The sequence below is a fragment of the Haemaphysalis longicornis genome, unplaced genomic scaffold, assembly GCF_048455015.1.
Source record: "Haemaphysalis longicornis isolate Haplotype H1 unplaced genomic scaffold, Haemaphysalis longicornis Haplotype H1 scaffold_7, whole genome shotgun sequence".
NCBI classification, from domain to species: Eukaryota; Metazoa; Arthropoda; class Arachnida; order Ixodida; family Ixodidae; genus Haemaphysalis; species Haemaphysalis longicornis.
This window is the reverse complement of record NW_027526422.1, coordinates 78,875,225-78,947,313: the sequence shown is the minus strand read 5'-3', so window position 1 is coordinate 78,947,313 and position 72,089 is coordinate 78,875,225. Positions and strand designations below refer to the sequence as shown.

The following is a 72,089-nucleotide window of genomic DNA, read 5'->3' as shown; positions in this document are numbered from 1 at the left end:
ATGCAGAAAGCAGAACCATTTTGCGGCCGTATGCAAAAGTCGCAAAGTAGTTGCTGGGTTAGAGATAGAAAGTGGCGAAGAAGATGATATTCTTGTCGTCGACAGCAAGAAAACGAGCGCAGTTTACACGTCACTGGAAGTTAACGGAAAACAAGTGACCTTCTAAGTAGACAGCGGAGCAGCTGTCGATGTCATCACGAGCAGGCATGTCACACGAGGGCAACTGGAACCATGCGCAACAACTCTGCGTACATGGAATGGCGGCACGGTTAAGGCAATAGAAAAAGCGGAACTCGAAACGACAGCAAAGAATGGGACCAAGCACAAGTTGAAATTTGTAGTTGTTAAGGAAGACCTCACACCGCTGATTGGCAGAAAGACAGCAGAGAAGATGGGCCTCATAACAATAGACTACAACCTTGTGGCCGGGATCGATGAGGTTTCAGAAAAAAATTTCACACGTCACATTGTGGAGAAATACCCAGATGTTTTTGGAGACTCTCTAGGAACACTTCCGGGAAAAGTTCACTTGGTGACCAAGGCCGGAGCATGTCCCAAAGCGATAACAAGCTGCAGAGTTCCTGTGAGCATTCAACCGCAACTGAACACAGCCTTGACGAATCTGGAGCAGAGGGAAGTAATCAAAAAAGTTTCGGAACCAACACAATGGGTGAGCAGAATGGTCATAGCAACAAAGAAGAACGGTGACATGAGGATTTGCATCGACCCACAGGCATTGAATGAGGCTCTGGAAAGGGAACGTCACACACTGCCAATTCTTGACGATGTGCTACCTGAACTGGCAAGGGCAAAGGTTTTCTCGAGACTTGACTTGCGAGAGGGCTTCTGGCAATGTTCACTCGATGAAGAATCAAGCTTCATGACAACCTTTCAAACACCTCAAGAACGTTATCGATGGCTTCGCCTACCCTTTGGACTTGCTGTGAGCAGTGAAATTTTCCAGAAGAGACTTCAACTGGCACTTGAAGGGCTCAGTGGAGTTATCTGCGTCGCAGACGACATCCTGGTGTTCGGAATCGGCGAAACAGACAGAGAGGCTGCGAAAGACCATGACCGAAAATTGGAAAGACTACTCCAAAGATGCCGGCAAATGGGAATACGCCTCAACAAAGAAAAGACGCAGCTGAAGACGTCGACAACAGTGTTCCTGGGACACCTGTTAACGAAAGAAGGACTGAAAGTCGACCCAGAGAAAGTCAGAGCAATTCAAGAAATGCCCAGACCAACAGATGTACAAGCAGTACAGCGCTTCTGCGGAATGGTCAACTACCTCGCCAGATTTCTACCGAGAATCTCGCGTGTGATGGAACGACTGCGAAAGCTTACGATCAAAGAAGAACCATGGTACTGGGGAAAACCACAAGAACAGGCATTTCGAAGTGCCAAGGAAGCAGTGACCAAAGCACCAGTATTTGCGTACTACGACGTGCTCAAACCACTGGAAATTCAGTGTGATGCAAGTGAGACGGGACTAGGAGCAGCTCTTCTCCAGAACGGACAGCCAGTGTCATTTGCAAGCCGTGCGCTGACACCAACAGAAATCCGTTATGCGCAGATTGAGAAGAAAATGCTGGCAATCGTCTTTGCACTGAAGAAATTTCATCAGTACTCTTTGGGAAGAGCCACTAAGATCATCACTGATCACAAGCCACTTCAGTCGATTCTCAAGAAACAACTCGATCAAGTACCACGGCGACTGCAGGGAATGATTCTTCAAACCCAATGGTACGACATAAGCATCGAGTACCGACCAGGCAAAGAAATTCAGTTGGCCGACACGATGTCTCGTGCATTTCTGCCGAACGATAGCAGTGAGGAAGAACTTGAGAACATCAACGTCGTGAGTCACCTGCCTGTGCGTAAAGAAACGCAGGAGAAAATCCAAAATGCAACAAGAGATGACGACTCAATGCGAAGACTGAAAGCGACAATCCAGTCAGGATGGCCGGAGGAAAAAGATCAAGTACCTCAAGACATACGGATGTACTTCACCTTCAGAGATGAACTCACCGTCGAAGATGACATGATCTTCAAGGGAATGCGATTAGTCATCCCGACGTCGCTGCGAGCCGAAATCAAACAAAAGCTCTATGCGTCACACATGGGAATAGAAAGCTGCTTGCGACGTGCTCGAGAATGCGTCTTCTGGCCAGGTCTCAATGCAGAACTGAAAGACTTCATCTCAAGATGTGAGATATGCCAAAAGCATGCTATCTCTCAACAGCGAGAAACTCTGATTATGCACCCGCAACCAAGCTACCCACGGGAACGAGTGGGATGCGACATCTTTGAGTACAAGGACAAGAACTTTTTAGTCACAGTGGACTATTACAGCAACTTCTGGGAAGTAGATCAACAGAAATCTCTGAGTTCAAGCCAAGTGATTCTGAAATTGAAAGCTCACTTTGCCAGACACGGAATCCCGCAAATACTCATCACGGATAATGGACCACAGTATTCATGTGAAGAATTCCAGAACTTTGCCAACAGCTGGAGCTTTGAACACAAAACGTCGAGTCAAGCCTATCCACGTTCCAACGGCAAGGCAGAATCAGCAGTGAAAACGGCAAAAATGCTGCTAAAGAAGGCTGAAGAAAGCAAATCAGAAGTGCAGATGGCAATTTTGGACTTCAGAAACACCCCTTTGCAAGGCCTGAATGCACGCCCAGCGCAACTGCTGATGGGCCGCCGTACAAGAACAGCCCTACCGACAAAAGCACAACTGCTGCAACCAAGGACAGTAGATGTAAAGGACCGGATGAAGGAGAGAAGAAGAAAGATAATTTCCCATCATGACAAACAAGCTAAGGATCTGCTAATCCTGAAGGAGGGAGAAAGCGTGACAGTTCGACCACAGAAAGGCAAAACGTGGGAGAAAGCAACTGTGACTGAACGGGTGGACGACAGGTCATACAAGGTGAAAACTGGTGACAGCATCCTGCGGAGAAATCGCTCGCGTCTTCATTAGAAGTACACCCAAGCTTTCTGTTGAGAGCCAGCCCGGATACACCACACCTGACCTGCCTGCGAGTATGTCGAACAACGAAGCTTCGACAAGCCGAGCATCACCCAACTCCTTGCCTACAGCGGTCAACGAATCCATCAGCTCAAACGGAAGAACATCTGACCAGGGAGGCACTCCGGTCCAACCACGAAGAACCAGGATGCTCCCAAAGAGGTTGCAAGACTTCGTCGTCGGATAAAGTGGACAGCTCTTTCAAAGAAGGAAAGATGTTACGTGAGGAACTAACAGATGGCGCCACGGGACCCAGCCCACGGTGTATGAAAGCCGCCGGCGGGAACAGCCCCCAACACGAGGCCCCACGAGTTTGACTCCTCTCTACCTCCCAGCGGCGGGGCGCAGTGAACCTTGAGCAGACGACGGCATCGAGTTACGCCCGCGCCCTGTCCGCCACTTCCACTTTTTCTCTTCTGCGCTGCAGCCATTTAGTCACTTGTAAAAGCTTTCTCTTCCTGCTTTATAATAAACCCAGTTAACCCCATATAACCGAAGTCCAGTGTTCTATATAAGAACCCACAACGAAACGAATGTGGGCGTGGGTTGGGTCCCGTGGCGCCATCTGTTAGTTCCTCACGTAACACACAGAGTAGGAACCAAGGGTGTTACGACTACGCTATCAGTGTACAATTTCAGCAGTGGAACAGTAACTATAGAAGAACCTATGCCAGTGGATGCGCGGATGTGACGGCGCATGAGTAGTACAGGTCCGGAAAAGCTGCGCTTTCCACGTGTTTGTTTTTCATTACAACACGGGAAACAACAAAATGTGAAAGATAACAATGATAGGGGGCTGTACGTTTCGATGCAGCGACAGCAGGGAGTCTGGAAAAGCACTTTTAAATGCAGAGCATTTCTTAGCCTCGCCTGTTCCTGCGTCGGACGGTGTCAACAGTTTCGCGTCCGCAGCAGGTGCGCCTCTCCTTCCCTCCTCTCTCTCAACAGCAGCTGGCGCGTGCATGCGTCGTAGTCAGCCCGTTCGCTCCGTCGCGGTCTCGGTCTAACAGGTGCGTGATAGCTGCGCGGTGGGTCGTGGAAGGGTGCGCGCTGCTTGCGCATGCGCGCTCTCCCCCCGTACTGCTCTCCCTCTACTGCGCGCGCTGCAAATATAGCGGCTAGCGGTCGCTCGTGTTTCAGTCACTGCGTTGCTCCTTCCTTCCTTGGTTGACGCTCGTGCCCACGTTTACTCGTGTCTGCTACTCCAGCATCACACAAGAAGCGATGGAAGCAACACTGCCTTCAATCAGTACTGAGGCCCCAATGCTCTGCATTTACTCGTGTTCCCCTCGCGGGAAGGCGCGGGAATTTTTTTTTATTCAAAGCAGCAGGGCAAATGCGAAGCGACGATCGATATGAATGATTCGACGGAACACATTTGTCACCATAAAAGATACCAGCCTGTGCGAGGGCTTTACAGAGGGCTTTACACTTGTTTCTTTCTGAACTCACATCGCGTTCGACCGAGATGGGCGTTGTCAACAAAACGGGACGGTGGCAGTGTTCAAAGGCGCAGACGTTACAGGCTGTTGTACGTAGTAGATTACTCTGCGTAGGCCAGACTTGTTCGAGGCCCAGTAGAGAAGTTCGCACCGACTTTGCTTGTTTTTATATGCTTCGTTTCACCCCTGTCCTTTTTTCGTATTCTGGACCTCCCAGTACTTGCCAAAATTAACGCAAAGCCACGATGTCGTGGTGAGTATACTTCTTCAATGGAAACTTTTAAATATCACTTCGCTAAACTTCAGGGGAGACATGATGAAACGGGTGATGCATTTGATGGTCGACCAAGCATATGCCCCTTAATAATGCCCATGGCTACAGGCAATCTCTTCTCGAAACCATTTTGCAAAACGCGCGCAGGGAAAATCAGCAGACAGGATGCATGTCGCTGATAGGGTCGACAGAAGTTTTGTTTACTACAATATGAATAGGCTGGGACAAACTGCGATGTTTGTCCGTACGCGGACGGAATAGGCAGGCGCAATCCCTTTCTCTCCCCCTTATCCCCACCCGCAATTATCCGGTTGCAGGGTATTGAAGCTTGCATCCAGGCCAACTGAGGCGGCTTATGATGGCTATAGGTTCTTTTTTTAACAATAATAATGTTTATTTAAAGTTTTAAACCTTTAAATTGATTCTTTAATAAATTGCTACATTTGCTCTACTTGTTTTCTACTTTTTGTGTGGAATCAGGGAAAGAAATTCAGTGTACGCAACTGGCGCATACTAGCTGACATAGGCCCAGAAAGACATCCCGTGTACGTCACGGTAGCATACTCAAAAGGCAGCCGTTCGTTGACGGGTGCCGTACGCACCATTAAATGTTTTAAAACAGTCCCGATAAATGTGGGAATTCGCACCATTGAGGAAGAACAACAAGCCTGTCTTAAAAATGTTGTTCATGCGAACTGAGCGCCCAATTTTAAACCCTCGAAAAACTAATAGCCTGCAATATACGGCGCACGAAGTCGCGGTGACTTCGCGGTGCACGGGAAAAGATGTTACTTGCCACTGGCGTTAATATCGTTACCGTTCACACGCACACAAAAATACTGTTGAAAAGCCACTTTCTTGTTTGGTTCGTAAATACACGGAATTCCCAAATAAGATCCCAAAAATGGCTAATCCGCCAGCTGTAGCAAAGTTCTAACACGCGCGAGAGGCGATTTGTATGCGGAGACCATGCGCCCGCAACACAGGACCTAATCTGGCGACAACACCCCAATGTTGCCTGCGTACCGCCCGCTAATGGCTGTACTTTCGTAGCTACAATGACATTAGAGGGTCATGTTGCCTATGCTTGTTGGTGAACTATAGAGGTTACTTGATTGACGATGTGTTCGACCATGGCCTCACTACCGGCCCGCACACATAGAGTGATGTCATCAGCATAGAAGGCAGATTAGAGGTTCAAGGTGTGTCAAGTGCGGGAGGGACATGAGCCATCTCGAGATGAAAGAGAAGCAGAGAGAGGACGGTGCCCTGGGGCGTGCCGCCGGAGGGCATAGCGACTGGGAGGAGGGAAGCGAGACGAGGTGCTTGGTAGCGGCGCAGTTAGAGAGATAGTGTGTTGTGTAGGCGTGTGCGCGACTACCAACATGGTCGGGGCTCGGGGAGTCAGGAAATGTTTCTTAAGAGGCGTAGCCTCATGTAGATCGAGTCTGAAAATGGCGGCTTTGTGGCATTGAGGCCCCTCGATGAAAATGTCAGCGTGAATCTGGAGGATAGAATGCTGAGTTGGGAGGTCAGCACATAAACTACCTAACAATTTCGTAGTAATTCGTCTCCCTCACTAATCATTAGAAATAAGCATCATTTTTACGTAATTAATATTGTAGAGTGGTTCACTACGCGTATGCAATTAGTTTAGTACCAGAATGGGTCCTATATCCCAGAACTAATGGCGATGCGGGTGCCGAGCGACATGCACACGAGGTTCCTCTTCTTTCACTTCCATGCGCCGGACATGCGCATCTGGTTTCGTACAGTCATCACTGTAGAGCTCCTTTCTTAGCGGTCACTGAATCTATTGGCCGTTGCAATATTATTGCCTCCACGCATCTCTGCAGAACACGCCTGGAATAACGTCCTCGCGGAGTGTTTAGCACACGTAGCTGGTTGCTGGAAAGGCAGCGAAGAAGATAAAGTGAGCTGCTTCGACAGGAGCAAAGGGTAAGGGGAGGTTGTTCGGACGCCGAGACCACTGCTGGCCAGCTCAGTAGCGTCGCGTTCCCGTACGCGTTCTCCTGTAAGTAAATAGCGCCTGCTTCAGAGCAGCCTCACTTAAAGGGGGCCTGAGATGGATTTTAAAGTGTTTTTGTTTGTGTCAGAAATCTACTCTGTAGTTCTTGTAGAAACAAGTCCAAAAATAGTAAGCATATTCGCTCACGCTAACCTAAGTTATTACCCCGACGAGACAGAACTATTTGTTGGCTCGGCGGCTTGCGATGACGACATAGTCCGACCTCGTCCGAGGCGAAGCACTCATTTCATGGTTGGCCGCCGGAATGTCCGCGATTTTTGACGGCGGCGGTTTGGTTTAGAGCGTCGTCGTTACCATGGTTACTTCAGCGAGTGGGTCGCGCATGAGACGACGACGTCCTTTTTTTTTTTTTGCTACGTTTTCAGTCTTTACGGACTTTGAGCAGGAGATACTGGTGGTCGCGGAAGTCGACCTTGCATGCGCGAGAGTGTCCGTGAACGGTAACTTATTTTTACCGTCGCTACATTGCGATACAGAGGCTAGAATTTCTACCGACTGTAGTAGCGAGCCCCCTGCGGCGGCAAAATGTACGCTCGCGTTTTGATTAGATTACCGGAAAGTTCCGAGTGAGCGCCCTCCCCCGAAACATCGCCCACCCCCTTTTATGGGTGAAATATTCAATTTACTGAAAGACGCGCGCCCACCCCGTAAAATCCATGGCTTTAGCGCCGATGAGTGAACATAACAAACCCGAATCATCTCTTCATGTGTAGATGCGGTCACTTATTCGTCCTTTCCGCGCTTGGCCCGAAATTTCGCCCATCTCGTATTTTTCACTTGATATCACTGTACTTAAATTTGGGTGGGCGTTCTTCCGGAACTTTACGGCCCAGCAAATGCGCTGTGCTCTGCGCTTCATGCAAGCAATCCTAGTTGATGTTGTTTACTACATTCTTGCTAAATGATGATCAGGAGCACGATAAATGACATTTTTTTTTAGAATGAGCGAGCAAAATTTCCGCCCCTACTCCAGCTTCCCACGCTTCCAATGGTTCAGACAGTTCAGATGCCTTTATGAACTAGCATAGCTCTTTTATGCTTTCAAAATCGTCTTGGGCAAGGTAATATAGGTAACTGCGGAATCATTACAATATATCTTACTCATTTTATATCGAAATGTTTAGCGGTGGCGTGAATTCTGGTTAATGCCATGTTAATGCAATACTTGGTCCTAATTGTTCCCACTAGATGGCGGCGTCAACGTCATGTTTTCGATTTTTTAAGCTCTACAGTAGAAGTATACGGCTCTTTTAAAAAAAAAAATTATTGTATTGTGAGAGTTCAATCAAAGACGTCTAAGATTCAAGCCATTTCAAGCGTAAGCGAACAGTTCTGGGCAACAAAAGTTTGTCATTTGCTTTGCGACAAATTCGCCAGATGTCGCTACTCGGCAGAGCCGGTAAGCCGGAATGCAGAAACCGCAGAGTGCAATCCTTTCGTTTTCAGCGGCAAACGGCTACTCTTGCTTCATTTAACACGGTAAACGGTAAATCGCGCTAAGGACACTAGGCAACAGGTTCATTCAGAAGGCCGGTGCAGCAAACCACACTTTCCTGCGATCATGACTTGATGGGAAGCAATGAAATGAAACTCTTTGGCAGTTGTCGTTACGGGATGAGCATGCTCTTGCCCTTCTCGCGACCGCCGCAGAGAATCAGCTGCGACAGCGTTTGGGCTTGAACTGATTTATTCAGTCCGCGTGAGCGCACTTGAGCGTGCGCCTCGTGATCACGAGCAGTGCCCGGCGTCGTCCAAGCGCTGCGTGCGGAGCTCCTCCTTCGTCGTCGGCGCGGCGCTCCCTTGGCGCGCCGTTCGTTACCACCTCTGAAAGAACGTCGAGGCTACGCTCGAAACACAGATGGTGCAAAGAATCCTTTCGGGTACAGCGTCCAAGAAAGCAAATGCAAAGAAAACTGATGATACTCTAACACCCATGGAGGAAAGAAAAGTATTCTTTCCTCCATGCTAACACCAGACACGGAGCGCTGAGCGATCACGCTGGCTGCAAGCGTCGTTGCTCCTGCGCTCACTGTATCCTTCCGCCGAGAACGGAGGAGCGTCAAGCCCGGTTTGGCCCGGTGTGTAAGTGCTTTACACTCCGGTATAAAACAAATATGTGTGACTGTGTAAAAGCACCCACACACAAAAGATGTTTTTTGTAGCTTTCTGATGTTTTTACGCTCGTAAAAAATTGATTAAATCAAGAGCGCACAAACACGTCACGATTAGTTCAAGAAATAGCCGTTGCGCTCCGATACCATCGACCCCCCAAAAACCCCCATCTCAGGGGCCCTTTAACGCTGGTTTGCCGTCGCTTTGACCCGATTCCAGGCGTGGTGCAAAAACCATAAAACCATAAGTACAAACACCATAGGTTCGCAAACACCATAATTTAGTTCTTTACTGACCTGACAAGCGGACGAGGCAATGTAGCTGTGAACGGAACGGGAATTCATGACTCCACTTCCCTTTTTTCATTGCTACGCATCATCTTTGGTTACGCCGCCATATATTCTTCATTTTTTTAGCCCGAACAATTACACATCATTGTACGTTATTTCTCGATCCCCAAAACCGCCTCCAGTAGGTAGAATATGTTTGCATTTCCAGAAACAAAAATCAAGGGCGTTCTGAAACAATGTGAAACACTTGCAGCTTGGTAATTGACGGCGTCTAATGTCCAACAACAACTGACGGGTGCTAAACCAAGTGATCGTGGAGAATAAATGCAGAAACGTTTCACATGCTACAAAGCTTCGATGATTATGAGTTGTCCTAGAAAACAAAAGACCGCGCACATGAGACCCAAACTCAGCAAACGGCGCATTAGACATTGATCGTGTACGCCTTGTCTGAATAGCAATACTTACAGGTGGCTTTCAAACGACGCCAATGAAATTTGATTGACTTAAAGACGTGAGATTTCCACGAAGAGATAAGGAAACCATCTAGGAAATGAAGTTATACAAGCCATACGTTAAGGCGAAACCCTTAAGGGCCGCAATCAGTGACAGAGCACCATTGATGTTGCTGTTGTTGTTTCAGTTGGTCGGTTAAGAACATGGCCGTCGAAGTGGAGTAAATAAATTAAACAAATTGTCCGACCCCCTTTTATATGAACCCGGGCCTGCACAGTATTAGCCCAGTGCTCTACCAATTGAGTTATCTCTTACATTTTATTGTCCTCATGGTATTTCTTGCACTATGAGTAAATATAGGGAATGCTAAGTACAACACATATTTACAGCCATATACACATACAGATGAGCTGAAAACGCGTTAAAAAACAAAACGATACACAGTGAACAGTTATGTGCACTTGGTTTAAAAGGCGAGAAACAGAGAACTATTTTGCAGAGGATACCAGACCGGTCAAGAATCATTTTTATCCTGAACGTCTTTAGGATTATTATTATTTGGCAATAGTGTGATCTTGAATTATCTTGAATAAATTATCTTTTTATAACCATGCAGAGTGAGTAAAAAAGCAATCATATCGCACATAACCGTCTGCGAACGAATCAAGATACCTTACACTATGTGGTGTCAATTTAACAGTTCTTTGGAGGACATCCCTGACAAGTATGGCATCATTACAATCTACGTAGCAGTGTTCAATTGTTTTCGGTACCACGCAGAGATAACAGTTTACAGAGGACACAAAAATATTCCGTTTACGGAGCCATGTCTTGATTGATTTGATTGATTGTGGGGTTTACGCGCCGACGCAACGCAGGCGATGAGGCGCGCCGTAGTGGAGGGCTCTGGATTAATTTTGACCACCTGGGGATCTTTATCGTGCGACGAAATCTCGTACACACGGGCGTTTTTGCTTTTCGCCTCCACCAGAAAAGCGGCCGCCGCGGCCGGGAATCGAACCCGCGACCTCGTGCTCAGCAGCGCAACGCCTTAGCCACTGAGCCACCGCGGCGGGTGAGCCATGTCTTAACAGGCAAAGTTTCAGCGTGCAGTTTGAGGGTGAGCGTTTTTTTTAAGAGTGAAAGACGCCTTTTGTGGACAAGTAAAAGCGCATCTTGTCCAGGCCAGTTGGAATAAAGACTTTTACACAGTGTTGCTGGCAAAAACCGGTAAATAAGGTCCTTATAGACTTTAACACGAGACCCAGTGAACCTGTAATCTTGAGAAAAAGGTACCAACCCTCGCCCCCCCCCCCCCCCCCCCAAGCAACCCACTACTCCCCCTCCCGAACCCCTCAAACAACGTTTGGGCGAAAATGATGACGACACAACATGATTATGCCGCACATTGTAAGCGCAGAACGTGAGTGGTTGTTCGTTCTTTCCTTTAGGCACAAAAACACTTGGGGGATTGGTCAGGATTCGGGGGGCAATTAGGGGCAACATGCCCGCTTCGCAAAACCAGTAAATTTAAACGTAAAGCCATGAGGGAAAGAAAAGGTTCGGAGAGGCACTGAAGTCCCGTTTGTGAAGCCGCACCGGACACGTCGATGAGCACACTAAGCCCAGCTCTCTTTCCCAGTCTCCTGTGCTTTTTCCGGTTTGATAACAGCTTCGCGGTACGGGCTGCGCGCGAAAGCGAAAGCCGACGACGGGAGCAGAGTTTGGGTCCGTACAGCACGCCCGCCTTTGTGCGCTACGTCTGCGCCGCGATGAATTTAACTTCACGCGGATAAGTGGCTGCCGTGGTTTGCAAGATGACTCGCTGTTGCGTACCGGATTGCCAGTCGCACCCGGAAAATCTTGCCGAAGCTGCCAACGCACACCTTCCCACCGGTAGAGCGATAAAGATGGAAAGGAATCGACGACATATCGCCGCAAGCGAACGGCAACTATGCTCACCGACGGCGCCAATTATTAACCACCAGATTTTGCGTTCGAAAGAACATTATACCAAAAAAAAAGGGCCCATCTCCCCGCGAGGGGGACTCGAGTAAATGCGTCGCATAGGGGGTGGGTGTATTGCGTTAACGTTTAGTGTTTGGGGAGTTGGTGGTAGTGAATGCGTTGTATCAGCAGCTTCTTGACGTAGTTTGAATGAGTCAAGGATATAAGGCGCGTTCGTAGCCTTTCATTCTGTGTCGGTTTTGTGGCGCAGTGGGAAGAGCACTATGCACCTCGCGTTCCGCCCACAGGTAATGAATGCGTTGTATCAGCAGCTTCTTGACGTAGTTTGAATGAGTCAAGGATATAAGGCGCGTTCGTAGCCTTTCATTCTGTGTCGGCTTTGTGGCGCAGTGGGTAGAGCACCATGTACCTTGCGTTCCGCCCGCAGGGTCGTGGAATCAGAACCAGGCGCCGGTAAGTATTATTTTTTTATATAATGTAGGGGGAGGGGTGCGAAACTGTTGTTGAGAGCGAGGAGGGTAGCGTGATGCGGGAGAGGAGGAGTGGGGGAGAGTGCGCACCTGGAACGGCTGTTGCGGACGCCGAGGCACGCCAACGCCGACAACGCCGGGTGACATCGTGAGTTAAAGAAATGCTCTGCATTTAAAAAGAGACGGCCGTAGATGAAACGCTGCAGAATAAGCTCTAGTGCGCAGATTGCAGACGACGGTGACGCCGTAGCGACTGCGCTGTGATGCCAGCGTAGCGATGCAGCCACAGTCAATGCGCCGTAAAAAACTGTCCGTGGCATTTAGCTAGATTTAGCCTCTGCAGCCGTAAAAAAATACGCAACACTACGACCTCATAAAAAATGAGTTCCCTTTCTCCACTCTTTTTGCAATGCGTCGGAATGCTGAGGGCCTCCCCTGCTGTAAAGCTTTTCAAAAATTTGTGCCGCGTGACACATGAAAGCCATGGCGCGTTAGTAGACCACGGGCACACCAGCCGCGCCGACTCCTTGATCCTAGGGACTCTGTGGCACGGGCCAGTGTGTTTGATGGCATGATTCGCGAAGTAAGACAAAAACAAAAGCAATAAAGAGATGCCACGCGGTTTAGCGTAACTTAAGGCTGATGAAGTATTTCGATTATCAAGAGAAAGAAATAGAATTTAAGAAATTAATGCAATTGCCATGTGGCAGTAAAATTGACGTTATTAATAACTGTTGCAAAAATTTCGCCTTCAAAGCACTTAGGCAGACTTAAGTGCGCTTATGTATTTCTGATACCAAATGCAATACTGTCGTCGCTCTCTACCAGTGGTAGTGTTAAGAGCACAGGGTACCCTAATTTCTTGTATATACAAGTCTATAAAATAATGAGTGATTCTTTTTGTTAAAACCGACAGGTTTGGCCATCTACGGCTGGTTGAGATATATACGGAAAGGAAAAAAACCGAGTTGGCATTTTCCACTTCTGCAGTTCAGTAAGCGCAAAACAATCAAACTACTTCCCCAGGAACCTTTAATTTAGCAGTAAAGGCCTCCCACTTACAATCATTCGGGGAAAAAACGGTAAAGACCAGAGTGCAACGTAAGATTTGGTGCTCTAGTGTGACAAAATTCCAAAGCCGAGACGCCCGAAAGCTAGTACTTTGGCTACCGAATCACTTGTCATTTCGCTACGAAAAACCTTTCTTTTGTATATTTCGCCACAAAAATGCTCCAAGGGCAAATAGGCACTTACATGTTGTGAATTCGAAAGCGATAATGCCTCGATTAAATTCCGTTCAGTGCCTGTGGGATTCAGGCGCTGTGAGCAATATTTTATAGTTTTGCCTTAGGGTAGTCTATGTAATTTTGCGAGTGAATTCTTGCAAAGCCCGTGCTGTTAATTGTATTGCAGCCGGTAAGCATGCGCAGACGTTGCATAGCAGCACGCGCTAATTCATGTTTTTGTATCGCTAAGCATGCGCTATGAAATCAGACGCAGCAAATAGCGCTACCAGGCATCACCGTATTTTTGTAACATCACACCTGCATTTTTAACAACGCTAAATAAATATTTATCCCTCCTTCCTCCTTGTCACCTGTTATTGCGACTCAAGCGTGATGGAACCCCTCAAAGCCTCCTGGGATTAGAAGCCACTATGGACGTAATGATGAGGGGCGCCAGAGGTTTTGTTAGAAACGCAATTTATTTGTATCGGATCAGTGATATCTCCATACCCCAGACGCCACACTTCAACCCTACTATCCTGCCGGCGTGAAAGGCGTGCGGTCCAGCAGCTAAAACGGAATTGTTGATTGTAGTGCAATAAAACACAGCGGCCTGTTAATTTCTCTGTGTGCTGATGGCAAGAAGACATTAGGACACTAAAATAATCTACTAACGGCTGGAGCAAAGACAGCAGATGTGTCAACAGCTTGACCATATCAAAATAATATGGTAAAAAAGGTAATACTAAATCAATACAATGCTAACGCATTTAGAAGCAGTGTAACGATTATAAGCCAGGCCATATCCGTAGATTTCATTTTACTTCTTTAAGGAAATAAAACGAAGTAAAATGAAATGAAATTAAGTTGATATAGAGCACTTGTCACTCGCGTCAAAGGTTTGCTGAGTTCACGCTTTGCTATCTGAGAATTGCCCGCACTCTTGCAGCACCACTATTTAAGGTATGGAGAAAGTTGTGAAATGTGTGAGGACTGTGGAAAGTTCCTATCTCTCAGGGATGTTGTCACTTAGTGTAACAAATTAAAAATGTGTCCCGCCCGTTTTCTATGCTGTGTACAAAAGTAACAAATTCTGTCATTCATTACCCACTTTAGTTGTGAACACTTTCACGCCTACAAAGATGGTTTGCTAGCTTCTAAGCAGTAGAAAAACTCTCCAATACGTTTACAATACAATATTGCCGTGATTGCGCAGGTTTGTTAACACTGTGGTGTAAAGACGAAAACCTTCATACATGATGATTTCACCTCAAGTCATCCGCATGCCGTTTAAGGGCTGCTAATCTTTAAATGGATAAGCAGTCTCAGTTGGAGGTGCTCCTGTATTTTCACTGACATCAAACGTAGTACTACCGAACTTTCCTATTGGCTCATCTTCAACGGCAATCTAAGCAGAAGAGACACCCTAATTATTAGTCGGTATTTTTTATCAAACACTGATGAGTGGGTGCCGGCGCCCAAAATTCCCCTTTATGCACTGACGTGCCTCACAATACGCCATCACCGTCTTATTGGGCCATACGGAATCATGTTCGTTAAACGCAAGGAGTCGAACAATATTCGCTTCAACAATCAGACTGTTCATACAAGACGTTTCTAGGTCATCATTATCCCCAAGTGATGAGAGACGGAAGGAGTAGGGGGAGCACGTGGATCTCATGAGCAGTGATGGCGGAAAGTCGAGCACAGAGCACAATCGCATATCACTGTCTATATTGAGCAGCACTCTTTTGACTCACGTGCTTATGCAGGGCCGTGACGAGCCATCCAGAGGAATGAGTATCGCAATCGACGTCCCTCCACTTGAGAGGAACAATGGCGGGGTGCCTGCTGCTCCAGTGTGTAATAAAGGGCTCAAACGCGAGTAGGTTCCTTTATGAGTCGGCATGAATGCGGGCGCTTCCTGCAATTATGACATACCCCTGCGATTCGTTCGCAACTAATTAGGTCAGTTCCTTGGAATGTTGGGACACTTCAAACAATAGCTACTTCCTTGAGTGTTTTGTTTTGTTTAACCCTGTTTGGGTTTGGGCGTGTGGAGTCAAGCACATTGATGTAGCTGGAGTAGTCAATAAAGCGCGTACGGATTTTGATCCTGGTTCCGAAATGCCTAGTTTGCTGAAAGAATATCGCGGAAAGCTTCCTCGTATACACGAGAACGATAATCAACCACACTAATAGACCAATGCGTAACGCGCCAGGCCACACAGTGAAAACCGTTCCTAATATGTGAAGATAGATTGTGTGGGTCATAAATGTAAAAAGAATTTGCATAAAATCACGGCTGAAGGTTGGTTGATTGTAAAATAATTTTAAAACTTCATACCCAGCTTTCTCGCTCAGAATTACAACCTCTCGGGAACCTAGAAAAACCACTTTAAGAAAATGATATTTGGCATAAAGCTAGAAGTCAACGTGAAGCTTAAAACGCTAAAACAACATTTCAGGTTTTTGAATATTTGTTTGTGTAATTCGCTGTCAAATCTAACTCCCCATGCATTTCTATGAGATAGTTCCCATGGCTTAGGAACCCAGTCGCGCAACGGTCGCGACTTCAAACTGTGCACAAAGCAATTATTCACCCCAAATATTAGCTGTTCAAAAGAACTTTTCATTTCGCTAAAAAATTGCAGAGTGATCACTGTTGAACGGACTGCCATGAGCGGGAAAGCTGCACATGTCTTTAAAACTAACCTCTTAAACGTCTTCGTAAAGGCTTTGCGTTATAGGTGTATTTGAAAACTATTCGTTATACACCCTTTTTGTAAAATGGTAGTATTCAGCAGTATGGTAGAAGATAAATTCATATAATTCTACAGATATCGCGCTTATGTAAACGGTTATTGACATCAAAGCATTTCGGTCGCTACCGAAATCTAAATTCTCCTTTTTTGCGGTGATCTGGCATCGATGTGAGCTTACAGTAAATGTGGTTGGGTTTCCATCATCGCGTTTGCGATGCTGTCACAGGAATGAACTCCTAAAGGGGTAGAAGTGTGGTTTCGCAGAAATTTTTATTCGGTGTTTGTTTCTCGGGTTTATTTATCTACCGATTTAACACGCTACCAAAACTATCTACAAAAAATGTATGACCCGCATAGCTTCTTCCTATACTTAAAATGTAAAATGTTTACTGCATTACACACACATAAATATTAGTCTTCCTACGTGGGTTAGTTCTTGCGCACAATGTAATGATTTTCAGTATATTGATGAATAAGCCTGAGTCGCTCCCAGTGTTTTCCTGGAGCAAGTGTTTCGGGTGAAGTGTCAGTTGGGTAAGTTTGTATTTGTTATATCGTTCAAACAGCGCCAGAACTACGGGCGAAGCAAACGGCGCCAGGACCATAACTGCCATACGTGGCTCAAAAACACATTTATGTGCCGGTCTGCGGAGCAGGTACTTCGGAGTATTATTGAGCCCGCCCAACAAAAGTTTGAGTTCGGGCATCCTCAGCGTGTGAAAGGCCGTTCGACATCTTCCTTGGCAGTGCATTGGCTTGACCATGTTCTGTAACATTAAAGGCCTCGTACTGGGTTGACCGAGCCCTGTTTTGGTGTCTCCGACGACCGAAAAGCCGAGTAATGAGTTGCCGTTTGATGCCGCAATTATGTCGAGAAGGTTCATTTCACCAAGTGAACCGATTTCGGGAACATCGTCCATGTGTTTTCTTACGGCTGGACCAGCATGAGTGAATTTATACGGCGAACAGGAATTAATTGATGTAATGCTTGTTCAGTGTGATAACTATACTGACATCTCAGATCAGGAAGCACCATGATCATCACACCTGCCGCACTTTCTGTCAATACCGTTATGAATTCATTCGCTCCAAAATGGGGAAATGCTTTATGGCTGGCTTAAATAAGTACCAAAGGAACTATAACATCAATGCCATGAACATTGTCTGTGAGTACGTTGACAAAGTTTTATTACCTCTTTTCCCGATGTTGCAACAGTGAATCCGCTGTTATATCTAGTTATTGCAGTGGTCATGCCGTCACTTCATAAGAAATGTGGTTAGACGGCATCCAGTTTAAAAGCAAAATTAAACCGGACGGGCAAACAAAGGCTTTGCTGCTGTAGGATTTCAGAACCGCTATGAAATGTATTTTAACACCGTTGGAAATAATAAAACTAAAACGGAAGACTGGGCGAGTTGGTACTGGTTCATATTAACATAATAATAAATAATGAAGAATAATAATGAAATAATAAAGAATGAGAAAAAATTCCCGCGCCTTCCCGCGAGGGGAACACGAGTAAATGCAGAGCATTGGGGCCTCAGTACTGGTTGAAGGCAGTGTTGCTTCCATCGCTGCTTCCGTGATGCTGGAGTAGCAGACACGAGTAAACGTGGGAGCGAGCGTCAACCAAGGAATCAAGGAGCAACGCAGTGGCTGAAGCACGAGCGACCGCTAGCCGCTTTACATTTGCAGCGCGCGCAGTAGAGCGAGAGCGGTACGGGGGGGGGGGGGGGGGGGAAGGAGGCGCGCATGCGCAAGCAGCGCGCGCCCTTCCACGCCCCACCGCGCTGCTATCACGCACCTGTTACGCCGAGACCGCGACGGAGCGAACGGGCTGACTACGACGCATGCGCGCGCCAGCTGCTGTTGAGAGAGAGGAGGGAAGGAGGAGAGGCGCACCTGCTGCGGACGCGGAGCTGTGGACGCCGTCCGACGCAGGAAGAGGCGAAGCTAAGAAATGCTCTGCATTTAAAAAACAAGGGTGACGTTCATACATTCCGTGCACGACTTAATGTTCATTAATAGATTGCTACAACAAAAACGTCGGCGTAATATCGCAGCAGTACTGAGACGGAGGTTTTAAGATGAAAACGAATTGTAAGCCTCTTTTGCCTCTAGGAGATTGTAGTGCACGGTTTGTTAAGCACATAATGCGGGCTCTTTTAGCTAACCCACGCTGTGAACTTTCAGATGTACCTGGAAGCCTGTGATTAAGAATGAAGCAGTATTTCTGTCATGAAGTGCGTGGTTTGAGCGCTTGATATGGGAAGTTCTGCGGTCTTCACTTTACTAATATTTGGATGTAAAAGAGTTTATTCCCGGCGCGGCATAGCACTACTCATGTTCAGACTCCAACCGTTTTCAGAGCTGTTATGTTCAGCGAAACCTCCAAAAATAACGTTCCCGCTCTGTGTTTAACTATCTGTGTCAATCATTATTGCGTGAGTTCAAATAGGTATTGAAATTTTTTTGTCATCAAAATGCCTGCAATGACACGCGAAAACCCAGCCGGAGAAAATAGTGGAAAACAAGTGGTTTATTTCGTCTTCAGAACTTCAAAAACACATGTGGCACGTATATAAATTGTAAATATGTGACTGGCACCATCTCTTGGTCTTATCGTTCATTCAAAAGTCCACTAGAGCACACAGCGTAAACCGTTCGTGTCTTCCAATGAAGGCCTACGTGACCATCATTTCAAATATTCACAATCTGTAAAGTACGCAGTGGGCAAAACCCACACAAATCCACAGACATGCGCGTAAACTTTCACAAGCAATTGCAATTGTTAACATTTATCGGTTAACAAGTATAACGGCGAACATTTACACCGGTCTGAAATAAACACACTCATGATAACAAATAGAGTACGACACGGCAAACATCAATTATTCCGCACCGTAAATGTCACTCATGAGAATGGGACCTCATCTGCTCTTTAATGCATAGCACATTCTAATTAGTGTATTGAAAGTAACTTTTTAGAGCGGGCATGAAATATTTTTGATAATTTTAATGAGCATTATTCTTCTCTTTATAATTAAAACCATTGTTACGACATAGCTCCGCTGTTAGTTGATCGTTAACCTGATTGTGAATGCAATCTTTATTTAAAGGTATTGACCCTTATTCAATGGCTGAAAGTACATCCCAATCATACATATTTTTAAGAGTAAACAAAAAATAAAATTCCCAAAATTGGTGTCATTAAGCAACATATCAAGCAACAAAGAAGCTGTAACACTTTGGTAATGAGAACTAATATCAACCGTATCTACTTGTAAGCGTTTCGCTGGACAGTTTACAAGGCGTTTTCTTCGCTCAAGAGCAGCACGCGCTTAATCACAGGTCTTGTCCCTGTAACAATACTTGTACGCTGGTGGATCACGCCGGACTGTTACAGATAATATATGTACCTTCCAGTGTTAAAATAACAGGTGAAAATTTATGGCGACACATAGGCTACGACACCATTCATTCCGCTCTTTCTCCTCGTACCATCGGTTGCATGGATCACTTTGGATTCGTCGCTTTAATAAGGAGCCTTCTTTGGATAGGTACTGTGCCCCTTCGTGACATCAGGGTGAGTAGCTCGCTTCCGAGATATCGCATATGCCGTCAACGTAAGTAGGGCTACACACTAGCATCCTTACGGCCAGCTCCTAGGCCCAGAGACACACCCGCACTCTCTAAAAGACGTTTTCTCTGGAAACCGATGCATCTTTATCTGTGGACGCCTGTTCGATAAAAGCGAGTTAGTTTCCCAAGCCAAATAACGCTCCGTATTTACAGACAAGCATTCGAGATGAAATCTCCCTGTCAAGGTTTTAGGTGTCGCCACGCGTTTTACATAAAACCCTAGAGAATAAATGGGGCAGTTTACAATGACGAGACACACATAACAAGACATCAAAATGTGTGAAATAAAAGAGTGTCAAAATGAAGCTCGGGAACAGCTCGGCAGTGTGAGGCGATTGTGGCCCCTTCCTTGTACAGTTGACGCCATGTTAATTAATTAGGGTGAGAGTGATACAATGACGCGTGTTGTAAAAGCTGAATAACATTTGTCCCTTTTTAGTAGCCATAAAGCTGCTCACACCTGAGAGAGATACGCTAATAGACCGTTATGAATGCGCGATTATGCGTACCAAACTTCAGTGATGATGTTTCTCCAGATTAATTTCGGCAGGAAGTTTAAAACTTAGAAAGCGATTTGCTGGTCTAAACACCTACGGAGCGAAGGTAATGTTGCTAACGCGAGCAGAAAAATAGTTGTACGACTACTTCACAGGAAATACGATTTACCTTTCCGAATTTAACTACTGATTTAGACTACCGTATTTTTGTATTTTTAGGAGAGCTGCATAATTGTGTCGCTTCTAAAAGAACCTTATCAAAGGTATTATGCAAGCTAGAGAGGACATAAATTTACACCAGCAGCGCTTATAATGTTCCCCTCGGGAATATACTTTGGCAATTTTATAAAACGTACTTACCTGGCGCCCCACCAGGTAAGTATGCCTTTTTGTGCTTCGACCAGCCACCAGAACTGATCAGGCTTAGCGTAGAGAGCCGTTGGGTTGTGAGTGTAACACAAATTCTAACGCGTCTACAAACAGCTTCCGGTTGTTCTTGACGATTGCTGAAGTTTACAGAGAGCATTCTACAAACCTTTAAATCATGTTAGTTTATGTCCGATCGGTTTTATTCAATACACAATTTTCTTTTAGTGTGTGTTACGTTGTAGCGCGAGGTTTGGAAAATGAGTGTTACGGTATTTTATTAGGGTGACTACCGGAGAAGACGACTGGAGAAGACGAAAGCTTGAGCACTTAAGTTGCTTCACCCGTAAAAATCTGTCGTGACCTTATTCAGCAAACTTTGAAGAACATATTGGGTACTCAATCAGTCGCTACTAACTAAAATAACATAAAGTTAAATTTCGCACACGATTTTTAATTAAAATAACACCAGCAATTGGAGGCTGAAAGTTGTGGCAAGTTTTCCAATCAAAATCTCCCTAAACAAAGAATATTTTATAACGTTTGTCTGAGTGTCTTATGGTACTCTTAGGCTTACGTAATATCTACTGAGTGCTTCACTCATTGACATTTTAACAAGAACTATCAAGAAAGTAAAAATGAGTTTCCTGTTTTGAATATTTTATTCCCCACAAACACCTCAAATTTTTGCTTAATGTGGTATTCAGAAGGAAAGTCTCGCGCGTGTTCAGCGAAGTATCGGACTTGACTTCGGACGCAACACGTTACTCTGTACTATTCCGGTTGTTGAGAACACCAAAGTTGATAGAGGAGTAGTTTGCTAATCTTATCCTGGCAAATGCGTTAAAGGGATGAACAGTCTGCTTCAAAAAAATAATAAAGTGCATACACAGAAACCCACAAGAGGCACGGCAACACGCAACATGTAATTCACGCATTAGTCACAGTCCCGAAACGCGAAAAATGTATTACACCGTCATGACATCAAACCACATTACAGCAAACAATCACATACAAATCCATAGCCTGGCAGGGGAGCAATATCTGTACAAAACCACTTTCAGACTAGATACCAGAGGGCAAAGCGCTTAAGCGGCAACAGCAAAAGGAACGTACACATTGAAATCATAAGGGAGGGCCACTTCCTCCGCTTTTAACCTATGAGAACAGCAATTTCTAGCATTCTGGTAGCTATATGTACAATTGCAGGTGCTACGAAGGAGCATAGATTCAACCCTTCACTGTGGAATGACACGAAGAAAAAAGACTGTCAGAGGTTACAAAGCATGGTGCGTAGCAGATGCCTCATCATTCGCCTCGTGGGAAAAAACCACAAAAGATCTATCTGGATAGATTTCAACTATCATAACCCTCGAAGCACTACAAGGTCACCCTGATGGCCCTTGAGTTAATAAAAGTGGTTGTATCTGCTTACAACGATCGAATAGATTTGCACAATCAGGTGTCATGAAAAAGTGAGGACGCATTCTCTGGTTTATGCGAGCAGCTAAAATTGCAAAACCTGGTCCAACAAAGTATCCCATTACCTACAGGGAATTGCAATCCAAGCAACGCCATTTACCTACAGCATAAAGAACCTTTACACCAGGAGACACAGTGAGAAGAAATATCGCGCCTGTTACTATATTCTACAGTCCTGTTCATTTAGAGTCAATATTCTTGGGCAGTCTAAATAGCATAATAAATGACACTGCTAACTATTTCTAGAGAAATATACGCAACGGTTCACGGGTTTTTTAAGCACTTTAAAAAGTACCGTTTCCTTATGGCAACAACTTTGAAGATCATTAATAATCACTCTTCAAGAATGAACCCCGAATTTTTCGCTTCGTGAATTCATCAAGAGAAAACGTTTGGCATATGAACGAGGACCTTATTACACTCCGAAATTCGGCATGACACCAAGTGTAAAAGTAACATGTCAACTATACTTTGTTTCGTGAAGTTCATTCAGTGTTTCTGCCAACTACCATAATTCTGATCCCTCTCAGTCGTAGGACGGCTTTTTAATAGTGAAAATTTGCTTCCGCATAAACGTTTATTACGCCTCCTTTTCAACATAAAAACCGTTATGATTTGGCAAGTTTCTCCTGCCAACACACCCCGCCAATAATTTCAAGATATTACAACGCACTACTACGGCGCCAAGAACAATTACTACGCTACAGTTTGATAAAAACAAGTTGGGAACAGATAACAAATAGCGATGCATTGAAAGCAAACAAAGTAAGCAAATGAATGACATACAAAAAAGCAAAACATGGTCTTGCATAAAGTCATTTTCCCCACTCATTTTTGCGTGACAGTTTGTAGAAGCTCTGCAACGATTGTGACGATGTGACCACAATATATCACAAGGGCTCACGATGTACGTCTTTGTTAAGTACTAACTATGCTATCTATGTCAAATAATTTTACCCCTATCTATACGCTCTCACACCATCATGTAACAGTAAAATAACTATTCCGTATTTTTTACTTCAAGCTGTAGGCACATTCTGATCTCGAAAAATGCTTTCTTCCAGTAAACGTCCTTTACAGTATCACTGTTCGTCAACTGCACAGCACCGTCCATTTAGCACTTAGCGCTCAATGTTTACTTCCAGTTGGCACACACTTTCCCCAATGCGGGCCGAATCTCAACCACGCACATCTCAGTTCGCAAGCGGAAGCATCAAAGAAAATTATTGGTACTACGTTACGGTTTTTTAAGGTGCCTGTATTGTGTTCCAAAATTACGAATTTATACAGGTTTTTGAAGCGTTGCGTACAGCGGAAGACTGCTGCCTTTCAACGTATTGTGCAATTAAGCGTAAGTTCCATTACGCCTTTACAAAAAAGTCCCCAAAGGCTGTGTTTCTTTTTTTATATAAGTAAAATATTGTCGCCAACGATAAAATATAAATAAGGCAACTTTTCAGGAATCCTTTAAATGCATTGCAGAAGAGCGTATAGTTCACACATACACATATTTTGCAGTGGTACGCATTCAGGCAAATAACATCACATACGCACTGTGTGCAACTTTTGAGTGTGTTCAACAATACTCACTACACCACGTAAATACCTTCGGCTCACAAGGAGGAACAAACACACTTTTCCCCTTTTTTGCAGAGTCATGTTGTCATCATTTAAATAATGTTTATATCAACAATTACGCGATGCCACTAAAAGTCCTCTACACGTCCTCTTTGACACGTGCGATGTCACACACAAGCACTTGAAGATGTTTTTCACTCCCAGTACACAAAACGTGTCCCAGTAGATGCACGTGACTTTGTTATACCTGCTCCATAAATTTGACAACTTTGATAGAGCCAGCCTCGTCCACGATTGTGTCGCATATATCACATTTGCCAAGCATAGTGTCCTCAAAGCCGGAGTCTCTTCGATCCTGACTCTCGTGTGGCAACTGGGTGTGCTGCTGGTGATGAGAGGCAACGCTGGCGGGAAGAGGTGTGGCAGTGCAACTGTGCAGCGCTGAATGATGGGACTGGTGCATCACGTGGTGCAGTGGATAGTGGTATGCCATGGCGGTTGTTGGCGACATGGAGTGAGGTGACGCGATGATGGGAAGATCTTGCGAGTCCGTAGACGTGAGGGATTCGAGCGTCGTGGACGCTGTGTCGCTAGAGCCGTGCCTCTGCGAGTTTCTCGCAACGGCGAAGTGGTACTTCCGCAACCCTCCTGACTGAGAAATTCTTTGCGGCAGCATGGCGACGCTCATCTCGTGCTCATCGAAGGCGAACGAGCGACCCCGCCTTAGCACTGGTCGGCACGGATAGCCGGACCCGGATGACATTGGCGGGGACGCCGACGACATCTTAGGGCAATGGTGGATCTGCGCGATGCTTGTGTTGCTGGCAGCGGGTAGAGGCTGGTACATTTCCGCAGCAGCTCCTAAGGTGGACACGCTACTTTGTGACTCGCGCCTTGCGTTGCTCGAACGCCGGTGGCGAGATGCGTCCATGAGCTGGCGGCCCCATTCGTCCTGGCCGAAACTGCTGTTGCACGAGCTCTCGCACGTTTCCGTCGATTCTTCTCTGTTGGCGAAGCGGCCTCGAATGCGAAATGACATGCTGCGATCACCGCTTGCACCGCTGATCGATTTGACCGAAGCCACATCCGGCTCTCGCTCAAACGTCTTGGGCACCCGGGTGCAGAGGATCTTGGAACTGTCCAGGGACGCTCGGCGGTTAAAGCCGTTTCTGATGGCCGCGCCACGCAAGCCAGGACCACACTTTTGCTGGTAATACGATTGTTCGCTTTGATGCTGCTGCGCCATTTCATCGACTCGAAGCGGCTGCTGCATTATTATGGATGGCCGCCGCGCAGGCGACCGCCTGGGATCTGTTGTGACACTAACGATCTTCCAATCACCTGACTTGTTCTGGTATAATGAGTGCGTCACCATGGAGCGCGGGCAGTCTACGCTGCCAGAGCGCGATGAGACGACGCTACCCGGTAGTGCGACGATGTTGTCGGAGCACTTGCGCTCTTGTGGCGGGCTTTGGTGGCTGTAGTGGTAGCCCCGAGGAGAAAACAAGCTCGGTTTACGTCTAAGGCAGGTGAACATCTTGCGGACATGCTTGCGGGTTGCCTTGTTTCTGATGACGTACAAGTACGGGCTCATGAGTGAAGAGCAAAACAGGAATAGCATGCTGATGGCGGGGAGTTTTCCCAGCGGTATTTTGCGAGTTCGAGCGTGAGGCTCCACAAGAGTCATTGCGAAGAACGGAAGGAAGCAGACGGTGAATGACACCACCACCAAGACGCCCGTCCGCACGGCTTTCCACTCGTCCCCGAAGAGCGAGGATGCTTGAGGAAGAGAGGTGGTCCGTTTTGTCCAGGCTGCCCTGCGGTTTAGGTAGAGCGGCGACGAGTGGACACCGCTTTCTGGTCCCGCAGAAGGTGGCGGGCTCATCTCCGTGCTGCTTGTGTTGATGTTGTGAAGGCGAGCCCGCGCACTGTTACGCCGAGCAGCACGGAACATAGAAGCATAAATCCATGCGATGCGAATGAAAGGCAGCAGAAAGCCCACGACGCATATCACGCAGGAGTAGGCGATTGTGAGGAAGTTAGTGTCATACCAGGTGACCGTGCACATGGTCCAGCTGTCTTGGTACTGCACGTCCGAGACGCCCAGGAGCGGCGGAAGCGAGATGAGCACGGCAAACGCCCAAGTCGACACAATAAGGCCGCTAGTCCTCTTCTTCGTGATGGTCATCGAGTAGTGAAGCGGGCTGTTGACGGCGCAGTTCCGGTCAACGGCTATGAGCAAGATGGAGAATACGTTGGCCATTGTGAGGCAAACGGTGACCGTGCCATGAATCTTGCACCACACGTCTCCGAAGATCCACTCCTGGAACATGGCTGACACGAAGACGAACGGCAAGACGATGAACGTCTGGAGGAGGTGCACGATTGCCATGTTCAGAACAAACTTGTTGGACGTCATGCGCACGGATGGACGCTGGTAGAACAGCACAAATACGAGGCCGTTGACAGCGACGCTCGAAACCATGATGATGAGTAAAAGGGTGTAGTGCACTTCCAAGGTGATGTAGTTGAACGACGACGATCCACTCTCCTCTCCAGCACCCAAGGATGCGGACGCTGCGGCGGCTGCATCACCAGACGGCATGAAGTGCAAGGCTCCCGAAGGGTCTTCTATGTGGATGGGTCTGGGTAGCACGGGAGAATCGCTGCGGGTGGTGAGGTTGGTGCCGAAGGTGGCGATGTGCTGGACCACTGCCTTGATGTCCTGGTCGACGTGGAGCGACATACCGGTTCAGGAACGCAAGAGCCCGCTCTCAGATGACACTATGCAGCCACTTGGGGTTCGCGAGGCACCTGCGAAGGAATAAAATAAACTCTTGTGAGAAGCGTCATAAACTTGCGAACTGAACAGAAATGAAAACCGATGTCCTAAATATAATCCTAACGCGTCTGTTTCAAATACTCCCCCTAAATCTTTCGAAAAATACACTTAGAGCACAATATTTCACCCTGTTTTCGGCCAGTAACCTTTATTGAGTGTTTATTGGCACAACTATTCGTACCTATCTAACACATTAAAAAGCGGAACACATCCAGCTACATAATTACAACAATCTAACAGCTGCGTTTCGTTCTCTTGCCGTCGTAATTACACCTAGTGTACAACGATAGATACTCCAGCAATATTTTAAAATGAATACATTTTTTTACTCTACAGCTTGACTTAAGCCGGTTAACATTTGTTCTGTGTGTGATTCTGAGCATTAATCATTCATAGATGATTATTATTGCTAAAAATCTGACCTATAGAACAGAAAATGCAAAGTCACACGAAATAAACCTAGATTTCCTTCAGATAGCTGACCCTAACTGCGAGGGCACATAAGTAGTTTGTATCAGTTATGAATGCGAATGCATTACTGCACAATTTAATGCTGCTGACGGTCTAATTAAACTTCACAGAGAGCATTGCACCGTGTAGAGCAGCCAAAGTCGCGCTTCAGCGCTGTGCTGCTGGGGAAGAGGCGATTACAAATGAATCAGAAGTAGTTAAAACTAAGGCAAAGCCTGCCTTTAGTATTGAACTACTGTCCACATGTTTGATCCACTGGCCGTGTCGAGGAGGCACGAAGGCAAGGAGTTGTGCCCACTGCACCCTCCAGTTTTCCTTGGAGTCTCGGTATTTCTAAATGATGCTCAGAAGACCTATGCTTTGTGTGTTTCAGAATTTTGAAATAAGAGTTATGTAGGAACGACACCATACATCACTTTGATTTGAAATTTAGGCGCTTAAACGCAGGTGCTACGGGTAGGCGACTATGTTTCTTTACTGAATGTTTACTACAGACACTGTTTCGCTGCCTCAGATAAGCTGACGACAAATTTTTACCTCAATGGGAAATTCAATAATCCCATTAACAAACAAGGTATGAGTGTTACGGCGGTGTTGGCACCGCTCAGCGAGATGAACGGTGGGGCGTTCAACAAAATATTTCCCGCTGTATCCCCATTAGCAAAAGGCATGCGTGGCGGTTTTCACGGGGACGCGAGGTGGTGTGGCGATCGCATAACTCCTTGAAGCGCGGAAAATACAAATTCAAGCTAGTGTCAATTTTGCTGGAGTTCTTCCTATATCTCAAAAGGACAGGTATTCTGCTTTTGATCTTTTTATAATGGCCAAAGATGTGTACGTATATTACTTTGTTAAGGTATGTTTGTTTCGTACTCCTCTCAATCAAACGACTATAGAACGAAAGGCTGTTCGGACAGTTACTAAAGTTTAGTATTTAGGGCCGAGTGATTGATTGTGAGGATTGACGCACCACCGCTACACAGGCGATGAGGCGCACAGTAGTGGAGGGCTCAGAATTAATTTTGACCGAACGGGGATCTTTAACGTGCGCTGAAATCCATTTCGAGCTGGGACGCTGGGCACAATGGCGTGCACTGTGCTCCAGCAAACCATTTCTTTTTTCTGCTTTCTCAATTATCACAGTTTTTTTGCTTCTCTCTGCGCAGCATAGCATTCATTCATTCATTCATTCATTCATTCATTCATTCATTCATTCATTCATTCATTCATTCATTTGTGCATTCCTTCCTTCCCTCCTTCATTCCTTGATTCGTTCCATATTTCCTTCCTGGATACTTGCACACATTCATCCGGGCATGCTCGCCGCCATGAATTCCGGCTGCAGTTTCGCAATGCCTTTTGTAAGGGTTTCGTGCGAGAAGTGCAGTTTCACCGAGGAACTACAATGGAGACACGCGAGATGAAAAATTACTTTCTGGTTTATGCTAGCTCCCCGTCCTTTTGTAATTTTCTGTAGCGTGTAATGTGTAAGTTTACGGTAGCGTGTAATAAATTCATTACATCTCGGAATTTGTGCAAGAACCACAGTGTGCAGTTGCGCCAGAGAGCAGTCTTCAATGCTTGCGGTGAGAACCCGGGGAATGCTTCCGGCCAAGGCATGTGCGGAATTATTATACGAGCACTCTATTGTACCGAAGTGACTATTTATCTTACGACCGCCACGTGAAGGGTTGAAAAAATTGAACCGCCATTGTAATAACTATTTCGAGAAAAAAAAGCTCGGCCATAAATAGACGCCATTCATAAATGCTTTAGCGAGCCATCTCGTCACCCGGAATAAAAAATAAAAATTACCTGATTCCTGAGCATATTTTTCAGTGTTATGTATAGTTCCAAAAGCTTATTGAAATCTTGAGACTCCCGTATGCGCAGAGTTACGAATATAACCACCATGATATAGGCGGGTTTTCATTAAAATTTATCATAATTGTTTCTGAGAAATATCTTGATTAAAATTCTGCTTGCCTGACGTTAATGTCGAAGTTTTCCCATTGTCTTGAACTCTGCGGTTTTTCGAGCTCATTGTATATTTTCAAGGTTTCGGGCTCTATATTAAAACTTGTGAAAGTGAGGAAACGACAGCGCATATAGCGTTTGTACTTACTGGTTTACGCTTTGTACTAAACACATTTCTCCACAGCTGAATTCTGAACGAAGCATAAAAGCAACACTAACCCAACTCAGTTTTTGTTCCGCTTTTTCTTCTGGTATTGCAGAAGCTTAATTTCTATACCGTCTAACTTCATAACCACACTTTGCGTTTACTTTTAGTTGTTCACTAAAAATTCCCCGTGAGAGAATGATAAGATCGCGGGGTATCTTAACGTCTGGATAAATTAGCGCAAATGCATTGCTAACATCAATACTATAAATATTAGTAATTACGATTTGTCTTGTGGTCCCGGCACAGAGCACACGGCCAGTTTAAACAGTATGCTTTGCAGCTTCAAACAGTTCTAAAAATAGATGATCGCCTGCAATAGCCACAGTTATCGTTTCACAACGATCAAAATGGCACCATGCTCCATATGGTAAAATAATGGCTACGCTAATACAAAGAAATTCAGACGTATAGAGTGAGATGCAATCAAGTGTGCTTCCGCCAACCACATATGAGCCGTCTACGCCGCGAACCAAAGAAGAAACGTTGTGGGCACCAGGGAGATGCTTAGGCGCAATGCAGGCAGAGTGGCAATATATTAACGCCCTCAGACGGACAAACTGCTCGAAACACTCTAAATGAGTGCCTGTGTAGTGGTGTTTTCACTGAAGTACCCCAAAACAATCTGCAAATTGTTTACGGTATCAATTGGGGTGTATGTTTTATGAGAACACCCAAAGGTATCGCGATAGTTTCGAGGTGTACGTGAGAGTTTTACACAGTGTTTTGATTCTGTCGTATAAGAGCAGTCGAAAACTAGTAATAGCAGGCGAGGTTTTTTTCCCACTTATAGCTTGCGTATACTGCCGGTATAACTCGACCATCGAGGAAACGACACGCCAGTATATATCTCTAAGCTTATCAAGGACGATGAAAACAGCACAAATCAATCATCTTAATCTGGTTTTCCTTTTGAAATTGGTCTGCTGCTGTTTACTGCCGGGTGAAAGACACTTCTTGTTGGCCTGATTGATATGAATGGGAAACATGTTACTCTCCTTCGTCTGCATAAGTTGCCTTCACAGTAGTGTTGCAAAATTCCCCATAAACGCGTTAGGATTCACAGCGAAATGTGACGGAACTAAGGTCTCACTACACCAGGCAGATACCACTTGATCGACGAAAGAGTTCACTACTTGCCCGCAAAGCCCTTATGAGTGTTATTTTCGCTGAACAGTGCTAGCCGCTTGTGGAAGACGTGATTGCGGCACCAATCAGGGCTTTAATTGCGATTATTTAAACTTGTTTGCGGCAGAAAACAAAGTGTTAATCATGAAGCTCATATTCAGGTTTATGAAGCGATCAGAACTACATCGAACATTCCAAGCCGTCATGTGTTGTAACTTCTTAAGGACCTGTTTGTTCTTGACATGGCTGATACAAACATCGGTTGAGGTCGCGCATTGGCACACGTCGTTTTTCTGATATTATTTGTTTCCAGAAGAAAGCTATCTGCCAGGTAGGGAAATTTCTGAAGGACTAGGATAATGACGACAGTCACCGCTCTATTTGCCCTGAAGCAATCATTGGATTTGTATTACTCTCGATTGGCTCTTGAATAGTCGCATCTGTTGTTATTCCCATTTTTACTCGGTAGAACACGGTGCGCGCTTATGATATTTTCCGATTTATTTTGAAAATATGTGAAGAATAAAGTGCCCATGTAAGTATCACACTCATATAGCACAACACGCTTTATCTCATTTATTAACTGTAATTCGTGCCTTCGGCGCTGTCATGAAATTAATATCTGATTAACGAGGTCATCAAGGGAGCGCAATGGAAACCGACCTGAGTTATGCGGAAAGTACTAGGAAGGTACATGGTCACCGAAAACGAATTCTTTGATAAAAAGGTCCACTGAGCTGTGGACGCTCTTTTTTAAAGGCTCTATGGCCTATATTCAATAGCGAGGCACGCATGCAGGCATCCATGAGAGTGCGCCCGTGGCCTCCGCGATCGGCTACTGGCGACGCGCCGTTGCTCGGCGCGCCGCCGGCTGCAAATCGCGGAGGCCACGGTGCGACGTCGCTGGTTACGTCAGGCTGCGCAGGGTGGCGGTACTTGTCCGTGCTAAGCCCATGATATGGGTTGGGCGAAGGGCCTGCCGAACGCGAAGTAATGTCTCGACTCCAATGTGAGTGCGATTATTAACATCTCTGTTGACAACACCGTTGAGAATAGGGTTGAAACGCAGCAGACGACGCGCGTCGGTGCTATTTTTTTCCTCGGTGCACGGCCACAGTGGCACTAGCCGCGCCATGTGCGTGGCGCTTCGGCCATGTCCGTGGCCATTTCCATTGTTGCCAAGCGAATAAATTGACAGCTAAACTTTTCAATGAATACCAGGTATTCTGAGGCGGCCAAGAGATTAATCGATCGAAAACCAGAGCAGCCAACCCTCCGCGTTCGTAGTTCTCAAGTCGGCAGAAAGAAAGAACCAAGGGTAAACAAAGCTGCGGTGCGGAGTTCCAAGAACGGCCCCCTGTTCGGCATAAATAAACAAACGGTCTAGAGAGGTTCGTAGTGGCGAAACGGTTAATCCTCGCCACGCCATCAGCATGAAGAATTGTCGCTGCAGAAAAACTCGGAAAAACTGAGTCGCCGTCCGTACGAGATAACGTGCCGGGTCTGTCAAAGAGCACGAGTGTCGAGGGCGTGTGCATTCGGGATCCAGTGAATAGAGCCTTCGGCGAGCGTCGGGTATCGGTCTCAAGGTCAGCATTAGCAGGCTGTGGCGGCGCTGTAGCGGCCTTCGTGGAAGTGTTAGGCCATCTTATTTGTGGCTGAGCTGACCTATCACAGCACTCCCTCTTTATCCCTGGTACTCCAGCCCTTCAACCCGGCCTAGCCACCGGGAATGCAGAATTAAATGATTTCCAAGATATCTTTCATTCCTGGGCTTTCACGACAAGTTCCTCCCTTCCCATGTGAGTAGTACTCATTACCCCTCCACGACTACGCCAACACGTTTTTAAATATAAGTTCTCTTCTTGAAGTGATCTTGAAAAATTATGGAAGCCTGGAATAATATTATTATAACCGAAATTATTAGCCTCGAGTCTCGAAATTAGTTAGAAATAAAAACTCCTACATGCGTTTGTCTCTCTCCCCATACTTGTCATAAATGTGCGGATGCTCTGGAGCAAAATTCCTTGGCATGATATAATAGTTTCCAAATAAGAAAAGACAAAAAAATAACATGCTCAAGTTCGACGTGTTAAACGGACGTTCATGTTAACCGCAGAGCTGACCTGAATTAAATTTTTATGGGCAATGGCCACCAACAAATTAAATTACAACCTGTTGATACCGTATTCGGACCTTCGTCGCAATTATTTACCAACAGCGGATACACTCACGAAGACCATAATTGATGTAAATGCGGACAACCATAAATTATATATATAAATATATATATATATATATATATATATATATATATATATATATATATATATATATATATATATATATATATATATATATATATATATATATATATATATATATATATATATATATATATATATATATATATATATATATATATATATATATATATATCTACACACAAATGGTTTCGACCACGGTAGAAAAAGAGAACAGATTTAATAACGTTTCGGCCGAGGGACCGGCCTTCGTCAAGGCCGGTCCCTCGGCCGAGACGTTATTAAATCTTTTCTCTTTTTTTACCGTGGTCGAAACCATTTTTGTGTATATTCTACCGGCGTCCAGGAAAACTTTGTTCCTATATATATATATATATATAGCGAATCAGAATTGGAAATGAGGGGCTCGTTGAAAATAAGACAGAAATAAGGGTTGGCAGTCAAGAAAACCTCGAAAAGCACAAGGGAGAATGTTGTAGGTCATTGAAAAAGATAAAGAATTTGGGAAGAAAGAAAGAAAGTGGAGCAAAAATGCCCGCCAGGTGGGATCCGAACCCACGACCTCCAGAATACCGGTCTGGTGCGATAACCACTACGCTATCGGCGGGGCGATCTTCCCCTACACTTTGTGGGGTATTTATGTTATGGTATTTTTGTTTCCTGTGCTTGGGGGTGGTAGCCAGCGCCACTCGGACTACTCAGGGTGAAGGGGACCTTCTTTTTAACCCCCGGGCCGTGACTCGAGTGTCTACGACATGTCAAGAGTGGTCGTCCAGCGTTGAACCCTCTTGAGCTTCCTATGGCACCAAGACTGCCAGAACAGAGGCCCTCGCTATGCATGTAGCGAATCAGAATAGGAAATGAGGGGCTCGTTGAAAATAAGACAGAAATAAGGGTTGGCAGTCAAGAAAACCTCGGAAAGCAAAGGGGAGGATGTGGTAGGTCATTGAAAGAGATAAAGAATTTGGAACAAAAGAAAGAAAGTGGAGAAAAAATGCCCGCCATGTGGGATCCGAACCCACGACCTCTAGAATACCGGTCTGGTGCGATAACCAATGCACTACCGGTGGGGCGATTCCTCCCCCCCCCCTTTTCTGGGGTATTTATTTTATGGTATTTTTATTTCCTGTGCTTGGGGGTGGTAGCCAGTATTCTGGAGGTCGTGGGTTCGAGTCCCACCTGGCGGGCATTTTTTCTCCACTTTCTTTCTTTCTTTCCAAATTCTTTATCTGTTTCAATGACCTACCACATCTTCGTCTTTGCTTTCGGAGGTTTTCTTGACTGCCAACCCTTTTTTCTGTCTTATTTTCAACGAGCCCCTCATTTCCTATTCTGATTCGCTACATGCATAGCGAGGGCCTCTGTTCTGGCAGTCTTGGTGTCATAACAAGCTTAAGAGGGTTCAACGCTGGTCGACCACTCTTGACATGTCGTCGACACTCGAGTCACGGCCCGGGGGTTAAAACGAAGGTCCCCTCCACCCTGAGTAGTCCGAGTGGCGCTGGCTACCACCCCCAAGCACAGGAAACAAAAAAACCATAACATAAATACCCCACAAAGTGTAGGGGAAGATCGCCCCGCCGGTAGCGTAGTGGTTATCGCACCAGACCGGTATTCGGGAGGTCGTGGGTTCGGGTCCCACCTGGCGGCCATTTTTTCTCCACTTTCTTTCTTTCTTTCCAAATTCTTTATCTGTTTCAATGGCCTACCACATCCTCCCCTTTGCTTTGCGAGGTTTTCTTGACTGCCAAACCTTAATTCCGTCATATATATATATTGTAACGAAGAGTATGAGCGGACGCCTCAGAGCAAGTAGAACTAACGCAGCGCTATCCGCCTATGCGGGTAGCATGAAACGCTCGGCGCCTGGTCTCGCGGAACCCTGCTCTCGGCTCTTGCGTGTGCACGCCTCGACCGTGAATAAACCCCTCTCTAAGCGACTACCCAGGCGTCGGCTATATCCTTTACAATATATATATATAATGCAAGAGCACTGACTCTCATTTACACGGTCACCTTTCTATCACGCCTTCTTTGCATTTACGCGTGGTACCATTTTATGTATTCGCTCCAATGCCTCCTGGCTGCTTCGCTATTGTAAAACAGCCCGGGTTAAGCTGGAAAGGGGCCCTCTTTCCTTCACAAACGAACCTTATTAAACTGCCTTGGCGCAATGAGCTTTGTCTGCGGGGTTAAATATTTTCTGTTCTCCAGAGCGGTGCTCGGAGTGATTGTGACTTTTCACCCCGTTAGGCTATCCATTTTATTTCTCCGGCAACATGCCAGTTGCCTGTCTTTACTTGCGCCCTGCCCCTCTACAGCAGCTGGAAAACCACGAAAAACGAAGGTCTGGGATTCCGGCAAACGCGGAGCAAGGTCGTTTCGCACCACGTCCAATGCTCCAGCTGGGGGATATACATCGTAAACGATGGAGACACGGCTAGTACACAACACGCTGGAAGAGATAAGCGAAGCACAGCGAACGGCGCAACTCAACCGGCTAGCTACCACCAATGCTGGCAGGGAGATCCTCCGAAAGATCGGTCTACGACCGCCACAAGCCGAATCCTACGGACTAGAAACTCCCGCGCACGAACGAATCAACAAAGAGGTAGTACGTAAGCTGGTCATACTACCGCTACCACGCAACGTACACCCAGAACGCAACGAGGAACGCAGACGGGCCAGAGCCAAGGTCCTGATCGAAACTCACGCAGACGACTCGCAAGCAGTCTATGTCGACGCAGCCAAACACCACTGCAAACCGGATATATTTGTACTGGCAATTATCCGGGCAACGGACGGCCAGACGATCAACGCGTGCAGCATACGTGCCACGTCGGCGGAGCAGGCGGAGGAAGCCGCCATCGCCTTGGCTCTCAGATGCCGACCGGAAGTAACCACGATACTCAGCGATTCTCGCTCAGCCATCACCCACTACAGCAGAGGGTACACTGGAGCCCCGGCTGCCAAGATACTACCCAATGTCAAAACCACCACCCCACACCTAAGATGGTTTCCAGCCCACACGGGGACCGTCTCTGGACGCTTCGCCAACCGTAACGAGGAAGCGGACGCCGTCGCGCGTGAGCTCGCGTGCCGCACGACGCCCCCCCGCCCCTCGGAAGCGGAAGAAACGACCACAGCTAACTTCGAACCACTCATGGAATTCGGAGAGATACTCGGCTGGTACCGGGAGACCCGCCGACAACTACCCACGCCTCATCCAGGTTTAAGCAGAAGAGAAGGTGTCCTTCTACGACAACTACAAACCAGGACTGTCCTCACACCGGCACTCGCTCGACATGTGAACCCCGGATTGTTTGCGAGTGTAATGTGCAGTGCGTGCGGGGACGGACCGGCTACCTTAGCCCACTTGATGTGGGTGTGTGGTGTTCCCGTGCAGGGGAATACCTGGGACTCGTTTCCACCGGACATTGAACAGTGCGTCACGTCGCCCCATCAGGCGATGCAACTCCAAGCTATCCAGCGGCTCGATGCTGCGCTGGCCCGGCAGAGGCGAACGGAGACTCCTCCTAGTAGCCAATGATGAGTCAGGCAACATAGAGGTCTAACGAGACAGAGGGGTGGCGAAGCCCTGCGCGGCATGACCCACTCCCTCACACGCCGGATAGTGATAATAAAGTCTTGTTCTCTCTCTCTCCAGAGTGCGTCTTCCTCTTCGCACCAGCACCCGCTGTGACTCGCAATCCGCTCCTTTTAGGGGCGAACCACCTTAGAACCTCGCTTTGTCTGGGGCTTGGCGTGCGTGTACACAGTGTTGGGCATGCGCGAGGAGCATTGGATTGTATTGGATGGGATTGGATTGGATTGGATTGGACTGGAATTCTATATAGTGTACACATGCGTTCAATCATTTACATCCGCGAGTGGGCAATGCGACGGGTGATTTACGGTAAGAAGGATCCCCAGCGCTCGCCCACTCGTCATGATTTACTTCGTGGCGATGCGTGATTTTTTTCCGACATGCCTGCGATCATCAAGTGCCGGCTATAGTCGTCGTTGCGCTGCCTTTTTCCTTCATTAAAACTCCGTGCATTGATGCGGGTGTTAGATACGCACAATATTTTCTCGGAAAAGAGAAAAATTGGATCGCGATTCACTGCTTCGCCGAGAAATATCTGTGGCAGCATCATTACGACCAATTCTCATTTCTGTTCAAGAGAAAAAATAATAATTCCAAAAAACCTAGATCCTTAATTAACGTTCCAGAGATCTGAAGACGATGGGTGTTGGCATTACTTGAGAAAAAAGAAAAACGTAAATGCTCACTTCGATTTTTGCTTCAATTAAAGGCCAAAGGCCAGAAGCAACGAGCTTTCTTATAGATCAATTTTATTTTGCCTGACGTGGGTAACGGGCAGCTCTAGAAATCATCATTATCCCATGGCTATCTCGGAAACTATTATTTAAAACTATGCATGGCGATACATGGCACTTTTGTACTTTTCACAATAGTTCCAAAGAAAACAGCAAGTTTTGGGATTAATTTCGACTTTCGCACGTGTAGAAGGCCCTCTTCGCTTGTTGTTATTGTTTTTGTTCAATATTATACTAAGGCAGGTCATATCTGGAAGCTTACTGAAAACAATAACGGACAGGTGCAAGTAAGATTTTGTTTTTCTAAATTGAAGACACCATCAGTATTCCCTTACGGATACATTCACAGTGAGCGTTGCACAGATTTCAGTGTACAAATTAAAAATACCACCTGCAATTCATATCCGGAGTTTTTTTTTTTTAAACGAACGAAATGACAACAGGTGACGAGTATACCCAACACCCATCCCCGTTCATCACAAGGAAAGGAAATACGATTCACTTCATAATAATGAACAGCAACGTGCTTTCCTAGTGCAGTGTTGATCATGAAGATTGTTCGGGCCATTACGATCATGTGTCGGGAAATGCTATCCTATGTATAGGTTCATTTGATCACCGCTCAGCGCGCATTGTAACATATGAACAAATGTTTCGTTAATTATATTTCATTTTCATTCATTTCCGGCTATTTATTGTTTTACGGTGATCGAAATCAGAAACTTAGAATTTAGCTAATGCAGCCGCAAACACATGGCATTGCGCTAAAAAGGAAGAAAGTCACCTGCGGGTGTATTGCAAAAGCGTCCGCTACTGCAGGCATATTTGCAGAAAAAGAAAATGGAGCGAAACTTCATTTTGCCTTGTACTTAGCGGGACAACCGAATAAACGACGACGACATTTTATGTAAATTATCCTAGAGAAAGTGGAATTCAGCCATCGTAAAAGGTGCGCTATTTTGTAATACCACCTAGCAGAAAGTAGGCTGTGTTTTTCCACCGAGGCAGGTAAGCCTCTTGCGAGCGAAGAGCCTTTTTAATGCCAGCTGAGGCCCTCGTCACGTGGGGAATTGGGCAGCTGGAATTTCACGAAACCGTCTTATACGCACGTGCGCTTGTGCGTTGGGTGCTGCGCTATTGACGCAACGTTACACAACCCTTTTGCTATTTTCGTACATATGTGGCTGTGGTTCTCTGCTTAAGGGTACGCCGCCACACTATCTACAACAAGCACATCGCGGGCAAAAGTTGGTCTCAAGTGAGCGGGTTTGCAATCCCAAGTGTCTTTCGCCGTTTTCGTGTAGTCGTCTTTTTGGGGAACGTGCCCGTGTGGGTGCGTGCTTCTGTGGGAGCTTTTTATTTTGCGTGTGACTTAAGCACCCCACTGCCTTTACTTTTTTAGTGCGTCCAGTAATGCGTGTGAGATCGTGGATTCTGATGCTGCGTTGCTTAAAATACGGGGCTTGGAGAAAAAAGGCTTTCAACTGACAGCGCACATAGTGTAGCGTCCCGAACTGAAAAAAAACAAGTTCTGGAATTGCACTCGCAATATTAACGCCAGGAGTGAGTGAATATTCATATGCGGTACAAGCAGAACACGTGCTGAAGCCTGACTTTCTTTCTATGCGTGTTTTCTCTGTAGACGTTATTAAAAATCAAAACGTATAACAAGTACACAATGTCTTCGGCTACTTCCTTCTTGCCATTACTGTCGATGTGAAACTTCTGAATGCGTTAAATTGTGGTTTAATTTAAAATTTTGTATTCAACGCACAAAAAAACACTCGAGTTGAGCACTCCAGCATAAAAGCTAGCATAAGTATATAACCACCTCCGTTTTTCATAAAGCGCAACACCGTACCCGCCCCATCCCTCATTTCAGTTGTCGACACAGGTTACCATCACCTTTTCGAAAACCTAACATGATTGATTGATTGATAAATGATTGATTGATTGATTGATTGATTGATTGATTGATTGATTGATTGATTGATTGATTGATTGATTGATTGATTGATTGATTGATTGATTGATTGATCGACGGATCGGTCGTTTTATTGGCCTACAGAAAATAATAAACAATAGTGGCTAGCAAGCGCTTACGCGAGCGCATTCCCAAAGACGTTCACGCCCGCCCGAATGCAATATCGTCGTTGAGCAAAAAGCTTTGACCCTTACTCCCACGCTTTTGATGTCTGCAGCTCTAAACGAATACGGTCAGTGCTAGACGGGTCATAAATTTTGTCACAGCGATATTGAGATTTCTTTCTCTTTACGACGCTTCTGTAAGCTACTTGTCTGAGCACACGAAGTGTTACAACCCTCAAGGGAAGCATTCGCGGACCGCCGGGGGGCAAGGTTTTCGCACTTTTGCGAAGTGTGCGTGAGTGCACTGAAAATCCAAAGCCCCGAGCCCTCAATGCCGCAGTCGCGGCGAAAGGTCGTCGCGTCAAAATGTATCCGCCCGTACCGTGCTTCCATCCCGCTTAACGGCGCCGACGTTTGAAAAAGGGAATTCGATTTCGGAGCTCTAGGAGCCAGAAAACGGCCAGAACGCCGTTCACAGGTTAAATGGAAATGCTTCATTTGCCCCATGGCGGCCGAGTGGCGCAATAGGCAAGCTGCGGCGTGGAACTCCAGGCCGCTAAAATATCCATGAATATTGTAAGCCTTTTCGGAGTGGAAACAGAAAAACAAAATCACTGGTAGTGTTCATGCAAGGGCCTTCCAAAAGGAAATTGGCCGTTTACTGAAGCACCTATAGCTTTCTCGTTGAAATGCTTTTAAAATGGTTTCCCTTTACTAGTGTACTTTCTGGTATCAGGCTTTTTAGCTATACTTGCTTACGGGAAAGCGGCTTGGGTAGTTTTGGGCGTATATTTTGTTACCAAGCGATACTTATGTGAAAGAGTTTTTTTTCTCTCTCGAAACATCTATATCGCATGAACTCCTGCGATAATTTTTTTTCGAGTCTCCTTTTCTACAGAGACAAACCGAGGGTTATTTGACCATAAAAAAAACATTTTTTCGTGCTTTTCAACTTTCGACATTCAGTTATGTATAATACATTAACCTGCTTGGCAAAATACTGCCAAATTCGCGTCCCCGGAAACTTCACGGGGTATTTGAATAGCGAAAATAAAAGTTAATAGTAATACAATTTACTTGTGGGGGTATTTCATGCAGATATGTGTGTCTAAACTGATTCAAGAAAAAGAGCGCAAAAAAAATTAAACACGTTCCACTCAGTGTGAAAGTTGCCGGAAGTACAGAGCAGTGATTCGCCATAATGGGCTGTAGCGCCGTTATCCGCTCATTGCTACCACCCAGTGCTATTCAAATTTCCCGCCTTCACAGTGCTCGCGCGCCCCCTGCCTGGAACTGCGCCAGTTGAAGTTCTGTTCTTTTCGTGCTCGCTTGTCCTCCCGCACGTGCAAGCGTTCCATTGCCACATTTTCCGCTTACTATCGTAAAAACAATCCGAACCAGCATTCCTAACTAAATGAACGCGGGCGCTGCCGGTTAATTACGTATATTTTGCCCCAAATGTACCTGCAGTTTTCTTGCGCTAAACAACGGGGAGATGTATGAGAAGCACCAGCGGTTCACGAGTATCGAACGCTTATGACTATATCAAGCGCTTGGCCTTCGTAGCCTCTGGGTTCCGCCGCGACGACAGCCGCTACGACGGAAAGCCGTGTGGCTCTACTTTGGTCCAGCGAGCGAGTTACGATGACAAGAAGAGCAGCTGAAGTGCTCTGCAGTTAAAACCACGCTAGAAAAACAAGGAACGACGAGACATATGTGCTGTAACCGCATCTGTCTCGTCGTTCTTTGTTTTCCTGTCGTGGTTTTTAGTGCTCTATTTCTTGAACCGATATGAACCAACTTGTCCAACAGCATAATTTTCTGAAATATCCACCGTGCTCAGAGCTGAATGTCTAAGTGGTAGCGCTTTATTTTCGAATCACTTTAGTTTCTATTTGGTGTACGGCCTAATTTCTTCTGTCCATTACTATTTGTTGATAATTTCTTGTGCCTGCTAGCGTCTTCAAAGAGAGTAGAAGGATGAACAATGGCTGGATGCTCCATCTTTAGGTACTCTTCTTGTTCAGGAAAGCTGAGTGACTGTTGAGGACGATCGTTTTCTTTGTGACCATATGCTTGTTGCGTGCATAAGGAAGCTTTTAGGTCGTCTGTAGTACTACTTTTGCATTTTAAAGAGTAAAAAGAATATTTTGGAGTATGCCTGTCTTCAACGTGAAATATTTCGACGTAATTACTGCTACCTATTACAGTACCTCAGTAAGGGTAACCGTCGCAGCACCATTCGTGACAACGTATCCGGTCCTCGTAGATGCTTTACGAAATTCCATTGCGTTTTTGATTCTGCTTTCATTAGGTTGCGTTAAATACACTCTGGTACTCCCGCACATTGCCACTTATTCGGGAATACTCATAAAAAAAATAGGACTCGCATCGAAGGCTGTCAATGCAAAAATTGCGAATTCAAAAATAATGAGGCGCCTGTTTCGATTCCGCCTATGCTTTCCTTCGCTATCCTTCCAGAAGTTATACCAGCTGGCGTCGCGCTTAGCAAGCCAATCGGAAGTTAGATTACAGAGATATGCAAACAAAAATGTCGGTGTTGCCAACTACTTTACACAGCCTATCTTCCCAGGCTTTTATGGTGTTTACAATGACTGAAGTGTTATTTTTTGTGGAGTGTAACACGCCGACGGTGGAGTGATGCGGATTAGTTTTGACTACCGCATGATCTTTAGCCTGTGCCAAAATCTTGTCTCCATCTGAAAAGCAGTGCGCGCCACCGGAATCAAACCCGCGTTCTTGGTTTCATTTTGAAGTATTATTTTCACTTAAGCGTTTTGGAATGAAACCAAAAGGCTTTAAACTCTCGAGTTCATCGCCCTTTCCTTTCATTGCGTAATTAACTTTACGCTACTTTACAACACCCAAAACGGCCGGGTTCGAGAATAGTTTCAAAGTAGAAAGAAACGAGACAATGGCTGTGGCGGTCTATTCGGGAGAGCAGCTTCGGTGTCGTCAGGCACTTTTTTTCGGAATGCGGAAGTCAGCGAGAGCGTGGGCGCCGCGTCAATCCGGATGTCCACTTTATTGCTCCCAGCAACTCAAACCTTCTCACTCTGCTAAACCGACTTGTTTTCTTTCTTTCTTTTCCGTCTTGCAAAAAAGTATCTGTCGACTTCTCGTAAGTTGAGAACCGTGTCTCCGTGACGTCGGCTCCATTTCGCTGTCCCTCAACGCCCGGCGGCAATTTACGGTTTCTCATTGTTTCCAGCCCGAGGCGTGGGCTCACGGAACTCCCATACACTTCATTTATGGCAGGCGTCGATGGCCGTCGCATCTTTGCAGCTTCCCGCGTAACGGAACGCTCGGCTGTCATCACCTACCTCGAGGAGGTATCGGATGAACACAAAACTGGAGGGGTTTCCCTCTCGTGCGCACATTGGTTTCTTTTTCGACATGCCATTCGTTGCAAATGAACGCTCAGGCCTGCAGTTATAAGCTTGCCGCAAATAGGCGGAGCTCAGTAGGTAAGCTTGAAGCGATTGGTCTGAAAGAGTGACCGTTTTTACTAAAGCTTGTTGCGCAGATTGGAGACAGCAACAATCTTAGGCGCGAAGCCAAAATTATATTTCGTTCTAAACCTACCATGATAAATTCAATTAAGCGGCCCACTTTCATGGAGGCAGACATTTATTTTAATACAAGTAATATTCGATATAGTTATTCGGGTTAAGTCGTGCTATCGGAGCGAAGGTGCAGTGCGTAAAGATGTAACAGTTTCACGGTGTCCGTTTCGAGCGAGCCATGATTAGCTGGAAGCAGATGACCAAATGTGACGAATCACATCCATTGGTCAGAGGCATCGGAAGTGCAACTACGTCACGGCTGAAACGAACAAGAAACGGTCTTTTTGGTGACAACTTATAATTTCGCGGGCACAACTTATAATTCCGCCCAGCTGACCCTTTTTGACTCTTACCGCTGTCGAACTGGAGCACGTAAATATAAGCGAACAAAAACCTTTCTAACTAAAACAAAGAATCTTGCATTTCGTTGTTCTAAGAGGTAACAAGTATTCTTTAAAAATATAGTTGCAACCTCTACGCCCATCAATATGAATGGTGATGGTTATGGTCCGATAAAGCAGCTTTAACCGCCCTTGCGGAGTTTGTTCCACTACTCAGTGTTGAGCGAACGCCCAAGACGAACCTTGCAAAACATACGAGGACACATAAGCACTTCATATCCGGAGGTGCCGCAAACACACGTCTAAATACCTTGCAATCTCTTGTAATGTACGGCTACGTAACAATTCGCCTGCAGCTATCACGTTCGAGCAAAGCAAACATTCCCCTAACGAGTCTTCGTTCTTACAGAGCTTTTGGTGGGATGCGTTTTCCTTATAATTGCTGTTGTTCACATACAAAGAGAAAACTTTTTTTACTTGGACCTATGGCACCGGGTAAAAAGCTAACGTTTTTGTCTATTCAACGGTTGGTCGACCGAAAAGCTCTGATAAGGTCTGTGGACACATGGCGCGCGCGTGTAACAGGGCTTCTATTGAGTCAAAAAGGTTACTTGAAACTTTCGAAAAAGATCGGTTCTAGGTCAGACAATACACGCGTCGATCGTGACGAAGGAGTACAATAGTATACCTTTATCGCATAAACCGCGTATCGGTATACACTTAGGCCATTCGTAGGTGCCTTTAGATAGTTCGCCAAAAACAGTAGCTTGGGTTCTTTAAAGATTGTTTGCGATTTGGGTTTTTGAACGTTTGACGATCGACTGGACGCTCCTTCAGCGACGTTAGCAGGCACTTTTGGCTTTTGCGCTTCTGTGTACTTTCGTTACAAAGGGACGGAAATCGTTTATCCCACTAAATCCCCAAACGAAAGATATAAGGTAAAAACTATTGATAGGCCATTATCGCACCTGCACAGGTAAAGCTCGAAATTAACGCCTCATATTTTCCGTTACAACCAGTGTCAGTCTCCTAAAAGGCCGGTAATTGTAACTGCTCATCAACTGCTACTGCCCGTACACAACCTGTTACGTCCAAGTGCTTCTGGAGAGGACACAATGCTGTGAATTTGTACAGGTCGCCTTGTGGGGAAATGGTATTTCCCGCGGGCAGACCAGGTTATTGTGTGCTTTATTGGGTTATTATTATTATTACTGTTTGTTTTATTATTGCTTTGCCATTTTGTTTAGGCTTCAGCGCTCTGCAATACCCTGGTTTGTCACTTTTGCGGTCGACTAAGTCAGGCACCTCCGCTCCGTAAATGGTAAGACACGGCGCTCATATAGACAGCGACCTCTGTCAGCCGGCCCTTCCCACCGCTTCGACATTTTTCGTCGCCGAGTCACGTGGCGCGCCAGACGCAATTTTTCCCCAGAAACCACTCCGAGTGAGCCCCGTCGTATATATCAGTCTGGCGCGACGTGGCCACTCGAAGAGGCGATTGATTTTCGCTCGGCACAGAGTTCCGCCTTTTTGCCCTGGCCTTGTTACTGACCTTCTGTCTGGGGAGATATATGAAGGAGCCTCCTTCGAACTTCCTTCCCTTCGTTTGCTTTTTTTTTTATCCCACGAAAATGCACAGAACGAAAGCAAGACCAAAAGGGACACGAAGCCGGGCTCCAAGAACTGCCACTCAGCCGGATGTCACAGCTTTGAAGATACTGGCGCATCTGTCGCTGCGAGAGGAACGTCTATCTTTTACTTTTTCCCCTTTATCTCACGGTCTTGTTCTTACGCTTGCACGGCAAACGTGTTAGAACAGGCGGGACAAACGTCCAGTATAATGGTTGGTTTCGCGGCAGGGCTGGACACGGGCAAAAAATTTCGAAACCGAGGTTTCGCACGCGGAGGCTCTTTCAACGTCTTTTTTCACGTACTCTGGGTTTGTTCAAATGCATGCAAATCAACAGAAATTACATTCTGGCAAAAACCTCTTTCCTTATTATTTGTCTCATTGGTACTATGGCGGTGTAGGCGAGTTGTATTGGCAGGCGCGTTTTCACTTCATTTGACATTACGTTGTTGTTGGCAGCTTTTGCAAATGTATGCGCACGTCTGCGATGTACTGCATCTGTTTAATGTTTGAAGAAGACGACGCAACGTCATTAAACTGCACCATAGTTAAGCTGCTTCGGAGCCTTCAACATGGCACAACACTTTAGGCAATGTCTGCGTGCTGGCTGTCTGAACACACATATATAAGAAAAACAAGTTTCCCACTAAAAAGGGGTTTTACTCTTTCGAGCCCTCAAGTGCTTACCAAGAAATAAAATTGTGCCCACACTTTTTTAAAACTGATAGGATTGACTTCGCAGGCACCAGAGAAAAAGCAATACTTTTTACTGAAGGTCTTTCGGGAGAATTAATTTATTTTTTGTGATTCGTTAAGTGGCATTGATAAATGGAAGCAGCAAAACACAGCATATTCGCAGGCAGACATTCTTGTCTCAGTACAGATCGGTTGACCGTTGCTCAGCGCTCTCAAGAAACGTGTACAAAAGCCAGTGATTACCAGCGAAATGTCACTGAACGTATATAATCAGTGTTATCGCGCCTGCGAGCGGCATCTAACGCTCGGACAACCCTGACCTTTCGACTATTTCTTGTTCTCGAAAAACAAAAGCGGAGCAGCAGTGATTTGTCTGGCCAGACCCCTCAAGAAAATGGAGGCAGGCAGGGAGTGACCGACGCTGTAGTAATTACACCTCGTCCAAGTCGTACGTTGCGCCATAGATACGGTTAGGAAAAAAAGACATCTCATCACCACTGTCACATTTATACCAGGAGCGGAGAGGGGAGTGGGGCGATGTACCATTCCATTATTCGAGTATGCAACTCCGTGCAATCTCTATGGAGAGGAACTCGATTGGGATCGTTCGGAGGAGCCCTCGATTTGCAGTCTAATCCGCCAGCAGCTCTCCGCCGTCTAGAAGAATCCCACCCTTCTCTCCCTTCTCAAGTTCGGGGTCCTGTCCTTGAGAAACGCTGCTCAGCCCCAGCTCATGTCGCAAGCCTTACATACTAACCCTCTGGTCCCTCGCTATACACGTCCTTGGAATCCGACGCGATACGAGCGACACAATTGGGGAGCTCATTAACGACCGTCGGAAACTGCGGCAAATCGACTTATTGCGCTTGCCCCGTTGGCTGGCGCTATTGTCAAGGGATGCATTGCGCGCGTGGCTGAGTGTCAATGCACGTTCACAGGGTTAAGCGGTCGGTCCCAATGCCACACGCACGCGCACTCTGCCAATTGGAGCGAGCTGACGAGGACATTATGTAAGACACAAAGGCATGGCGGCGGGAAGCGGTATCGATTTGGCGATTGCCGGAGCAACCGGTCGTCGGTTGTGCTCTAAGCTGTTGCGCACTTTATGGCGGAATTGCGTACGAATTTCGTGCTTTTTTATTTTGCTTTTGTGGCGGTCGCTGGTTCGTGAAAGTGGAGCCTTTTTTAATTGGCACAGAATAATCCGGCTTAACTTTCCGCACACAGTGGTTTTCGAGGAACTAGTTAAACTTAAAAAAAATTGCGTGGGTATAGGAGGTATAAGCGCGTTTCAGCTTTCCTTGTTTAAAGACAATGACCGTTCATGGGTTAGTTAAGCGCGAAAATTTTGGTCTGTCTGTCTGTCTGTCTGTCTGTCTGTCTGTCTGTCTGTCTGTCTGTCTGTCTGTCTGTCTGTCTGTCTGTCTGTCTGTCTGTCTGTCTGTCTGTCTGTTTTTCGCAAGGCATTCACCGTAAAAAGATGCGCGCTTTCTTGACAGATGGCGCGCGAGCAGTGTGAAGGAGGGAAAATTGAATTTTATTAGTTAAAAATCTATTCAATTCATAAATAAGCTGCAATGGAGAGGGAGAGCTTAAATGTGAAATCAGAGAGCCGAGACTACGTCCCCAGGCAAAGAAGTGGGGCCTTCGATAGTATTTGCAGTAATGCAAGCAGATACCCTGCCAGTTTATTTATCGTGGATTGAAAGGGACATGGAAGAAATTTAGGGGAAGACTGATTACTGGTGGCGTTTTGACCAATGTAGCCTGCTGATTTCAAAGCTGAGCAAAACAGTAGCTTCAGTATACCACTAATTGGCGGCTGAATAGAAAACGTTGATCCCTTTCGGCGTCCGCTTCATGAAATCTACTAATAGCATTACACTGGTGACCAGGTTGTTTTTATTGTATATAAGCCCTCACAACATTATTTCTCACCAATTTCATGGTTCATTTAAACAACTTTTTCGTTCAAGCAAACGTTGCACAAGGTAAACAAGCTAATCTATATTGAAATTTGGCCTTGAGCATGTGCTCGGGGCTTCGCGGAAGAAATACCTTTTTAAGCGTAATTTTCCCATTAAAATATGCGAATACATAGGAACAAAGACTGCGGACATGGTCTACGCATTTTAGCGCTTCATGTGGCACTCGCTCGGGTGCGTTTGCACAACGACATTGCAATTACTTTCAGACGACTAGGACACCTGTTTTTGGCATGGCGGTGAAGTTCCTCTAGTCGAAAGGTTGTGCCGTCCTAAACGTCTATATGCGAAATGTTTCACCAAAACACACCCCAGGCCTGCGATTGCGAACATTTCACAGCACTTCGGAACTTTTGTCAGATCTCCAATAGACAAAAATTGAAGGAAATAAAAGGCAGGTTATTTCTAAATCATATCGCCCAATATCGCATTTATTTAGCTTGTTTTAGAAACTGGCATAATCTGGTGGCCATTGGTACCGCTCAAATTTAGTTATTTTAAGTGAACTGCAACGGGAGCGCAAGCGTTTTCTCTTCGTCGGGCATGCCCCACCACTCACACATACACAGGTGAAAATGGACGGGATCTAGAAGCAAGACGAAGACCTTATTCATGTGCAGTTAAGGTCTGCTCATCTCCTGAGCGAAGTATACTTCGGTGTCGGGATCTCCTAAAGCAAAGATCCACGTAACGATTCACAAGGACCAACAAAAATGCGTGTCGCCGTCCTCAGGACGAAACTTTCCACGAAAGAGTTCCTCCCGTATACGGGAACAAGGGTGGGTGATATGCGAAACTGGGCTACAGCCGAGACGGCTCTCCCGACGGCGCCGCTAGGGGGCTTACTGTGCTCCCATCTCTGGGGATGCGGCGACGAGAAAGTGAGGGGAATGCTTCGGGCACTCCTGTCGTCTCTGGCGACGTTCCTTGCCTCCATAACTCCTGGAGGTGGGGTCGAGTCCGCGCACGTTCGGTAAATATACGGTCGCTTTACCCTCCACAGTCCGTACTTCCGGTTGTCAGCTTGAGCGGCGTTGCACCGCAAATAAAGTAAAGGGGAACGAAACAGGCTTCTTAGTAGTCAGCTCGGGTTATAACGTCGGTTCTTACGTGTACACTTAGGAATCGCTGGTGGATGATGAGTAAGTTTTTGCAATGTGAAAGACTATTCATCTCTCCTCTGAAAGTTCCCTGCATTCTACAGATCTCTTCATTGCTACGGGCGCTATATCACTAAGGAGGGGATCTGTGTCAGAGAGAGAAGGTAACAACTGTTATGCCCGGTTAGTGACGAGTGAGAAGTACTAAACTGGGTGTGAGGTCAAACTGCATGGGGAAAGCGACAGGGAGAAATTTCGGCAGGACGTAACCTTACTTCAGCGATCTCGAAGTCTGGTACGTCAGCACGACCAGCCGCAATCATTTTATTCCTTATAGCGACTCGGGCCTGCAGTCGAGTCTCATACACTGCCGCAATAGACACCTCGCGTATAAAACTATCAGTGGGACGAAAGAAAGAGCCATGAGCTGATATAAACGTTCAAGTGGAAATGTATGTTAGGTGAAAAGCTCAAAAGTAAGTTTGAAGAGTAGTCTCAGTAAAGAAGTCGTTCCAATAATATTATAGGGGGAATGGCTTATTTCATGAAAGGATCGCTATTTCCGTGTGCGCTCTTATAGAGTTTGATGAAGAACTTGCGTGCTCCCAGTAGTTGCGCCACACGGCATTGTGGCGGGCGCCGCAACGCCTTTCGTTTATCGGCGAGCTATTCCTGCTACAAGGAAGTCGTTCCGAGCTAAAAAAGGGGACCCTGTGTGCGCAGCTGCTTAGACCACTGCTGGCCGAGACTTTACCACATCTTTCCACTGCCGTTTCGGCGGCAGAACAAACCAGGATAGGTCAAGGCAACCAGAGCAGGGCCCCAGAAAGAACAACACGTGGCCCCCTTAACCCTCAACGCATAGCTCTCTATTCTGGTCCACTACACGCACTGTGGACAAGAGTGAAGGCCGGAGGGGGCGGCGAGCGCTGTTTGTGTCGCCGAAAGCGGGAGTTCCTTAATTTCAGCGCTTCGAACCCCCTGGCGTTTGATAAACAAAACAGCCTTCGTCTTTCTCCGGCACGGCTCAACGCCCGCGCAGTGCGCGTTGCGCGATAGGAGGGAATTTGTGGAGGAGCCCGCGCAGCACGAACGCTGATGGTCGCCTGGAAAGCATCAACAGTGGAGCACATGCTTCGAAATGCAGCGCGAAGCCTTCGAGGAAAGACAGGTCCGCGTCATTTGTTCACCCGTTGGGTCTGCTAACCGCCAGACTCTCTTGTGGGGATCCTAGAAAAGAAATCCGCAGTGGGCGACTGGTATCTTCAGAGACCCGGCCAGGGGCTTAACGGCGCCCGTACATTTCCCTTTCCTCCGTGGCCACTGCGCTTTCGAAGAAGGCGAGAAAATAAACAGGGCGAAGTGGTGTTTTGGCAGGAACCAAAGGCGCGGCAAGATGGGGCGAAAGAATGCGAGAGTTTGTTGTTCAGGTCATTCGGAGAAAGCTGATCGTCTCTAGCATGCGCTAATGAGTTTTTGCCTGTCTTGTTTTTTTGCTTGTTTTGAGCTTGCAGGAGTTATTTTGGCTGCTTGTGTAGGCTTCACACGGTGTGAATCATTAGCCTTGCGCCCCTACACGAGCGACGGAGTGATTCATTGATTGACTGTAGGGTTTAACGCGCCGAAGCAACGCAGGCGATGAGGCGCACCGTAGTGGAGGGCTCCGGATTAATTTTCACCACCGGGGGATCTTTAAAGTGCGCCGAAATATCGTACACACGCCCGTTTTTGCATTTCGCCTCCATTAGAAAAGCGGCCACCGCGGCCGGGAATCGAACCCGCGATCTCGTGCTCAGCAGCGCAGCGCCTTAGGCACTGACCCACCGCGCCGGGTACACTAGCGATCACTTTGGCCATTGACGTCATTACTCATAGTTCTTTGAGCCACTAAGTGCGCCCAATTTGCTTCGTTTTGATTGAATTTAAGGATGGTATTTTGTTAAAACCAGGTCGCACTTGTTTCCTTTGTCTTATTTTTACGCCCAGAAACCCAAATGCTATGCGATGTTCACTCTGAATTACAAGTTTTCAGTCGTTGTTGCTCCACTAGGCCCTATTTTCTCACAATTAAAACTCTTATTTTGAAATTAAAATGATTTCTTCTACATTTATTTTGCATGCGCGCGTCTTGTATATGTACATACTGGTATGCATACTACTGAGAAGTGGCGGCGAGAAAAGTATCCACGACATTTTCGCTGCGTCCAATTCGTTATTTTAAATAACTACTGGCAGTATTTGAAGCTCATGTTGAACATATGCACTGGCACAAAAGTGTCGCAATCGTATATCATCGGTGGATTGTATACCAATAATATTCCTGCTTGAACATGGCGAATTACAAAATAATTTTTGCCGGATCATTTCGGGAACCGGGTAGTCAGAGCAACGATATTGCGGTTTAATTTAGAACCTTTCGACTAGCTGGGATTAGCATTTTGAAGGCACTTGTTGTATCCAACCTGCGTAACTGATTGATTCTACCATCATCGGTTTCCACAAAGTACAGGGTGTTGCGACGATAACTGGAACACTTTAAAAAATTTTCCTGAGCGATCCGCCGCTCTGTTCGCGCTCAAACTTCACACAAAGGTCGCATTTTGTGGTCTATTTTGTTTGACACCGGGAACAACAACGGTACTTACCTGTTTATTCTGAAAATAAATAAAAACGATTTTCGCCTATGGGAAAATGGCCGCTGATTTGGACGTGCGAGCCAGCGCAAGTTGATGTTGGAACGACGGAACCACCTGCAGAGTGAAACGCATGTTTGGGATTCACGTACGGAGCCAAATGGTGCAGCAGACGATCAGAAAATGCACCTAGAAATGAGCTAACAGACGATCAGAAAACCCGGTTTTCGGGCTCGCACGTCCAAATCGCCGCCATTTTCCCATAGGCGAAAATCGTTTTTATTTATTTTCAGAATAAACAGGTAAGTACCGTTGTTGTTCCCGGTGTCAAACAAAATAGACCACAAAATGCGACCTTTGTGTGACGTTTGAGCGTGAACAGAGCGGCGGATCGCTCAGGAAAAAATTTTAAAGTGTTCCAGTTATCGTCGCAACACACTGTATATTAAGAAAACAAAAGAGTCAAAGGCGAAGCAGTGAAGGGGCGTATGTTTCTTCTGGGGCAAATCGATTTCCGGGATTTCCATTGCTGTAAAATACGGCCCGGAACACCATCCTCAATGCCTTATACCATTCAAAATAAAAAAAAAACACAAAAAACAAAAGTTAGTAGGCTACTTGGAAGCGGGGATATTTAAGCTTTTAGGGTGGTAAATACTAGGTGACTGTCGGCATGCTTCTCTTACTACATGAACATTTAACGGACAGCCTGCTGGTGGGTGTGCTTACGTGAATTGTTACTTCCCCGTGCTCACGCTCCAGAACGCGCAATTTAAACTTCAGAGCATGATGTAAATTATCTCTATGCGTCTTTGGGGATTCGGCTCAGCTGAGAACTCTCCATACACATTCTAAAAGGAGTAATTATTTTGGCGGTATCTTTATCTACCAGCAGGAACAGCGTGCCTGGGTTCAATATAGCTCTGTCGGTCAACTAATGCATCACTAGCATTAAAAAAAACTACCACCCCTGCGTAAAGAAAGTCGAGCGAAGCGCGGCAGCTAAGTGCGTCGTCCAACTTTCGACGAAAGTGCGCTCCAATCGATCGGCAAACCACCAAAGACCCAAATAGCAGAGGAAGAACGAACCCATGCGACGATTTTCGCTCACTATGTAAACGCATCTACGAACGACCTAAATGCACTCCAATAAGTGGTTCAGGAGATAGAAGTATACTATTGTACACCTTCTCCAAGATCGATGTATGTGTGGTCTTATCTGGAACCGTTACGTTTTCGTGATTTTCAAGCGATGGTTTTGACGCAGTGGAAGCCCGGTTGCACGAACGCGCCGTGTGTTCAGACATATTATAAGAGCTTCTCGGTCGACCAACGCGTATATAAGGATATGATTTCATTTTTGACAGAGCGCCAACACATCACTAATAAAGCTTTCGATTTGAAAAAAAAAGCGCCAGAAGGGCAATAAGCAGACAGCAATAAACACACTTTGGTTACCCCAACCCGAAACACCAATACGCCATCAAAGCATGTTTTTGGATTAATTATCTTGGCAAATTAAAGCGTAAAACTGCGCACACGGACGAAACGGCAGCGTCAGGACCAGCTGTGAGGCAGCGCTCGCTCTGTCGCTGCTTTTGCACAGTTTCTTCCGTGGGCGCAGTTTTACGTTTAATACCCACACAAACAATGTGCACCCGCGTGATTGCTTACTGGCTAATGCAGTTTTTACTATGAGAGCTCTTTAATAGAAAGCGTTTCATACTTTGTAATATATTGCGGAGAGGTACAAGAAATCCGCCTGTTTTCACGTTTCCTGGAGACAGCCTTGTCTTGACTCTCTTAGCAGATTAAGCCCGAAGTTTCGAAGTGTTGAAGCGGGGGTGGAAATTACTTCTTTGTCCAGTAACAAAAAGATATCAAAAATCGGTTGCAGTTGCGGGAGGAAAAACTCTACCATAAACTGCAGGATCTCAAGTGCGAGAAAATAAATTGCCCGCGGTGCGCGCACACATCGCGGAAAGCGGGGTTAACGTTCGTTTACCCTCCAGAAAAGATCAAACAGGCAATCTAGTTTTACCGCTTCGCTTCTAAAGCCCACGGCCAGTTGGGGTTTTCACTGGGAAAAAGAGGAGGAATGTTTGCGAGAACGTCCGACTTAAGATTAGGCTACTGTTTCATATTTGTGTAGGCGCACAATACCATCATAAAATAATCGGATCTCATTACAGGGGCGACGATTGCTGTTGTTGGGTAGACCAGGTGGTCAAACGACAAGTACTCAAGCGTGGAGTTCCGTATCTTCAAGTAGTGAACCAGCGTTAAGCACACTAACTTTAGTAATGCGTAAAAAATTGGCAGCGTAATTGCCTGTTTGCTAGGAAATCCAACGACGGCAGCCTTTTGCCGTTCCTGGCAGGTAGCAGTCTACCCTCTCTTCCCTACAACCACTCAGGCTCTCCTTCCGTCTTTCATGTTTTGATTGATTGATTATGAGGTTTAACGCGCCGCCGCTACACAGGCAGTGAAGCGCCCCGTAGTGAAGGGCTCCGTATTATTTTCACCCCTAGTGGATTTTTAACATGCACCAAAATCTCCAACGAACGGGTGTTTTCGCTTTTCACCTCCATCAGAAAAGTCCTTGCCTTAATTACTTAGTGGAGCCAATTCAATTTTCGCGCGTTAGAGCAGCTCCTGCGCCAGGTGTAATGAACTGCTCTTCCTGTTTAGCTTGAAACAGCTCTGGGCCACATATTTTACTCTAGAGTTTCCTTTCATCTTGCCTCTCTTGGAGACGGTTTTTAACTAGTTGTTATTTTGTATAAAATTGTAGAAATCAAAATGATAGGTATGCTTAATTTAAACAATACTGGTACTCTTGGTTACGGAGTCGTGTTTGCGTCAATTATGCCTGAGGGTTTTTGCGCTGAATAATGTGGACCTGCGTGAGACACAGCAGCATTTGTAGTAGTTCAGAACCCTCTTGGCTGCATATGAATGCCTAGGATCCTCCTTTGAACTGTTTGTTTTGTCGGGAGGTTGAGTCAAACGCGAGACAGGCCAAGACAACGTGAGTAGGGAAGCACAATAAATGCTTGCATCACTTAGACATGTCGACAGTTAGACAGGCCAGCATTTCAATGTTTGGGCACCCAAACCCTGCTAGCGTCTTTAAGACAGTTTTGAAGACTACCTTAACGACATACCTCTGACGTGCATAACAAGGGCCTCAGTCTGGTGGGTACTGTCTACACGGTTTAGAAAAGGTAATAACCGAAAGGAGTGATGACCCCACGTTCAAAACCGCGCAGCGAACTGCACTTTTTTTTCATTTGTGAACTGAGCGTCAACATCTCAGTTACTTCCTGTCAAGAAGGCGAGTTTCGCAATTACCACGATGTCTCCACCAAATGCTGCGCGTCCACCTACCCAGTCTCTTAATAGCAGTCCGGGCTAATAAAGAGTTCCGGAACTCCGGGTAATTCGCTTAGAGGGCGAAACTCTCGACCCATCAACGCTTCCTGTCCAAACAGTTAGACGAGAAAACACGGGTAAACGAAACCTCGAAGCAAAGAAGAAAAGTTAAGTTAAATGTAACCGTAGAAGCGGGTGTAAACAAATCAGCGCCCTTCTTCAGCAGATTGTGAAGACGTGGTGACGTCCTCGGCCCCTTATGAACCGCGCCCCAAGAGCGCAATTTTATTTCTCCGTCGAAAACGCGAAGGCTCGCTAAATATTTTTTAACGACGAGGGAGGCATTTGATAGCGCGAAACCTCCGAGTGACAGCCACCTTAAAGCAAATTCCCTCGGAATCATACTTTCAAGCAGAAGTTAGAAAGGGACTTGACGTCAACAACTCGGCGGCTTGGGAGAGGTCAGTGCCTTCCCGGCCTTTAGCCTCGAAGCTGCACGAAGCCACCGACGCTTGTGTTGAGGAAGCGAGGCTTCGTCAGGACGGCGTAAACAATCTGGCCGTGTCATGAGACTTGCTGGTCGCGGAACCTCAGCAGTAACGCAGTGGCCAGGATTATCCTTCTGTGCCTCAAGCACAGCCGTCTGGCCGTTTTGTTTCTCCCGGTTTTCGTATGGCCGAAACTTTGGTCGGTTTGGTCGAGTAAGGTGTGAGAAAAGCTACTACTCATACGCTCGAAGTTGTGACAAAAAGGGGTTGTTGTAGGCGTTTTGTCACTCTGTCTCATCTTAAAACAGTTTGCTCACTGCCGTAGATATTCCTCTGCTTGAAGTTTGGGAAAGGCGGCAGCTTTTAGTGCGCTGTCCGAGGAACCGAAATCGTTCGCTGTTTGAACGGTGTGTGCGGCACATGTCCGTAGAGTACGTGCGTGTTAAGAACAGACCAAATAGACGGGGTTTATTTCATCCTTTTATCAGAAACCCTTTTAAACGTATCATTGTAATCGTCAACAGTGTTTGTTTCCCTGAGGAAGGGTGCTAGCGTAGTTTCAAAATGTAATCAGACAAGTAAATTTTGAATAACTAGGTTCGTTGTAATAAAATATGTAGCTATGATGTGTCCGCTGGTGAGATACGTGCATAAAATTATGTTTGGCTATGTTCATTTGCATAGGAGAAGACAAGAACGAGCTTCGCATCGTTCGAACGAGCTTCGAAACCTGAATCGATTTCTGGTCATTTTGAGATAGTATACGACAGTACAGATAGGAATAAATTGTAAAGAGTAAGAGTGGCAATGAGATGTCCACTTGACGCTAATTGTTAATCCATAGAATGAGGTGCCGGCCAAATAGTGAACATTGTGGGACGTCAGAAATTGGAGACGCTGAGTCTTTACGTAGAAAATCTTCGATAATAGGGAATCGTGAATGATCGGTTAGAAGACCTTTTATTTCTGACCGAACTATAATGTCGAGGAGAAAGTAAGTTTTAATACATAATATGTACGAGGATAACATAAATATTGTAGAAAAAATCTGGGAGATCTACAGTAGTCCCAACTTGACATTCCACGTTTCTGTATGGCTTAGTTATAAATCCAAAAGGTGGGATTTCATGTCACAGTGTTTGGCCGAAACCCATGTTTTCTGTGAAACAAGAAGGAATTGGTGCCTGGTGTCTTGAAACTTTGTAATATATATATATATATATATATATCACGCTGGATAAAAACAAGCTACGCAATATGGTGACACAGGGAAGGGATTCGAAGGGTAGTTCGGGTGAACGGAAGTCTTGGTTACTTTCCAGTCATTTAGAATTCTCGAATTGGCGGCGCAGTGAGTGCAAAGAGAAAACCTTGAGACATCGAGTTAATTAAGAAAACACAAGCATTATTTCCCTTCACGCGCCTATTCTTTGAAGCCGAGTTTTTCGATATGGTTTTTCATCTCATGTTGTCCCGTTCTCTATAGATGCTGAGTGGCGCAAATACACAACACAAAAGAAAGAAGACACAGACAGGTTTCTTCCTTGTGTGTTGTTTATTTGCGCCACTCAGTATATATGTAGACCTAAACGAACACGCCCAGCAACACGTTCTCCTGAAGTCCTGTTTTTTTTTGTGTACGTGGGAACAAAGTCGCAATCCCCTGGCAACAAGGAAAATGGAAATTTGAGTCGGAGAAAAATACCACATAAAGAGTGGTTTACGATCAATCACTGTCAATAGCAAAAACTGATTACGTGAGAATAAAAAAGCGTGCGTTAAGGTACGAATGCAAAATACATAAAAGAAGTCCATTTTGGACAGTAAGCGCTGCGTGCTGCGCCTGCGTAACAATTTTGGCAGCACAGACTCGAATGCAGCAACAGAGGAAAGCTGGAATACGAAACATTCAGGAAGAGCCGCTAATCATCCCAAGGACGTATTGGGAAGAGGAAACTTTCGTGGCAATCGACGACACGCAAGGCAGTGCCTGATGGATCACGTGAATCACGCTACCATTCATCGATTTATTCCATCCCCTCCAGCCTACTTAGTGTAGTCGGGCGTACTTTCGGCCAAAGTAGGACCACTCTTTAGTCGAATGATCTTGATCGATTCGCGGACAGGGTAGAAAAAAGGGCACTTTGTGAGGTCTTTGTTACGCCGGCTTCCGAGTGAAAGCACTTTGGGCGACAAATGGACGGATAGATGGATGGATTTACCTACCAGTATTACGTAATTTTGGCGGGGAGGGCGTTCCGATTGCGCCTAAAAGCAAAGTACGTGGCTGGGGATTTTTGTTTTCTCTTAAATCGTGCATTCGCAGTTTTGCACTTGGTTTTCGGAAACATAGCGCAAAAATCTTGGGCGCAATGTTGGATGCACACAACTATATCAGCTTCGGCCTGGATAGTAAAGTATTTGAAGTATAAAAACGACGAAAAATAAATTTGGCGCCCGAACGCAAGCTTTTGCATCGGATAAGTGAGGAATGTTCCCGTTTCTAATAAAAAGGATGTTCAAATTTTAGGATTCTTAAAATTCCTACCGTATACGCACAATTACCGAGCGCAAAAAAGGACAAAAATAATGAATAGAGGGCAGGTTTAGCGGAGGTGGGCAGGTTTAGCGGAGGCAAAACTTAAACATTGCAGCTGAAGCTTCCCCTCAAATGAAGATTGGCACACTGGTGCCTCCGTACTCTAACGTAAGAATTAGACAGTTTACAGAAAATACACTAGCTTTCAATAGGGCTCTTTTTTGTCATTAGGGGCTGAAAAAGCGTTTGATGTCGTACCACAAGTCCAAAGTACCTTGACTCGTGTAGAACACCGGAAAAAAGATTTCGCTTAGAGCAGGCTATTCTTGTGCTGCACTTGTATTTTTTGCGTCTCCAGCGTATATGATAATAAAACCCAACTACAGCCGGCAGAAAACGAATTCTAGACGACGCGTCTCAAAAGCCACTCAGTCGCGCCGCTTTCTGGCACCAGACGCTTCTCTATGCCTGTGAAGGGACACCTTTTTTTTCAATCCTCCTACCATCTTTTGAAATCTGCGTTGACAGGTCTTGTATTTCGCAGTAGGGTATATGCGTTCGTAAATAATTCCAGACTCTCTCTTCTAACCCGCTCACCGGGTCTGATAAAAAGATTGAGTGATGCATACGCGAAAAGCGTGGACAACAGCAATGCGCAAACAAAAGTGCTAAAGGACCAAAACCGGCGGAGGATAGACGAAAGAAAAAAAAATGTGCCGCAAGGATACAATGCAGAGAAAGAAGCTTCCTCCTTCAGCGCATGCGCTGCCCGCACGTGCCTCGCGAGAACGAAAATATTTGCTATGAGCGTTCGGCTGGGGACTGCATATTTCACGGCGTAAGACAGCGGGGTGGAAGCCTCCGAGCCGTGCAGATGTTGCCGCCGTCCCCGAGGCTGAGAAAAGGGGAACAGCAGAGGCACGGGAAGGCAATGAAAGACAAAAGAAATAAATAAAACAAGGGTGATGTTGTTTTCTCTGGCGTGCGTGCCTTTGGGGCTGGGAACGGCCCGCGGAGCGCACAAAATGACGGAAAATGCAAAATTTTCTCAGTGAGAAAGCACATCTTTATAATAATAATAAAAAGAAAGCCCATCTTGATGTATGAGTGTTGTACGCTATAGCATGCTCTAAATCTTGTCCATTTATATTGGGATCGATGACGGGGCGTTGGGGGAAGGAAAGAATTTGGAGCGTTTTATTTTTATTTATTTATTTATTTATTTATTTATTTATTTATTTATTTATTTATTTATTTATTTATTTATTTATTTATTTATTTATTTATTTATTTATTTATTTATTTTTTTATTTATTTATTTATTTATTTGGAAGGGTAATCATGCCTCTTAAAAATTTGTATGTCTGGCCGCACATTCGAAATACCTTTCTTATCGCACTTTTTTTGTAATGCGCAATATTTGAGAGGAACGATTGTGTTAAATTGCAATGACACTGTCGCAGGAGGCCTTTTAGTATTGAAATGGGGGTCGTAAACACTGAGTCGTCATCATAACTGCTGGTGTTGGACTGGTCTCTAGAAACCTTAAGGCCAGAATTAGAGTGCATCTACGTCCTACAGCTCTGTTTTTAACGGAATGCTTTAATGTATTACCGAATGTTTTTAAGAGGAGTAAAACATATGATACATGACATTCTGCCTGCGTAATAGTGGATGCTGTGTTAGAAGATGTTTGCAATCATGGATGTATCCTCCACTGCGGGCAGTCAACAGAGTGGTTTTCCCAGCGCCGACATGGAGGACCTTCTGTTCCCGAAGGGACCTGCGGCAACCCAACGGGAAGTCTTCACTTATCTTCTTCATTTCCTGGAGACGACCGGCCTCACGCAGCGGCTGTAGCCCGGAGTGCAGTGATTGACTGGTGTGCCCGGACTGACCGCGTTCTAGGACTGACAGCTCTCTTTATACCTCTCTCTCTCTCTCTCTCTCTCTCTCTCTCTCTCTCTCTCTCTCTCTCTCTCTCTCTCTCTCTCTCTCTCTCTCTCTCTTTCTACGTTATCCTATCACTCCCCCTCTACTTCCCTTCCACTGCACTGGGTTGTATGCAGGTGAGCTCCCTACCGAGCTCAAAATATCCCCAGTGAATTTCCTTTCATTTTCCCGTCGCAAACCACAACCACCACAAATTTACCTGCAACCGCTCCACTCTCTACATTCTGTACTTATATTTTCAGAACAAATCATACTGTCTGCTAGTCCTGTTGTGTTTGGTGACCAGTTGGCCCCAATGGGTCATTCTGGTATACTCTGTGATAAAAAGTCGAGCAAACGCTGCGAAATACGGCGCAGAAATGTGTACATAAAACGATAAATGAACACCGAAAATAATAGCGCCAAAACTGCTGACATGTGTGTAGATTAAACGTTAGTAATTCTGCAAGCATGGTGAGGATAAAGTCTGGATAAGAAATAATATAAACTAAACACACAGTGTGGTGTTGTTACCGGAGAAAATCTTTAGGTAACTACACTATGATAAACAATGGGATACATCCTGTTGACCTTAGGCACCTCCCCATTAGTCGTGGCCGCAAGTAAAAACAGAGTGCGGCAGTAAAGGCCACATTTTTGAACTTTCGGAACGAACTCTAAGGCTACGAGTGAGCGTCCATTGAGCGCAAAAAGGCTGTAAAATCCAACCAGAATTTAGGGTATCGAAATATGGAATCGCTGTAACTCTAACACGAAAGGAAAAGTTGTTATTCTTCTATTCTTTGCGACGTATTGTACGGCATTCATTTAGAGCCACTACATAGCTCAGTTTCACTGGACCTGAAGTTGAATTTAGACGTAGTGTCGCAACAACGACGCTTGTAGCACGTCATTTCCCTTGGGACATATTTTTCGCATACCTTGGAAACAGTGACACAAGCGAGAGCAAAACACGTGAGTAAAAAAAATGAATAAAACTTAGTACAAGCTCTACTGCAAACCGGATTCTGGATAAATAGATACCCACGGGGTATCCTAACTGAAAAGGGGCAGCCATGATTGATTCTGATCGATTGCCAAAGGAACAAGAAACTGCACCACGAAGCGCGAGAAGGCATTGAAATATTAGCCCTTGGGGCATAAAAATCAAATAGACAAGCATACTGGCCGCAACGAAAAGAACGACAAGAGCAGCCCTGGTAACACGTGTTCCGCTATATTCCCGTAGGCACTTCGAAGCATGGATGGTTCCGGCTCATCCAAAGAACTTGGGGGGAGCAGGTGCGAACGGCAGGGCGGGCCGGATCAGAATGCCCCGGTAAGAAGGCGGCACTCCGGTAATTTGCTATTTCGTAAGCGGTAATGCTATCCATCGCTTTCAGATATATGAACGATATATGGCGCTGGATGACAGCGTGTTGAGATTAGACAAGGTAGTTTCCATCTTTGCAAGTTGTTATATCGCCAAAGTTTGGCAGGAGAGGAAGCGTAAAACTTTTCCATCGACCGCCATCTTTGTTTGCACTTTTGCAACAGGGCTCGCCAGAAATGAGATGCAGTTTCTGCCCACACCGACGCTATCGTTGTGACGACGGCGCTATGAATTTTAAATTTAGACGATGCGGCAAGTCCTTACAATAATTGGAAAGAAATACTAGTAGGAAGATGAGGAGTATGAGGTGACATTCCAAGAAAATCTACGAAATATCGAAATGCTTAATCGACCCTGTACCTATTCGACACGATTTTAAACCCAATATTTTAGGCACAATTTTGACTCATATTACGGCTGCCAATCACAAGCACCATTTTTACGACAACTCCTCCTTTAGGAAATAAAAAAAAACACTTTGCCGAAATTCCCGCTCACCAATGGTGCAGGATACTTGAAACGCCTGTAATAAACCAATCGTGATACCATATCTGGTTTCAACTGTTAGTAATCCTGCCTTTCCCAGGCGCTGCACCACCGGCTACTGCAATCCAAAGCAATCCCATCAAAGCCAATAACGCGCAGGTATCCCAACGTGCTATTTGTCTCAACTTGGGTGAGTGCCTTCAGCTTCAGTAATTTCACGCGGACCCATGTGCTGGCGCCTGGTGTTACAAGCATAATTTATGCCATTTTTTTTTCTTTTTGCCTATGCACATGAAGGAGGCATTGACGATGGGGTGGAGGTAAGGGACGGATTGACAACATGGCTAAGGGGGGCGGGCCGTAGTTGTGGATGCTGTGCTGGCCCAATGGGTAGTGTACTCGTTTGAAAACCTTCAACGCAATGCGATTACATAGACGCAAACGACAAGTTAATCTCCGCGCGTGAAACGCATACGACCAACCATGTCGACCACAGCAACGCCCGAAGCGCAGACACCACCTAGCAATGGTGGCGTCTATAGCAGCGTCACGCACCTTTAAATTCAGTTATTTTCACTTTTACGTTTATCACCCAGCTTTAAGTGCATCCCAGCAACCAAGACGACCAGAGCAACGCGTGACGCGCAGCCGTCATCTCCGGCTTTTTTGATGCTGAAAGCATTACGCTTTGGGAGAGCGGATAACGTGATTGCTTGGTGATGGAGAAATGCCTGATTGGAAATTGGACATGTAAAGCAACGTTTTTTTTTCAGGCGGTTTATCTTCAATAAGACCATCTTGTATCGCCGCAGAAAGGAATCGCTTGATAATTAGTTTGTTAACGTGTCACGCCAGCACACTTCCACAAATACGGGTCTGTTACAAATTATTTAGAAAAAACGCATCGCCCGTCATTGACTCCTGGTTGTCTCAAGTCACTTTGACCTTCAACGACGAACGGCAATGATAGCCGTGTACGTGCTGCAAATGAGGAGCGGTAAGAACAAAATCCCTGTGCATCTGCTTCCTTCGCAGCAAATTTCGTCTCAAGATGATTTTCTTCTGTAGCCTCTTTGACGCATTTGCCTTTTTCTCTAACGCCAACCTCTCACGCTCTTCCCTTCTCGTCTCGCTCTTATACTCGATTAACACGGTCATCGTTTGCTCAATCGGGGTTTTACAGGTCACGGGTTATCTTTTGGAACCTTTTGTCAGTATTCGACATGGAATGCCACCACGAGTTAAAGGTGACGCAGCTAGCCATTGTTTTTTGTTGTTGTTAAAATACCGTTTAGAACGCGCCTTTTTTATGTAACATCGCAAAAATCAAGTAGCCACCATTGTTTATATAAAAACAGAGTGCAAGTATTACTTTTGTACTGCTGTTTTGCCCCGGATACGCCTAATATTTTCTTTTTGCTGAACAATGTTGAGAAATATGAAGCGTGTTTCCATATTTAATGGTTTGGAAAGGTTTTGCCAATATAAACCTCTCATTGAAGTATTGGTTAACTTTTCTCTCGAAGGCCCGATTGAGGAACCGACAGACAGACAGACAGACAGACAGACAGACAGACAGACAGACAGACAGACAGACAGACAGACAGACAGACAGACAGACCAAAACTTTCGGGTTCAAGTAGCCCAAGAAAGACTGTCGTCTCTAAAACGCGACGCCGGAAAGGGGGCGCCTATGAAAGCGCAACGCTACATCTCATTAGGTAGAGAAACATTACTACAGGTTGTCGAGAGATGAGACAATTAGCCCCAAAATGTTGTTGCAGCTTATCTGTTTCGCCATTTGGGAAAGCTTTCCTTGCACATGGATATTCCTGAATTGTCATCTAGTTTCGCTTTTACAGAGTGAAAAAATGTGGAGGGAGTCAGGGTGCAAGAGGGGGGAGGGGGTTACGCGCTTAGGTATAGCTCGGCTACGAGACGCGTCCTAATGGAAGGCCCCGAAATACCTTTTATATTCTAGGCATAAACGGGCGTTATGGTTTTTCACCTCCATCATACCAGCGCCTTCTCCGGCGAGGATCGCGCCTGCGTTTCTGTCTTCAGGAGAACAATAGCCTAGCATCTGAGCACCGCGGCGGGGGCTTTTCAACACTGGAAATTCCAATTCTAATACGCATCTTTACTTTGTGCTTGGCTTGAACAATACAAAGCACTTGTTGCTCTTGTAATGCTCTCTTCCAGGAACACTTTTTTTTTTTGTTTATTGAATGAGGATTTTAGAACCACGGTACCGAACAAAAAGCGAACCCCGCTCACTAGACTGTTTCCGTATGCCTTTCTGGACCGGATGCTCATACCACTGGCTTATTTTTCTAAAAGGAAATCTGGGGGACACCGCCCACAGATTTCGTGAGAGAGCACGTTCATAGGATCGAATTCTTCTTTTCCATGTACGGTGCCGTGTTTCTGCAAGAATAAAACTGAGAATATGGCTCAACACAGAAGCGCGGGGCCTCGGACCCGACCCTTTAGCCTTGGTGAGCTTTTGTCCCAGTGCGTCTGTGTACCGACCAGCTGGCGCCAAACTTCTTCGGCTCATTTCCAGGAAGCACGGTCAGTTCCACGAACTGGAACTTGATGCAAACATTTAGGAGCAAAAGAGGGAATAAATAAAATAAGAAACACCGTCCTTTCAAAATCTCTCGAGTTCCAGCCGAGATGGCAGCAAGTTGAAAGCTAACTAATGGAGTCATCGCATTTGTCATAAGCATCAAAGGGCGCCTTTTTGGTGATTCTCTCGCACTTAATTTTAACTAAATTGTTCTTACAGTGAACTATTTAGTGTAAATTCACAACTTAAGAGAAGTTCGTTTTTTAAAGAAGCTTGTTTTATTACTTTTTATTACTTTGTCTCAAGTTCCATGCTCGTTCTTGTGCATAATTGCCGCCCGCTTTCATGTGGTTTATTTGTGTGGATAATAGTCTCTTCTCCTTGTATTCGCCGAGCACATCGTGCGTAAGTCCGTTCCAAGGTGAGGGTTTGGGCGAGAAGAGCTTTAATAAACGATTTTCTTCTGCTGTGTCTCCCTCGGACTTCCTCTTCATCCCTACCGTTAGCGTTTCCCGTCTGGACAGTAACGCCTCGCGTACAGTGGTGAGCGCCATTGTGAATGGGTATTGTTCTTAAAAGAACATCACTTGTGGTCTGCTGTGAACTTTTTTTTCTGTTTCTCTTTCAGTATGATATTTTCCACGCACAAAAGCAACAAGACAGGGCGCGTCCACTTTTCTAAAACTTGCATTTTACTGGTGTTCCTGCTCAGAAGTTGTTCAGAATTTTTTTTTGCAGCGCAATTGAGCCATTCATAACGTCAAAAAACTGGGGTTTCAAATTATCCGAAAAAGCGACATTTATTCCTAATTTTATTCCTATCTGATCTTGAACGAAACCTGCCACTCCGCCACAGCTCTTCAATTGCTACCTGGACTCCGACATTTATCGACACCCGTCAGCTTGCTCAATGCCATTAGGACATGTTCAGTACTTTCTAAAAAGCCGTTTCTGGCGACGAAAATGTTCAGAAACCTGGGTCTAGCCTGTTCAGGGCTCGTGCGTTAGCCCGTTCATGCTGTCAGAGCTTCAGCGAGTCTGTAGGCGATTCACGTTCGGGGTGCGCAACCACCGTACAGGCGGCGTCTATTCGCGGCTCGTCAATAACCTACAGGTCAGTAGGTTCAGGGCCACCGGGCTTCCAGAAAACGTTCGCCTGGTGACTGACAGCGCGCTGCCAACCTAGCAGCAGAAAACAAAGCAAAATTAACAGCGCAGAAGCCTTAGTGAGATATAATTTTTCATTAATGCGCCCTTTTGAAATTTTGCTATATCAACTCCTGTTAGCCAAAATGAAGAGTCTGCGTAAGGGTGGGGATGTCTTTCCTTGCTAATGCTTGGGGCAGGTTCTGCGACACCGTGCAATCACTTTTGATGTTTTTTGGGGGATATTGGGAGGTTTGTACAACGCCTTTCTTCGGAGGCAAGCGCTGTAACTGAACCTGTCAAACGCCGGACGACATTCAAAGGTTAATTTAAGCACCATAACATCCCTAAAGTAGATTTTGTTATCTGAAATACAAGGTTGTACACTCATTCCCATTTCTCGAAGCCGTTCTCTTTTTACTTTTGTTGCACCCGTACATTGTACCCAGGGCAATACGTAGTACAAGGTCCAGTACCATGCAGTCAACCGCGTAATTATTCGTGTATTCTAAAGCACCACTTCGACAAAATGCCTCGTGTTGTGCGCATTAGAGCTTATCAGATTTTCTAAATTGGCATGTATATTAACTGTGTGTTTCAAATCTACTCGCAGACGCCTTGGCGCCATTGAGCCTCTTTTCACTGCTATAATATGCAGCTACTTTGACGCCCGTAACGCCAGTTAGTGCCTACTATGAATTCCCCAAAGTGCTCATGGATATTCTGTGTCAAATAATAGTTAGCTGTGGTCTGCGCATGTCCTTGTATTTTTCTCTCTCTGTTATGTAAGCAGTGAGCGCTGTTTACTCAAATTCTGAGTATGTATTCCCGCATAAACGACGCAAAACATGTTTGCGGAATGCCTAAGGTGGAACTATGTTATTCACGGCACGCCCTGAATCTTTAGGTGACAGTTTTTGCGACGACCTTTGGTGCCAATGGTAGGCGGCTACAAAAAAAAAGAGAGAGAAACGGTCTTATTACGTTACTGTTCTACGACCGCCCTGCAAGAAAGGTTGTTGTAACTAAGAAAAAGCTTCAAACCCTAGGTCACGTTCCTCGTTAAGGTCTCTCAGATCCGCACAAAGAAGCCGACACTAGGCCCTGCACACCCTCGCACAAAGTGTAGGCCATTCACGTATGGCGCCTGTGAGCAAATGCCCACACCCTGAATTGTTCATTAGCTGACACGAGATAGCTGGCCTCAGAAACTCTCGTGCATACTGTATGCGGTGCTTGCGCTCAGCATAATGTATGCCACACTCGTACACGTGCCTACCACCACCTTCCGTGCGCATCATTAGCGACCTCTGTAGAAAAACAATTGGCGCCCAGTCCGCTGAGTGAGGTGGAGCAAAATAGAAGAGTGGATTAGTTTTGATGTTAGTGTGCCCAGCATGTGCCGTGGTAAGGGGAGTGAGCCCTCAGTTGAACCTTGCCTTGCTCTCCTTCAAAGCGTACTACCTCGGCTATTTACTTTAGTTTTACTCTCGTTTAAAACATTCTGACTGCACCTTCAATAGGTCCTTGCATGCACTATTTGACTTTTGGTACAATGTTTTTGAAATCCTGAACCAAACTTGATTATTGCGTTTGTTACACCAAAATAACAAGGCGCGTCTAGATAAGCGTACCTTATACCAATTAGTTTAAACACCTGATAATTTAGTGGTATTGGCAGTAACTAGAGAACCGCAAACTCCACCAGCAACATTTGAAGACGGACGTAAGGTTACAATTTCTCTTGTTAGCAACCCACTCATGGACGTGCACGCCTCGATTCAAAGTTTTCTACAGGTAATGCTTTTCCTGCGGTAACACATGGATTGATGTGAGCAATGTTTTTATGAGCCAGTTCTTGGAATTTTCTTTTCTATGGTTGAGCAATATGCATCAGTTTGGGGTTACCGTTGTAAATTAGTCACGTACGACAGGCGCAAAAGGCAATTTTTGCTTCCTTACTCGTAATATTCCTGCTTTTTTCTACCGTCCTTCCGTACTGAATATTGCAATTCGAGAAGCCCGGGTGCGTTCGTGCGCACTAAGACCACGACAGTTACTTGCATTTACTTTAATACAGTACACTTCTTACAAATATGACTGCCTTCAGCGTACCAACTTGTGTTGTAAGAAAACATTCACATACATGCATTAGTACATTATTCACACACAATATTATACTGCTTTTCACACTTTAAAAAACATATACAAAAAAATGACTGCTTTGTCTGTGCGTGAGAGTTCAAAAGAAAGTTTTTGATGGCAGCAAGGGCAGAAGGTTTTCTGCAAGAGTTTTCTGCACTAGTCAAGGAGTTTCGGATCCCAGCACTGTGCTCGAAAGATTCAAATGTGCCGCTACGAGGGGCAAATTCAGCAGATATTTTCCACCAAGGGCAAGAAAAAGTACGAGTTAACAGAATTTACGCAATGCAGCAGTTTTAATTAAGCGGCTGTAAAGTACATTGACGACATACCAGGCCAACCAAAATTTTGAAATTTGTTTGAGTTAACCGAAAGTTTGACTTATCCGAGGTAGAATTATCGCAAGTATACTGCATTTATTTGGAAGCTGTTATTCTGCACACAAGAAAAGCCTACTCTGGTTAACACCCCTTATGATCGCTTCAGAGTTATTACATTTTCCCGTGACGGTGGGCCTGGCGTGGGAAAGGGACACGCACGCGAGCGGAATACAAGCCAAGATTATTTGTTGAAGTGATGCACTTCGATATTTGCAAGATTGAATTAGGTTGCGCAATAATTTCTTTATTAATTACGGCCAGAGCGCGTAACACGTCCACGGGTATAGAGTACGGCCTTGTGGAAAGTAGGAAAAATACGGGAGCATTGTAACGGAACAATATTGTATCGCAAATGACACGGGCATTCAACATATACCACATTTCATAAAATAACGCTGCGAACGTCTTAATGACCTGTTACCTGCTTTAAGGTAATGCAATTACTAGCGTATTCCGATATAGGCGCGTAATAGAAGTGCTATATGAACATGCTGGGGAAAAGGATCAATTCAAACCAGTCCTAGTATCTGTTTCCATAATAAAGTTTAATGTTTTTTATAAATGAGGATTCAGGATTCCTATAATTCAGTCAAATGGCTTCAGTCCTTGACCAACTGTGCGAGAGGAAGTCGCAAGCGAAAATCCAATTGGGGTCACTTATTGAAGACAATGTTCAAACATTTGTGGTGAATTTTCTTCAGAAATAGTCAAGAAATGTTCATGTCACCATTTAGTTTTTATCTTGGGTTCTCTTTCTGCTCAAAACCGGGGACCGTTTGATTGCTTCTGTGTTTTATTTTTTAACAGTATGTAGTTGCATATACGCTCCTGCACATGTGTACAACTTAACGTATAAACACCACCAAAATCGTTGTCTCTGTAGAGAAGGTCAATAAGGGTTCCAGGATTTTACGCTGAAAAGATTCAGACTGCAAAGTGAGGAATTTCAGAGGGGGGGGGGGGGGAGACTACTATGCATCTAGTACATTCTTTTTACGAGTGCTCAAATACACCTCAAGGCTAGCCTTATGGCTTTGTATCAAAGACGAATTGTTCGAAGTTGCCTTTTGTCGCTTGTTTTGCATTGAGAGGAACAGATTGCCGTAACGCATATAGACAAATCCTAATTAATAATTTCATTTTTTTCATTCATTCATTCATTCATTCATTCATTCATTCATTCATTCATTCATTCATTCATTCATTCATTCATTCATTCATTCATTGCCCTTAAGCAATGATTCTGCGCAAAATGCTCGTCAAGCACGATTAAATCATAAAGTGAAGCACGTTCCGCAAACACTTTCAAACTTGTATTTTTACATAACTAATTTGCCAACCTTACAAACTATACTTGAGGGATACACCTCACTTCCATTGGTGCAAGAGGCGGGTAAAATCGTGTTGAATGGCTGCCTGTTACGCACCGGTGCTATACAGGCAAAACACGCTTTACAGGAAAAGCTCCTTCAATGTATTAGGATATCGTTCCACCACCGACTTTCCACCACGTATTTCCACCATTTTTTTTGTTCAACGCACACCTATTCTAAAACAACTATCTAAAAAGAAGCTTTTCCAACTACAAGACTTTGTATTTTTTTACATTAAAACTGATGCTTGTCGTTAACTTTATAAGCTAACGTCACATTTTTAAAAAGCATACTGACAATTTCATCATGGTGTTCCTTCTTTTTAGCGTTTCATAGAAATGTTTCATCGTACTTTCCGCAACTATGTTCCCGTATTTTAAACTGATTTATTGCGATTTCGCTTTAACTTACACCATACCAGAGAAAGCTGCCGCCACAGAACATCACTACTTTCTTGAAACAGAAAGAACAACCGTTACTACAGTAGTGTTGCCACGTTTCTACAATTGGCACATTAGGGCATGTACATAACATTGCCGTATAAATAAACTTAGGCTTCAGACATTTTTCCAAATGTTGCTATCATTCTGCTACCCTAAAAAGAAAAAAAAAAACCGCCGCCATGAATTAGGAAGAATAAATATCAATTTCACCCTTACCGCTGTTTCTATGAGTAGCAGGAATGGCCTCCTTCCTCTCTTCGGTATCATCCGCTGAATTCAAAATGGAGCTCAATGTTTCTGTTCACCAAGGTGTATATCACATGAGCGACGGTAAGAGTCAGTGGAAAGAAATCTTGAGAATGGTCCCATGTAAAACTGTGCAAAGTTTCTTGAGGGAGTTACCAGTGCAGAAAACAGCGCACTGACAATGAAATCCAACCTCAAGCCGGAGCCACGATGCCGCACACTTTCTGAAGTTCACGAAGACAAAAACTTATTTTGCAGTCTCTTCAATTCCGGTAGCACGTTTCCAAATTTTTCGCACAACTTTAACCGGGGCAAGGGTGCGATGCAGACACACAAAAATCAGCTTTCTTTGTCGGTTTGAAATGGAGCCGTCCGTTGGGGAATAGTTTCCGTGTTGCGGCTTCCTAGTTGACTTGAAGAAATTTGAAGACAACCACTTGATAATCCTTCCGAGCACGTCCAAACAATGCGGGTTAAAAGTTTTAAAGTCCAGGAATGCAGCGCGTAAAGTTTAGGGCCACAATAGCCGTCGCTCAAAAAGCGCATCCGCTTCCACCTGTGTAGCAGACGCCGCGTGGCTATCAGCGCTAAGTCCCGAGAGCGCCTTCCCGGACGTCCGGAGGAGGAGCCCCATAAGCCTGCCTTGTCGGTGCCCGGCCGGGAAAGAACTGGCAACGTGCTCGGGTCAGGAGCGGATGTCTTATAGGCGTCGGACCCCTGCCGGCCCGGGATGAATCGGGCACCGGTCCGTCACCATGGAAACGCGTCCCGGGCTCGCCGGTGCTGTCAGGGAAATTGAAACTAGCGCAGCTACTGCCGCCATCCCGCGGCTACTCAGGGAAACTTACCCATTTATTTTTTGTCCTATCTGCTATGTGTTCGTGTCTTCTTCGCTTGCGCATTTCGGGGTTCGCTTTTTCGGAAGTATTTTGCAGTTTCTGTTGTCACTGAGCGCTTTCGCGGAACCGTTGTGCGGGTGTTTGTTTTATAAGATCTTGTCCTTCCACCTCTGACAGCGGAAAACAATTTCCGGAAGAGCGGTGTTTACCACCAGCTCAGGATCTTTGCGTTCGCCCCTTTTTTTCGAGCAGTTGTTTCGGGAGATAGGCTTTTGCGGAAGAATGACTATATGTTTATTTCAACGCGGTCTTTATGGTTTTCTTTTTTTCGTTTGATGAACTTATATTTTCTGCGGGCTGTCTTTTCACAGGTTTTTCAAGTGAAGTCCTTGTGTTTCAAACTTTTACAACTCTTTCGAAAATATGCGCTTATAAACAGTGTTCTCAATACTCTAGTATGCTGCGCAATAATAATATTTCTAATATATGAATGGCTGATCCGGACAAAGAGCGATCCTTTAGCAGGTACTTTCGAAAATTGGTGGCAAAGTAGGACTATCACGTAATATTTTTTAAGTTGTATTACTAGTAAATTCACGTGAAGCTGGACCCTTTTACATGTAAGGGTGCTTTGCCACCTCCACTGCAAAACAGTACTCATTTTACAGGGGCTTGACGTCATATAAAAGTTGGTTACCTCTGACATGTTTCACGTTTCTTCTTTATGCCTTGTTTTCTTGAGGGGGCACAGCTTTCTTCAAGCCCAGTATTTTTGGCTTTTGAAGTGTGTCCCTGGTATCTGTACTGCTGATGCCAAAAGAATTGATTAATATAAATTTGTAGAATAGCATCAGATATATCTAAGTCGTTTCCAGCGGTAAATTAAGACGAAATTAAGACAAATGATACGCTGCGCGAAAAGACATTTACAGAGTTCCGACTAGGAATCACTCGGCCTAAACTTGTTGTAAGAGTGTGGGAAAATATCCATTTTTTCGTGTGATAACAGTTCACCCGAAACTGCTTTCGCTTAAGCACTTGCTACCGAATCGTTGACTGAAGCCTTCCCACTTAACATAAACAAGAAAAAAATACAGAAAGCTTCCGAATACAAAATGACTGAATGATTTAAAAAATGTGGCCTAATAAAAATACACTATATGATTTTGGTTATGAATGTATTTATTCATGTGAAAGCGCACATGCAGGAGTTGCTTCTATTACCAGAAGTTAATCTCGCGCACTCAAGCCGTTTGTGTTGCAACCAACCAAGCCTAGTTTGTCCTAGCAGCATCAAGCCTAATTTTATGGTGTTGTTTTGCTTGTGCAAAACTGAAATTCTTCTTGGTAAATAACAGGGAATCACTGTAATGATTTTTATAATATTTTATACCATTGAGAACCTTATTGTCCCATATTGTAGAGGTCCGCGTAGAAGTAACTGGAGCCCGAGAGCGACGGCGAAACTGCATCGCTGCGCCACGTAGGAACGCCGTCGGGAACCAAGGAGTGGCGTTCTGGAGATTCGTTTGCACCGCCCCGGCCGCCCCATTTGATATGTTCCATCGCCGCTCTGCCGGCGTGTCAGGTCGGGCGTGACAGTTTCCAAAGAGCAGCGCTGGGCTAAAGTGGCGCTGGCTGCGTCGCCCCTCGCTGCCAGCAGCAGGAACAGAATCCGCCGCTTCTGGGTTCGCACAAACTACGTGCGCTCGGAAACGTGGCTTGTTTGTCTCCGTGGAGTGTAATTACGGAAGTCTTGCTCACAGGCAGCATAGTATTGTCTACCTATCC

At 45.5% G+C, this 72,089-nt stretch overlaps 1 protein-coding gene across 1 annotated transcript; it reads right to left on the bottom strand.

Moving 5' to 3' along the window:
• Positions 1 to 23,520: 23,520 nt before the first annotated feature.
• LOC144146009 (uncharacterized) lies at positions 23,521 to 70,113 on the bottom strand. Its single transcript, XM_077677912.1, has 2 exons — positions 69,430 to 70,113; positions 23,521 to 26,470 (listed from the first exon to the last, which is right to left on the bottom strand). Exon 2 carries the CDS (start codon positions 26,400 to 26,402, stop codon positions 23,898 to 23,900), a length of 2,505 nt encoding a protein of 834 aa, XP_077534038.1. The 5' UTR covers positions 26,403 to 26,470; positions 69,430 to 70,113; the 3' UTR covers positions 23,521 to 23,897.
• Between the last annotated feature and the right edge of the window lie 1,976 nt (positions 70,114 to 72,089).

Excerpts from the sequence above, each read along its gene's own strand:
- LOC144146009 (XM_077677912.1), bottom strand. The coding sequence starts at position 26,402 with ATGTCGCTCCACGTCGACCAGGACATCAAGGCAGTGGTCCAGCACATC.